Source organism: Balaenoptera ricei, chromosome 2 (genome assembly GCF_028023285.1).
Source record: "Balaenoptera ricei isolate mBalRic1 chromosome 2, mBalRic1.hap2, whole genome shotgun sequence".
NCBI classification, from domain to species: Eukaryota; Metazoa; Chordata; class Mammalia; order Artiodactyla; family Balaenopteridae; genus Balaenoptera; species Balaenoptera ricei.
The window spans coordinates 156,819,769-156,891,857 of record NC_082640.1 but is presented as its reverse complement, the minus strand read 5'-3'; the positions used below and the strand labels follow the sequence as shown (position 1 = coordinate 156,891,857).

The 72,089-nt window shown below is 43.3% G+C and overlaps 1 protein-coding gene across 1 annotated transcript; it reads right to left on the bottom strand.

The window, feature by feature from the left end:
* Window positions 1-15,623: 15,623 nt before the first annotated feature.
* Window positions 15,624-45,465, bottom strand: TTC9 (tetratricopeptide repeat domain 9). The gene is made up of 3 exons (XM_059914529.1): window positions 45,039-45,465; window positions 18,894-19,076; window positions 15,624-16,548 (listed from the first exon to the last, which is right to left on the bottom strand). The coding sequence occupies exons 1-3, from the start codon at window positions 45,442-45,444 to the stop codon at window positions 16,469-16,471; spliced, it is 669 nt and encodes a 222-aa protein (XP_059770512.1). The 5' UTR covers window positions 45,445-45,465; the 3' UTR covers window positions 15,624-16,468.
* Window positions 45,466-72,089: the final 26,624 nt, after the last annotated feature.

Genomic DNA, 72,089 nt, shown 5'->3' with positions numbered 1-72,089 from the left:
CTCAGAATTTTCCGTCTAAATGTCTGTGCTAACACTTTCATCTTGCTCTTTGTTCTTATAAGTAGACCCTTACCAGCCAAGTGTCCCTGGTTCTCAACCCAAGAGACAACGGGGAGATGTTTCAGCAGATGATAAGAAATTGACGGTTTATCTGGACCCTTGTTCCTTGGCCTGTACATATGATCCCAGAGCATCCCCGGGTCCCCATTCCTTACACTTCTATCTTCCATTCTAGTCTAGTCTAATACACTTCTATTCATTGGTACACAGGCATCAACCAATGGTAGAGCCCTCCTGCTGCCTGAAATTTACCCTAAAGCTGTTTCACTGCTGTCTTCTTGCTTGTTGCTCTCTTAGAGGAGTGGTCACAGGTCCCCATAACTCAGACAAGCCAAGGGGTTGGAGAGTGAGGGCCAGAAAAATGAAAGAATGGGTGGAGCTGCCAGATCATGCACTGGGTTGATAGGTAGCCTCCCTGGCAAAGTTCTAGGTTCTGGTTCCTATTCCTGACAAGGCTCCAAAGGTCAGAGGCCAGACTCCTAATGATTATTGTCACTCTTCTAGAAGGAGAAACTGTGTGGAGGCCTGAATAACCAAATGAACTAGTGGGACGGTAAAGGAGGCAATTCCAACCTGTTCCATCATAACAAGTACCTTTGGTTGAATGTCAGAGATTTCCTCTTGTTTAAGGGGTACCTGGTGGAATTATTATTTTTACTTTTAGAATACTAAATTAAAGGAAAAATCAACCTATGTGGCCAAGAGAAGGGGGAAAACACTATCTATTAAGCATATTTTGTCCAACTCTCTTAGAGTTGGATAAAGGCTCAGGAGGGGAGGCCAGATTTTTTTCAGGGAGATCCCTCTCTGGTCCCAGTGGACCTGAACATATCAATTTCCTCTTCAGTGTTTTGTCAACAAACATTTATTGAGTAACTACGATATGCAAGCATAGGTCCTCCTGCCTGGAATGCCCTTTCTTCACCCACTTCCCTTTCCAGCCTGGGCCTAATCAACAGCCTTATATCCTTCTGACCTAAGCGCCCCAGAACTTTTCTCCCTTGATTAAGTGATAAGGCTTAAAATGCAAACTGCCTCAAAAAAACTCATGCATGTGGAGACACTGAGAAATCTTTTCAGATCTTTCTCTAAAAGCCACCTTTGATGTAGAAGGAAAGGAGAGTAGAGAACAAAGGAAGGCAGAGGCTCCTGAAGTGAGAGGGACGAGGGGGCTGAAAGGTGGTCCCATGGAGGCCAGCAGGGAGGGTCAGGAAGAGGAGGCTGGGGGTCTCAGACATCAATCTGGCCAACTTCTCTAGTGTTGAAGAGGCTCAAAGTTTAACCCAGACTTTGATCCTGGACATTCAGGACCTAATGTAATTTTGTTCCAGGCTAAGGAGAGATGAAAGCAGCCAGAGTGGGTTAGGACCAGATACAATTAGGCTGAGAAGAGGCAGTAAGAGTCCTTGACATCCCAGGGAGAATGGATTGCTCACGCTCCCAGGACAACTTCCCACATTACAGTGGCCAAGAATGTGGGCTTTGGAGTCAGATGGTCTGGGATCACATCTCGGTATTTCCACTTATTAATTGCACGACCTTGGGCAGTTTATTTAACCCTTCTGGTTCTCAAGTTTCTTGTCAGTAAAATGGTTGTTCTAATAATAACTCTCTCATAAAATGATGTTTACAAACCTGATAGGACCGTAAAACACAGTTCTGGCACATAGAAGTCAACTGACGTTTCCTATTATAGAAGCAAATTATTTCAGCGGGAGGAAAATAGGGAAATAAAGTAAATTGGGGAGTATGGATTATAGGGTACGGATTAGGGTGACTGTGCAAAGAAGGACTTAGAGGTTAGCAGAAGGGGTTGGAAGTAGAGGTGGCCTGTGGGGTTCAGATCCTGATTCCCAAGAGGTTTGGAGTGCTGGAATACCCAAAAGTCTCAGTGAGACTTAAGCATACAGTAGTTTATTTATAAACAATATGTAGTTAGATAAAGATATGGTCAGAGGAGTATCTGGATGCAGGGTTAGGAAGAGCTGACTCTGCAGGCTGGCTGTCTCTGCTCAGGAGTCGGGCTACTCTCTTCTCTCTCTACTCAGAGCGTGGCCCGTACACCAGCTGCAGAACATCTCCCGGGTCTTGTTAGAAAGGCAGAATCTTGGGCCTCCCTCCAGACTTACTGAATCCTAATCTGCACTTTTTTTTATTGAAGTATAGTTGACTTACCATTTTACATTAATTTCAGCTGTACAGCATAGTGATTCAATATTTTTATAGATAATACTTCATGTAAAGTTATTACAAAATAATGGCTATATTTCCCTGTCCTGTACAGTATATCCTTGTTGCTTATTTATTTTATACATAGCAGTTTGTGTCTCTTAGTCCCATACCCCTCTCTTGCCCCTCCCCTGAACTTCTCCTCACTGGTAATCACTAGTTTGTCTTTTTATATCTGTGAGTCTGTTTCTGTTTTGTTATATACATTCATTTGTTTTATTTTTTAGATTCCACATATAAGTGATAATGTAGAGTATTTGTCTTCGTGTGAATTATTTCACTAAGCATAATACTCTTTAGGCCCATCCATGTCATTGCAAATGGCAGAATTTCATTCTTTTTATGGTAATATTCCATTGTGTATATATACCACATCTTCTTTATCCATTCATCTGTTGATGGACACTTAGGTTACTTCCATATCTTGGCTATTGTAAATAATGCTGCTATGAACATATGCACGTATCTTTTCAAATTAGTGTTTTCGTTTTCTTCGGATGTATACCCAGGAGTAGGATTGCTGGATCATATGGTAGTTCTATTTTTAATTTTTTGAGGAACCTCCATACTGTTTTCCACAGCAGCTGCACCAATTTACAATCCCACCAACAGTGTATTAGAGTTCCCTTTTCTCTGCATCCTCACCAGCATTTTTTATTTGTAGACTTCTTGATAATAGCCATTTTGACAAGTGTGAGTTGATATCTCATTGCGGTTTTGCTTTGCATTTCTCTGATGATTAGCGATGCTGAGCATCTTTTCATAAGCCTGTTGGCTACCTGTATGTCTTCTTTGGAAAAATGTCTATTCAGGTCTTCTGCCCATTTAAAAAATTGTGTTCTTTGTTGTTTATTGTTTTCTTTTTCCAATATTGAGTTGTATGAGCGGTTTATAAATTTTGGATATTAACCCCTTATCAGTCATATCATTTGCAGATATTTTCTCCCATTCAGTAGTTTATCTGCATTTTAACTAGCTCTCCAGGTGATTCTTGGGCTCATCAAAGCTTGAGAAGCACAGCTGTTCACCCATCTAGGTCCCAGGTTCTCCATGGGGGATGTGAGAACTGCTACGGTTTTTAAACTCTAAGCCAGGAAATAATGCCATCAGGTATGCTAAGAACTGGATTACATTTTATATTGAAACTAACTTTATACTTTAGTGAGCTCATCTTTGAATAAAGTCTCTGTATATAGACCAGTAGCAAGAGGGAACCACATCACCAATACGCCTTTGCCATATCAAACACTCTTGGCCTTGGCATATATTCAGAGTTTAACATCAGCAATGTTCAGTATGAGATTTTTTTAAAAAAATCACCAGACATAATTCTTCTATTAGTTGATTCACTAGACATTCCCTAATGCATACCTTCTATTAATAGTCTTATTCAAAATTCCCCTATTGCCACCTGCCAGGGGATGCAGGAAATCAATTTAAGCAACCTCCAGCAGTCCTAAAGAGAGACTTTGAGGTCTCTGTGCAGTGAATCCCAGAAAGACTGAAGACCAGGCTAGCAATGCTCTTGCTGCGCATGAGTGCTCTGCGCCTCAGTCTCTCAACTGCAAAGTGAGCAACATGATTGACAAAGAGAGTTTTAGCTTCTCTCAGCTCCCTTTCCTCTTCTGTTTTACCGTTCCTTTTTCTGGATCTCAGAACACGCTTCAGCTAAGACCTTGGGTTCTTTTAACTAGAAACTGGTGCAAACCTGGGCAGGTGTAAGATTAGACCCAGGCTAGGAAAGTGGGACTTAGTGGCTTAAAAGGTAGCTGTGGTTGCAAGGAGCAGAAAGAGAATGGAGGAAGTGAAAGAATTTAATTCTTCTACAAGTTCAATGACGGCTCTGATGGTACCCAAGAGGCCTAAGTAACCTCATGCTCAAAGGTTTCACAGTTCAGTCCACTGGGGATAAGGTGTCAGTACCTTGCTTATGCTGAATTATGTTCCCCTGACCAGAGACTGAACCTGGCCCACAGCAGTGAAAGCCTGGAATCCTAACCTCTAGGCCAGTAGGGAACTCCCCTGGCATACCTTTTTAATTTCCTCATTTCCTCATCATAGAAGTTTCCATCAAATGTCAGCCTACCATGAACTTATAACCATACCTGATGGTCAGACACTCCATCCCTACTGTCTTTATGTCTATCTCTCCATCTTCTCTAAATCTCTGGAAAAAAAAAAAAGGATTTTCTCAACTTTGACCAATAGGTATATTGATTCATGCAGATAAACAAAATAAATACATGGACCAGAAAGGACCAATTCTGTTTGGTGTCAGCTAGGATCTCCTACCACATATTTATAGACTATTAGAACTGTCAGAGACCTCAGTAGTTCAGTGATTCCCAAATATGACTCTATGAACCACTATCAGAATTTTAGCTTCTAAAAAAATGCAGTTTCCAGGACCCCACATCTGTATTTTCTAAATGCTGGCTGGGTGCTTCTGATACCCAGACAGGATTCTGACTCACCTTCACCCATTTATAGATGAGGATAAGGTCAATGAGGCCTGCCACACGTTCAAGGTGCCAAAGCCAATGATGGCAGATGGAGGTTCAAGTTTCCTTTGTCATAGGCCATGCACTTATCTACATTTCTCAGTTCACATGTGTGTCAAAGAAACAGAAGCCCCTATGATGCTGAATCAAAAGTAATCAAAAAGTAAAAGTTTAAAGAACATCTTGATAAGGTGGGCTTTACTTTACCAGAATTATCCCCTGACTGAAAGATGAAAAGAACCAACAAGTCCCAAACATCCTTTCCCGCAGCTCCACCTTCCAGCCTGCACTCAGCGGGTACCCAAAGCCTCACTGATTTGAAGCTGGGGAGAGACTAAGAGCGCTCCATGGTTTTAACAATTTCAGTAGATTCTAAATCCAGGAAAATAATTTTTCTTATAAGCTGCCAGACTCCATTTGGGACTTATCAATACAAATAAAACCAAACATAAAACCAGACCAAACAATCACCTTAGCTCAGGACTTCCGAGATGATCTTGGCAACTTTCGTGGCCCTCTAACTATGGATGAGTGATGGTTCCTCGGTTCTCCATACCCCCCGCCCCAAGCTCTTTTCCTGCCTCCAGCTCAGCACTCATTTCTATGCATGTGAGTCTCAGCCCTTCTTCTGCAGCCCTGCCCTCTCCCCAGCAGGAAGCCATGTCACCACTGCCCTCTTTCCATGAATCCAGGCAGAACTCAGTCTTCTCCATCAACATGGAGCTTCTCCACATGCCCCCTTTCTGGCAGCACTTCCACAATGCTTCTCATCTCCTAAGCTTTCAAATTAGGGGAGATTTCTAGTCATGTACTGCTGGACACCATCTTTGTTCTTGTTTCCTGTTGGGTGAAGGACAAGAAAGAATTATTATCAAATCTGTAGATGGCACCAAGTTGGAGAAATTAGCAGATATGGGTGACGGGATCAAGATGAAAATGCTCACAACAAGCTGTAAGGGAAGACTGAAATCAATATGATTAAATGTAATAGGAATAAAATTGTGCATTGAGATAAAAATACAATGTGACAATACTGTATTATTCCATTTACATGAACTTTAAAAGCAATTTTTATTTTTGCAAGACCAGTCTATGGGGCTAGAAATGGGAATAGTGGTTACTTCTAGGGTTTCTGGGAGGAGATTAACTGGAAAGGGGCATGAGAGAACTTTCTAGGGTGACAGCAATGTTCTATATTATGATTGTTGTGTTGGTTGCAGGGGAGTATTCATTATTAGGACTTATCAGTTTGCACACTTGGTAAGACTTGAGATCTGTGCATTTTATAAGTTCCAGTCCAATATAAGATGGTGGATTTCAACAAGTAGAACTACCTAAAAATGGAATGGGCTCTATTTGATATGAAACTCCCTGGAAGCATTCACGCAGAGACTAGAGAACCCACTGTTGGGGATGTCTTAAGCTTCCAGGGTGGAGAGCTATGGTTTCCTGAGTATCTATTATATGCCAGGCACTCTGCTAAAACCTAGAGACATTAGGAATGATAATATTCCTCTGCTCGTTCATTGCAACATTATTTACAATAGCCAAGATATGCAAACAACCTAAGTGTCCATCAGTGGATGAACGGATGACAAAGATGCGGATAAGGTTGAATGGATAAGAAATATACTACATTATATTATATATTTATATATAATATGCATATATAATGTATATAATTATATATTATATTCTGTTAAAAAAATATTCCTCTGCTCCTTCTTCTTCCTCCTTCTCATCTTATTACTATTATTATTATTATCATTAAATAATTAGCTAATGCTAAAGAATGCTTACTTTGTACCAGACGCCATCCAAAGCAGTTTACCCCCATTATTGCATTTAATCTTCACAGTAAATCTTTGAGAATGGTACTGTTATTATCCTTAGTTTCAGAAATGAGACACACAACAAATAAGTGTTAAAGTCTGAAGTTGAACTCTGATTGGCTCACATTACAAAAGGTGTGTGAGCCAGAGTGGGGTCAGAGGTAGAGGCCCAGGGAGCAGATGACTGAGCTCTCTTCTCCCCTGCTGCCCTCTCTCCTACAAAGTTGCAATCCTTGCCCCTCTGCCTTGGTTCAGTGGCAGCAGCTATGGAAGGGTCTGGAGTTGGGGGACATGGAAACTCCATGAAGGAGCAAGATTAAAATAACCAGGAAGGCCCCTGGTGACTGTTTAGTACTCATGGGACGGTCCTTGAAGCTCTAGAACTTTGCTGTCCAATACAGTAGCCACTAGCCACGCGTAACTATTGAGCAATTAACACGTGACTAGTTCAAATGGAGATGTGCTGTCAGTGTAAATTACACACTGGATTATGAAAAAAGAATGTAAACACATCATTAATAATTTCTATATTGATTATATGCTGTAATGGTAATATTTTAGATATATTGGGCTAAATATAATACATTATTTTAACAGTTTTATTGGGATAAAATTCACTCATTTAAAATGTACTTGAGGGAATTCCCTGGGGGTCCAGTGGTTCAGACTTGGCGCTTTCACTGCTGAGGGTCCAGGTTGAATCCCAGGTGGGGGAACTAAGATCCCACAAACAGGCAGCGCAGCCAAAAAAAAAATGTACTTGACAATGGCTTTCGGTATATTCACAGAGTTGTGCATCCATCACCATGATCAATCTTAGGACATTTTCATTACATTTCAACAAGAAACCCTGCACCACTTAGGCATCACCCCCCAGTCCTCCCACCACCATGCCCAAATCTCCAGCTCTGGGCAACCACTAATCGACCCTCTGCCTCTAGTATTTGCCTATTCTGGAAATTTCATAAACATTGAATCATATGTATGATGTATTTAGTGACTAGCTGCTTTCACTTAATGTTTTCAAGGTTCACCCATGTTGTATAATGTATCACTACTTAATTTCATTCCATTTTACAGATATGTCACATATTATTTATCCATTCATCAGTTGGTGAGCATCTGGATTTTTCTCACTTTTTAGCTTTTATGAATAATACTGCTACGAATATTAGTGTGCAAGTTTTTGTGTGGACATATGTATCCAGTTCTCTTAGGTATATACCTAGGAGCTGAGTTGCTGGGTTATACAGTAACTTTATGTTTAACCATTTGAGGAACTGCTAAGCTGTTTTCCACAGCAGCTGTACCACATTATATTACTACAAGCAGTGTATAAGGATTCCAATTCTCTGCATCGGGACACTTGTTATCTGTCTTTTGATGATAGTCATCCTACTGGGTATGAAGGGGTGTCTCACTGTACTTTTGATTTGCATTTCTCTAGTAGCTAATGATGTGTTGAGCATTTGTTAACGTGTTTAGTGGCCATTTGTATACCTTCTTTGGAGAAATGTCTATTCAGATGCTTTTGCCCATTGTCTTTTTATTATAGGGTTTAATAGTTCTTTATATATTCTAGCTACAATTATCTTATCAGATACATGATTGCAAAAATTTCTCCCATTCTGTGGATTGTCATTTTGCTTTCCTGATGGTGTCCTCTGAAGCACAGAAGTTTTTAATTTTAATAGATAAAAAGTCCAGTTTATCTATTTTTACTTTTGTTGCTGGTGCTTTTGGTGTCATACCCAGGAAATCATCACCTAATCCAAGATCATAAAGATTTACACCAAAGTTCTTTTCTTAAGAGTTCTATAGTTTTAGTTCTTAGATTTAGATTTTCAATCCATTTTGAGTAAATATTTTGTATATGATGTGAAGTAGCAGTCCAACTTCATTCTTTGGCATATGGTTATCCAGGTGTCCCAGCACTGTTTGTTGAAAAGACTCTTCTTCCCCCATTGAATTGTCTTAGCACCCTTGTCGAACATGAATTTACCACAAGTGAGAGGGTTTATTTCTGGACTATTATTTCTATTCCATTGAGCTATATGCCAGTATCACACTGTCTTAATTACTGTAGCTTTGTAGTAAATTTTGAAATCAAGAAATGTGGGTCATCCAACTTTGCTCTTCCTTTTAAAGATTATTTTGGATATTCTGGGTCTCTTGAATTTCCATATGAAGTCTAGGATCAGTTTGTCAATTTCTGCAAAGAAATCAGTTGGGATATTAATAGAGATTGTGTTGAAGCCATAGATCAACTTGGAAAGTATTACTATCTTCTTTTTTTTTTTTAGCCACTCCACGAGGCATGTATGATTTTCCCCAACCAGTGTTCGAACCCCTGCCCCCTTCAGTAGAAGTGTGGAGTCTTAACCACTGGACCATCAGGTAAGACCCGGAAAGTATTACTGTCTTAACAATCTTAAGACTTTCAATTCATGAATATGGAAAGTCTTTCCATTTATTTAGGTCTTCTTTAATTTTATTCAACAATGTTTTGTAGTCTTCAGAGTATAAGTTTTGCGCTTTTGCTAAATTTATTCCTGATGATTTGATTTTTTGATTGTTTTCTTAATTTTATTTTTGTTTAGAAAATATTACTAAAAGTAATTTTCTCTGTTTATTTTTACTTTTTTAAGGTTGGCTACTAGAAAATTTAAAATTAGACAGGTGGCTCACATTATATTTCTTATGGACAGTGCTGTTCTAGAATAAAGAGGCTGAGATTAGAGGAAAAAAGGAACATAAAACAATGGAACATATCAAAGGTATGCATGCCATGATGGCTCTGGAGCTACATTTGTGAAACCGAGTGTAGAATTTTCACCTATTATGGAAATCACAAGTCTTGAAGAGCTTCTGATTGCACTCAGAGATAACAGGTGTACTTGTCCCTACTCTGCACAGAGGGGATTTAATCAGATAGAGTCTGCAGAGTTTTCTGTGACTTCTCAGCCCTTGGGCCTATAAGGGTAGTAAAGTGACATTGCCATTGCCTGAGCCCAGGCATGAGAAAACAGGGAAAGTGTAAGAAAAGACAGCTCATGCTGACGGCCTCAAACCCTTTCATATGGTATCCAGGAAAGGGAGTAACAGAGCTTTGCCATTGACGCTGGTCTGAAGTTGACCCCTCTCTCACCACTTCTGCTCCTCTAATTGGCACTCCCTCGGGAAAATCTTCCTTGATCCTTCAGGATTGTTATAGATGCCCCTTCTTGGTGTGCCTTGGTGTTTTCCGTAATATTTATTACACAGATTTGAAGTTGCCTGTTTACTTCTCCTTCTTCCCTATAGACTGTGAGTTTCTCAAGCAGAGACAATACCTCGTTAACCACCTACAATGAAGTGATGGGAATGCTAAATATTGAGTGAGGCAATGAGTGCATGAGTATTATGTTCCTTCTTTCTTTAGAAGAGAGTAATGTCGCAGCATTACATTAAAAAAAGAAAGATGCTTTGTAAGTGTATTTTGGTTCAGTGGGTAGAATTTAATTTTGTTGTTAGAAAACTGATGTGAAAACTAATGTGAGTTCTAGCTCTGGCTTTGTTACTTACTAGCTGTGTGACCTTGAAGAAGTCACTTATCTTCTCTGGACTTGATCCCTCATCTGTAAGTTGAGAGGTTGAACTATTGAGCTTTAAGATTCTTTCCAGCCCTAATATTCTGTGAGATGTTGAAGACAGGGCAAATCTGGCTTTCAATTGTTGGCTTACTTCCAGACAGGCAATTCAACAGAACAGCTGAGATTCCCAACATTTTGCAGGGGCCTCTGCCTTCTCCCCCTTCTCCATGTCTTAGCAAATATGAATAGCCAAGGGCCTCACTGAGTGTGGTTTTTTACAGAATCCAATTTCAGTCCATTTAGAGGGGAACTTTTCATGCTGACTTGGTAATTTGAACTCTGTCATGCCTGATGGGCTGAATGCATTTTCCCTGCCTGTGCTACCCGCTCTGGGCTGGCGGGAAGAGAAAGTGCAGGCATTGGGAGTGGGAAGCAAGGACACCTTAATCTAAGCAGCTGCAGATCAGCTATTTTGGCCTTGCAGCCAGTTTTGTCTTTCCTGCTCTGAGGCACGGGATGTGGATACCATGGCGTTGGAAGGAGAGTGGGCGATGGCTATCCTCTTCCCTGACAATTGCCTTCTCCTTGCAGCGCAGAAGCCGCTAGCCTCTGGGAGCAACTGCAGCAAGAAAACTGTGTTGATCTTTGGGTGTGACTAGGAAACACCTGGTTCTGAAAACCATCAGAATTATTCCAACCAATTGCTGTGGAGTCTGATATGCTTGGAGAAGGCATGCGATGGAGTATGGGGCTTCCTCTGCTCCCCTAACCCCCAAGTATCTATACTCGTTCTATTTGATCAGAGAGTAACCCAGGGGCCTGCTGGAAGTTCACTTTCTTCTAGAGTGCAGTGTAGGGAAATACAGAAGATAAACATACGGGTATTAGTAGCCACACTATAAATGAGGAAACTGAGGCTGAGGAGGGTGGGAGGAAGAAATGAATGTTTATTCCATGCTTACTCTGTGCCAAGTACTGAGCTGGGAGACAGGTACTTCTTAATCCTCCCAACAGCCTTTTAAGAAATATGACATTATGCCATGTATAGGTGAGGAAAATGAGGATCAGAAAAGTCAAGCAACTGCCCCAAGGTCACACAGCTAGTAGACGTCAAAGCTGGTATTCAAACAAAGCTCCATCTATCCACGCCGAAAGATCACAGGATTTGAAATAGTGGAGCTGCATGTTCTGATTGTCTGCTGGTCTACCTCAGCAGTGGCTCCTTAACCTGGCTGGTCAGCGGAAACTTTTCAGGACATTAAAAAACTACAGTATCTTAAGCATCATCCCCATGATTCAATGGATCTAAGGCACAGCCTGAGATTATGTATTTTTAAAGAGCTGCTTCAAGTGATTCTGATGTTTTGGAAAGCACAGCACTGGAGCACGTAGCTTCTCTTCTAACCCAAGTCTCCTAGGATTTCTTCAGTCCTCAGAAGCCCAGATCCAGTCCAGCCTTGCACTTAACTTCAAGTAACATTTGCCACCGAATCCATCATTCATTCCAGGTTCAATGCTCAACGTTTATTGGCCACTTAGTATGTGCCAGGCATTGTACTAGGCATTCTAGCTGCAAAGATGAATAAACCACAGTGTCTGCCTTGAGGAACATCCAGATAGTGGGCCAGACAAATAGAAATAGGAAGTTCCGATTCCTATCTGTAGCAAATGCTAGGCAGAGGTAGACTCACGTTGTTTGGAATGCAGACTAAGGGGTCAAGGAAGGCTTTCAAGCAGTGATGACTTGAACAAGTCCTATAGGAGTTACCATGGCAAAGAGTGGATTGGAGGGGTGAAGCATAGCCAACCAGGCAGAGGGAACAGCATGGAAAGGCCCAGAGACCCAAGAACAATGGGTTCGGGGAATCACAAGAAGCTATGCAGCAGTAGAATGTAGGGAACCTTGGGAAGAGGACCAGAAGGTGTCAGTGGGAGAAATCACATGAAAGACCTTGTGTGTTATGCTGAGTTTGGCCTTTATTCTAAAAGTGATGAGGAGCCACTAAAGATTTCTAAGCTGTGGAGTGACATAATCAGATTGTGTTTTAGAAGGGCCACTCTGATAGAAATGAGAGGGTGAACCGTAGGCAGAAGAAGCTGGCAACAGAGGAACAAATTAATTGCAGAATTAAGAATTTATGTATGTCAAAAAGCACCATAAACAAAATTTGAAAGCAAAGCACTTGGAAAGCATATTTGGCAATGTTTCTTGCCAAAAATAATACTCTTAATAAAATTACATATTGATGATAAAGATAAACATACCAATATCAAATAAATAGAAAAATCACAAAGAAGGAGGTACAAATGGTCAATAAGCATATGAAGATGCTATTCACTAATAAAGAATTGTGAGTTCATATAACATTGATATACTATTATTTTCCTATCATATTGGTAAAGATTTGGTAAGTGATAATAGCCACCCGTAGTGAGGGTGCAGGGGACAGGGCACTCTCAAGCCTGCAAATAGAAGAGTGCTTTGGTACAAACTCTCTGGAGGGCAGTTGGTAAAATATATCAAAATTCTTAAAGATAGCCAAACGATATCCTTCTCAGATTTTATCCTAAGGAAATAGTCCTAGATATGTGCAAAATTTAGCTACAAGAATGCCTGTTGCAATATTATTTACAATAAAGATTGGGAACGAATGAGATAATCACTATTGGAAGATTGGTTACCAAATGAGGGTCCAACCACATAATGAGGATGCTGTTGAAACAGTTTGGGAGACGAGCAAAAAATGTTACCTTCGTGATATAGTGGGTGAAGTAGCACAAGGTGCAAAAAGTGTGTCCCATGTGCTACCATTTGTGACAAAATAGATACACACATTTGAAAATGCGTAACTGTCTCTGAAAGGATATACAAGTAGCTGGAGAGAAACTAGAGGCTGGCGGACAGGGCAGGAAAGAGATTTACTTCTGACTCCAGATCTTTTGGTACTTCTTGAATTTTGTACCTGTGTATGCATTACATATTCTACAATACAAATACACATTTTGAAAAGTAAGTTATTAAAGAGTATGTACAGTATGATCCAATCTTTGTTTAAAAAAATGCATGTGCATGTGTACATTTATACCAAAAAAACCAAAAGATACATCCAAAAGGATAACAATATCTGTCTCCGGTAGTAGGATTATGGGGCGGAATTTATCTTTTTTTCCCTAATATTTCTACAATACACATGTGAGGCTTTCATAATAATTACAATAAAAGTATAATTTTTTTTCCCCAAAGAGTCTATCACAAAAGTCCAAGCAGGAGATGGCAAAGCAGGTCAGATCCAGGATGAGCGCTCCAAGTATAGCTCAGCAGTGACATCTGCAAACAAAACGTGTAATTAAATAACAGTCCCTGTTTGGGGGAGGGATGAGGAGAAGGAAGCTGATGGTTTGTTAAGGGGAACAGACCTGATGTTGCCTACCAGCTCTCTGAAGTCTCTGGACAAACGCACAGGAAGTTCAGTCCCACCATCTCAAACAAGTCCCAGGCAGCTTTTTTCTTTGGGATCATTTAACTTTGGGTCACAGTGAATGGAGTTCCCAGCACGTGTACCTACATTACCAGACAAGCAGAAAGCCTGGTCGCTTGTTCTATGAAGTCCCATGAGGTTATCCTCACCTAGTTCTGGTTTTCAACCTTTTTCTTTGGAAGGATGGCAACAATCTTCTCATCCCCATCTGTCCAGCCCTGCCCCAACTCACTTGGTGAGGCAAGACCCCTCTCCTGCTCCACGTTGGGAATAGTTACTCTGAGTCCTTCTTCATGGCACGAAGACCAAAGGAAGACTCTGCCAGTTTGAATTGGCTCTGCACGCCACCTCTGACCTCATCTTCATCCTTCAGATCCTAACAAGCAGTCTGCCAACTCACAGACTTTCTGGGCTGGAGCCTCAGGAAGAGGGGAGTTTTGCATGTTTGCCTGTACTATGTGTGCTGCAGGGTGGTTTTGAGTTGGGGTCATGTGAAACCATTTTGGAGGAAGAGGGCAGAGAGAAGGACATGGTAGGCGTGGGGGAGAATGTGGCAGCAGTAACAGCTTTTTTCCCTTTTTCCCTTCTCCAGAGGGTGAGCTATAGGCAACCAACTGGGGGCCCCTGGATATTTCTAGCACCTTCTTGCAGCCCCCGTTGGAAGCTTTTGAGGAGCTATGTGAACATAACCTGTGCTGCTGGCTTCTGGGCCCCTCAGAAGTGATTGGATCCTGCAGTGTTGGAGCCTCTGATTAAATAAATAACCCAGAATTAACTTTGTGTTTCGTTTCAATCTCTACCTATAATTGTGACTCTTCCCCAAAGCTGGGGATGGGGTGAGGAATGCTAGGTGGATTGTTTGGATACATGCTGGCCCATCAGCAAGGAGAATAAACAATACACAGAAATAACTGCTGCGTCTCAGCTGCCTTTTCCGCCACTAGGGAGTCAAGTGTTTGGGACAATTTTTCACCTTGGGCTAAATACGAAAGGCAGCCCACGTACCATCATTGACGTAGTCAAGGTTTGTCACACATACTGTCCTGCTTTTGAATGGTTGTAACTACCCAATATTATACTTTTTAGGGCAGCAACTAACTACAGAGTAGTTAACAGCTGAAGCTCTGGAGTCAGACAGACTCGGTTCAAATCCCGGCTATGCCACTTACGGCCGTGCAACATTGGGCTAGTTTTCTCTTTTTCAGTTTTCTTATCCATCAAATGGGAATAGTAGGGTAATTGCATGAAAGAAATGAGATTATACATGTAAAGATCTGAGGATAGTGCATTTAATAAATGCTCACTATTAATATTATTGCATCTGTATATATTTTAATTTGTACAATATTGTCTCACGGATCACACAAAAAATACATGAAAGTGCTCTGAAAATTTTAAAGCATCATATAAATTAAAGGTATCATCGGTAATAATCTCCTATGACTATTTTTCAACTCCTCCAACTCCTTGAAGACTGGGACTACATCCTATGTCCCAGGGCAAACTGCACAATGACAGGCAAACAAGAAGCCCTCAGTAAATGTCCCTTATCTGACTGAAGCAACATGGCATAGCAAAAACGGCACAGGTATCAGGAGACTAGGCTGGGATAAAATTAGTTTAAGGCAGGAGAGCCAGTCTGCAGTCATCATTTAGTCATTCAACAAATATTTGTTGAACACATTCTATGTGCTAGATATTGAGTCCAGGTAACTTCATCAAAAAAGAGGCTACAAGTTCCCACATAGCCAAATCCCTGGGCAGTCTCCACAGTCCCAGCCTACTCTAAAAGCACAAAGGCGCAGCCAGCGTTGTACACCACTGAACAAATGGCCCATTGCTTTGGGGGAAGCCCCATCCTACCTGGCTGCAAGCAGCTCTGATTGAGGGTTGCGGGAGGGAGTAAAAGTGAGGGAGTGGGCCTCTTTCAACAGAAATGACAGGAACTGCTGCCTGTTAATTTATTTTTATTTACACTTAATTCGTCCGCAGTTCAGTCTCCCAGTCTATACAATGCTCTTTCCCCTAGATATCATCTCTCCCTCCCCCCATCCCTATGTGGTCAGCCCCTGGCCCACTCTACCCTGCTCTTCTGCTGTCACAGCTGCCTGCTGGCTGGGAGTCTGGGAGAATGGTATGTGTGGTCACCAGAGGGCACGGAGAGTGGGCTTCGATGGCATGTGAATCCTGGCAGAGTCTGAGATCCCCAAGTGGGAGAGGAGAAAGCACAAACCAAGACAACACGTGAGGGAGGGAGGCAGGGCCTGAGGTTCTTGTGGGTGGGGAGCGGGTGTGTGTGCAGAAATCCAGTGTACAGATTCTCAGACTCTGTTGGCTTAACCAACGCTTCTGGTGTCTGTCGCATCCCTGGATTTGTCACAGTTGCCTTGAGATGCTGCAGTCTGTCAGGAAGCTGTGGAGGGGTCCAGCCCGTGGGCTCCGTGCCTGACGCCTTTGGGATGGTGCACCTGCCAGGCTCTGCCTCTGCCAGAAGCACTGGCCCAAGTCAAAGCTGCAATGGCGTTCCCCACCTGTGACAGTCCTCTCCAGCTGTTCCCGCTGAAGTTAGGTCTCTCCCAGCGGCTGCCCTACTGGAAAGAGGATGTCCCTTGTCAGGGCAACCCACCAGATTCCAAATCTGCCCGTCTCCTTCTTTTCACGCTGGGAGTAGACGAAGAGTTGAGGGGCAATAGGAGGAGGAAGCGGGGAGAAAGGAACAGAACCCTGGGAAGGGCTCTCCACCAGCGGGTGCCTGGATGCCGCGGGTCAGGCTCGGCTCTAGAAAGGTGTTCTCGTTACATGGCTTCCTTCTCTCTCTGGGAGCATCGGCTGAGCTTCATCTCCGTCAGCTGGATATATCGAATCACGTTGGTGTCTGTGAGGAGAGAAACACACCTTAGGGAACAGCTGGTGAGGGGAACTCTTGGGTCTACGGAGAATCAGACCAAAGCTGTATCTGCAGACCGTGGACAAGCCAGACTCACTCAGCCAAGGTCCAGCATGGCTGAGCGGGCATGCAGGATGTGGTTCCCCTCCTTCACTGCTCCACGCGGACAGGTCCCTGTGACCCAGAGGACAGACGGCAAGGAGAGGAGAGGCAGGGGACTTTCTCCCCTTATTTCTATGGAGCAGCAAACCCCAGTGGTCCTGAGTCAGCACAGTTAGTTGGAGTTTAACCTCAGGCAACTTAGAAGTTTCTCTGAGCCTCCTGTCTCGTCTTCAAGAAACAACCTCCATTTCTGAGTGCCTACTTTATGCCGTGTTTTTAACCTTCATTGTCTCACTGAACCCTCATTATAATCCTGTAAGGTACGTTTCATCATCCTCACTGTGACCAAAGTTAAAACTGGGCCCCGGAGAGATTAAGTCAGATGCCCAAGGAGACACACATAGTTGCTGCATCTGAATCCAAAGGCTGCCTCTCCTGGGGATCATAATATCTTCCTCATAAAATTGCAGTCAGGACCAAAATAGATATGTCTAAAAGGGCTTAATCCAAATGACCAATAAATATGAGTTGATTGTAATGCTTTTTAGTTGGAGAGTTTACAAGAAATTTGCTTCATTGTCTTATTTTGTTCTTACAAGTAAGGTTAGGCAGCCACTTCACCACAAACTGGGGAATTTCACCCCAGTTCCAGCCCTTAAATTAGTGAGTGCGGAAGGACATAGAACAACTGTTCAGCCCTGCACACACCAAAATATGAATTAGGCTGCCTGAGATGTTTACTTCCAGAAGTAGAAATGAATGCTGTATAATATTCCAAAATGCCTGCCAGAGCATCCAGAACAGTACTGGCATATGGCAGGTACTCAAGAAAATTCTGCTGAATGAGTCCCATTCTTGGTCCTCAAGTGACTTAGAGTAGAGTTGGGGGAACACGATTTATATACAGAAAACAAATCAGCAACACATAAAAATAAAGATATTAGTGTTCTTTAAAAAAATAAAGAAAAGAAGTATATTGGGTATTTGCAAATTCATCCTAACAAAACTCCTTGGAAGGAGAATTGCATTAAAAAAAAAATCAGCCGTATGAACAACCATGGCAACAGCAAGTCAAAGTCATGGTTTAAATGATACCTCCTCAGGGGTTCCCTGGTGGCACAGTGGTTGAGAATCGGCCTGCCAATGCAGGGGATACGGGTTTGATCCCTGGTCCGCAAAGATCTCACATGCCGCGGAGCAACTAAGCCCGCGAGCCACAACTACGGAGCCTGCGAGCGGCAACTACTGAAGCCCATGCGCCTAGAGCCCACGCTCCACAAGAGAAGCCACCTCAATGAGAAGCCCACGCACCTCAGCGAAGAGTAGCTCCCGCTCACCGCAACTAGAGAAAGCCCCCGTGCAGCAACGAAGACCCAACTCAGCCAAAAATAAATAAATAAATAAAATTTAAAAAAAATAAATAAATGATACCTCCTCAGAGAGGGTGTTCCTGACCACCTGGTCTGAAATAGCACCCTCTTTAATCTTGATCCTTTGACTCTGCTTTATTTCCTTCATAGCACTTACTACTACTAAATATTACGTTATCAGTTTGTCTGTCTGTTTACTGTCCATCTTCTTCCATTATAACATAAACTCCTTGAAGGTAGCAACTTTTTTTTGTTCCCTGCTATTTAACCAGCACCTAGAAGAGTTCCTGGCCCATTGTACCTGCTCAATATATATCTGTGGCGTGAATGAATGGCAGGGCTAGTGGATGTGATTTAAGCGAATGGTACAGATAACGCCTGCTCTAAGGACTGGGGTCTGACTGCAGGAGCTGGAGCACGCTTCCTGGAAGATGCTGGGCTTAGCCCCCAGATTATCCATTTGTATTCTGTCTCATCAACCAAAAGGTGAGCTCCTCACAAGTGGGGACCACGTCTTCTTATCTACATCCTTGGCACCCAGCACAAATCTTGGCACATAGTAAGAATGCAATATGTACTCGTTGAATAAGTAAAGAGGGCTGGATTCTGGGTTGGAAAAATGAAGAATTCCATATTCTATTTGAAAAGAAGAGATGCCCAAACTCCCTGGAACCCAGACCCCAGGCAAAGGCATGGACTATGTGTTCTCCTTGTTCCAGGACCTAGCACACACCTGACTCCTCATTTGTCATTTCCCTCCCTGCCTGGCCCTGCCAGCCAGGAAATCTGACCATGGCAATGAGGCGGCCTGGGAGCTGCCCCAGGGGGCTGGTGGTAAGGAAACAGCAATTGCTGCCTTACCTGTTGGCTGTCGGGTCCTTGCTTCTTTCAGGTAGTAGAGTGCTTTGTCATAGTCTCCAAGGTGGTAGAAGGCCACACCGGACCGGTAAAGGGCCTTGAAATTCTCCCCTTCTTTCTTCAGGACTTTGAGGCAGTACTCTTTGACTCGTTCATAGTTCACCAGCTCAGCCTGCAGCAGGCAGGCTACAGAGGAAGGGAGAAAGAAGGGAAAGTGCCATCAACACAGCAGCAGCAGCCTCTGAATGTCTGTCTTTGGTTTTTCCTCTCTGACCAGAGAAGGTTTACGAGTGCTGGGGTTTATGCCATGGAGTTTGTCATCAAATAATCCTGGGTTCTAGGATCCAGTTTCACCTTCAACAAGCTGTGTGACCTTGAGCAAGTTACTTGACCTTGTATTATGGATTGAATTGTGCCCCCCGCCCCCCTCAAAAGATATGTTGGAGTCCTAACCCCCAGTGCTTTACAATGTGACCTTATTTGGAAATAGGGTCTTTACAAAGGTAATCAAGTTAAAAAGAGGTCATTAGAGTGGGTTCTAATCCAATCTTACCAGTGTCCTTATAAAAAGGGTACAATAGACTGAATGTTTGCGTCCCCCCGAACATTCACATGTTGAAAACTAATCCCCAGAGTGATGGTATTTGGAGGTGAGGTCTTTGGGAGGTGACTAGGTGTTGAGGGTGGGGCCCTTATGACTGGGATTAGTGCTCTTATAAAAGAGACCCCAGAGAGCTCCCTCACCCCTTCTGCTATGTGAGGACACAGTGAGACAACAGCCATCTATGAACCAGGAAGCGGGCCCTCACCAGACACTGAATCTGCAGTGTCTTGATCTTGGACTTCCCAGCCCCTAGAACTATGAGAAATAAGTGGTTGTTGTTTGAGCCACCCAGTGTGCAATACTTTTGTTACAGCAGCCCAAAGAGACTAAGACAAATGAGAAGTTTGGACACCAAGACAGACACACAGGAAAAATGATGTGAAGAGACACAGGGAGAAGATGGCCACCTACAAGCCAAGGAATGCCTGGGGCTACCCGAAGCTAGGAGAGAAGCACAGCTCTCAGAAGGAACCAACCCTACCAACACCTTGATCTTGGACTCCTAGCCTCCAGAACCATGAGACAGAACATATCTATTGTTTAAGCCATCAGTTTGTGACACTTTCATTGTGGCTACTGTAGGGACAAGCCACAAGAGGCAATGATAATACTAACCTTGGCCAATATTTGTCAAGTGCTTCCCTTGTGCCAGATGCTTGCTTCATTGCTTTACTTGACTCACCTGATAGAATCTTTGGGATACTATAACAAACGTCCAACTATTATTCCCATTTTACAGATGAGGAAGCTGAGGCCCAGAGAGGTTTAAGTAACTTCCCAAGGACACACAACATGAAAGAGGCAAGGCTGAGATTTAAATCAGAACTGTCCAGCTCCAGAGCCCAAGTTCCCTACTGAGCTGTTGAAGGGATTATATAAAATGACGGCACAGTATTTGACACAGGGCTTGGCACATAGTAAGCACCCACACTGTTACTTCATGTAATTATAATTCTTTGCAGCCCCTGCAATCCTGTGGCGACAACTGCCTCTGACTTTCCTCAAGTTCTCTTCCACACGTTTGTCTCTGCAGTCCCTGGGAGCAGGGGCCTCTGATGGGCTAGTGACCAGCCTTCTACAGAGCACACCTCTGGGCATGAGAGACCTGGGGGTCCCAGGCAAGAGGAAGCTGAGGCTGGCAGGTGCCTATGTGGGGCTCCTTCCTATTCCAGAGTCAGTTATCTCTGAGTACACCATGTCCCCCTTGAAGCTTTCTCTCACCAGCGATCAGTCACAGGGCCAGGGCTAGGGCGAGGGTGAGGAAGTTTGTACCCTTGAGAGTGAGCACCTCCTTACATATTGTGCCCTAGGGGCCTCACTTGCCTCACCCTAATCCCAGCCTTGCTGAGCTACCTCGGTCTCCATTCCATCCCTCAAGCATTCAGTAGGCGTTGACTAAAGGCAAAGAGGGATGTCAAACACACTGGAGGAATTTTTAAAAAGGGGGTGGGGTGGGGTGGGGGAAGGGCACCTGTCTGCTTCTTCAAAGTGAATGAAAACAGACTGAGGAGGTCAAACCGCTGCTTCCTGCCAAGACCTGGCTGGTGGGACGTGGGAGGGTGCTGATGCGCTGCTCCTTTGCACTCAGGTTCCTCCCACATTGGAAGAACCATCCTCGGGATAGAGGCAAGTCACTGATTTTAATCTTCAGGGGTCTAACTTCAGCTGTTTTGATCCCTTAAATAACTTCCCAGGGACGTGAACTGCTGACCAAGAGACCAGATCTTTCATTGGGCATTTTAGACAAAAAAACAAAAAACCCCCAAACAAAAAACATCCTTTTGCAGGCTGAGTTGGAGGTATGACAACCAGGAAGTGGCAGAGAATCAGCCCAGATCTGGAAATTGACCCATCACGTTCCACTCGCTACAGGGCAGGAAACCAAACAAGTCGACAGAAGCAGCAGGCTGCTAACCCCGTGGGCATGGGCGTGGGTGGCTGTGGTCTCTGAGACACGCAGACCTGCTGGCACACTAGGGGTCCACCCTGCCGAGCTGATGCCACCAGCTCCCTGCCCTCTCTTCCCTCAGCTGTGGGGTGGAGGCCCCCCTGCCCCCCTGCTCCACCCCGATGCTGCTGGAGTTTGCCTTGGTGATTTCACAGCTCTGCCGACAGGGAGGGGTTCTGTCATGAGGTTCCTGCCTGGGAATAGGGCCTCTACACCCTGTAACCTGCCAGGCCCCACCTCCCCTGTGGTCTGAACCCTGGTCCACAGCCAGGTCTCACAGTTCACACCAGATCTGCAGGGGAATTCCAGACATTTTCACTGAATGAGTCCTGGAAATCGATTGCTATCCTTCTTTTGCCCAAGGTGGGGGGATGGTGTGTGAGGGGGAGGACTTTCCCATTTCCAGGCCTTTTTGCTTCCCCCGGCCCCAGTTTTAGACATTCAAAAACTGTTTTTTAAAAGAAACAAAGATCCATTTCCTAGACTGCTTAGGTCAGCAAACAGAAGTGTCTGAGGATGGAGGGCTGGACGGGAAGAGGGCTCTCAGCTGAGAACAGAGGACACGAGATGGCGCGTGGAAGCTTGGACAGGAAACCCTTCAGTTCTGGGGGCAGCTGTTGGAGCCAAGTCTCACACAGGTAGCAGCCAGTGAGGTTCCCACTATAAATATTTTAAGCTGGGTAATTTTTTTTAGGGGGGGATGTCCTGTGCATTGTAGGATGTTTAGCAACATCCTTGTGTTCTACCCACTAGATGCCAGTTGTGACAAGCAAAAAAAATGTCTCCAGATATCGCCAAATGTCCCCTGGTGGGGGGCGGGGGGAATCACCCTTGTGTGAGAACAGTTGATGTAGGTGGAAAGGAGAAAAAGCTTTCTATGTGGTGGGGGGGAGGGAGGGAAGGATGGAGGAAGGAAGGAAGAAGGAAAGAAAGAAAGAAAGAGAAAGGAGGAAGGAAGGAAAGAAAGAAAGAGAGAGAAAGAAAGAAAGAAAAAGAAAGAAAGGAAGGAAGGAAGGAAGGAAGGAAGGAAGGAAGAAAGAAAGGAAGAAAGATAGAAAGAAAGAGAGATTATGGCTTATTTGAGGAGGTTTGAGTAGCCAAGCCCAGCTGGAGCAGAGAGACTGAAGGGAAGGGTAAAAGGGAATAAAGCTAGAGAAGCAAGATGAAACCAGGACACACAGACCCTTCTGGTTCATGTTGAGGATCTGGGACTTTATTCTTAGGGCGAGAGTGGATTTGGATGATAAAATGATGGTGACTCGGTTGACTCAGGCTGAGGCAGAAAGGCAGGAGAAAGGGATTCATTCAAACGGCACCCAGGAGTCAGAACTGACTAGCATTAGGGAACCCCTGAAATATGTCCCCTCTGCTGTTACACTCATGTGCTTAGAGCCTGTCATCCCAGGAGATCCTAGATTGCCATTTTGGATTCACTGATGATCCACGAGTTTTCTTCCACATTGTAGCAACCTGGTCTCCATTTGAAATAAGGTTTAAAATACGAGTCTCTGTGCTCTACGATACAGCACAGATCAACATTCTAAAGAGTACTGGGCTGGGAATCAGAAGAGCTGGATCCTCGTCCCCCCTTTGCCACTAGCCAACATTAGGAAAATCACTTTCCCTTTTGGGGCCTCAGTAAAAACGAGGGGCCCACATTTCATTGAGTAATCTCTACCATCCGTTTCCACCTAACAGCCTGTGAATATAAATGTTCGCCACTTAATAGAAGGATGAAATTGTTTCACTGGTTCCTCTTCAAAAGGACTTCTGTTCTATTACTTTTGGTAAGGCATCTTCTGCTGGAGATGACAATCAGAACTGGTGAGGCAGCGATTGAAGGGCTTGTCTAAAACAGTTCTGCTATGTGGAGATTTGTTTTGGCACAGAGACGGGATTATGTTCGGATGTGGTCTTCCCAAGCCAAGGCTCCGGGGCGGGATCTTCCCTGCAGGGCGTAAGCACTGCCACTGTTGGCCAGTCCCAGCTTAGGAGACAGTGGACTTGGGAAGGCAGGCCTCGGGCTGGCTGGAAAGGGAGCTTGTTCTTGTCCATGGCCTCGGCTCTGAGTATATATTTGGCTTCAAAGATGCAGTTATTAAGCGGCAGATGCCCGGTGGGGAGACATGTCCAAAGTGGACATGTGGAGATGGGCCCGGGCTCCCAGACCACCATTTCTAGAAGCTCTTTTCAGAGAAATATTATGAACTTTCTGGTCTCTGGGTCTTCTGACAAGTTTGAATAAATGCTGCATCCTGGAATCAACCAAGCTGTGGAGAATTAGGACAAGCTTCCATTCATACTTGGAAAGGAGTGCTAGAAGGGAAACTGCCTTCCCTGAGCCTAACATGGTGGCAGCAGTAGTGGCCAGTGCAACTTACAAGAGAAAGGTAAATTTGGAGGACAAAATTGGGGTGGTAAATCCTCAATCACTCCTCCCATGTGGTGATTCCTCTTCCATTGCCAACCTTGGGTGGTTAGGGTATGATTTTATGAAAAGAGCTTGGCAGGCTTTCTTAGCTCCGCAGAGGAGTCTGCAGTAGGAGAAAGAGAATCAGCAACTTAAACAGCCCCAAGCACTCACACACAGAGACAGAGGAAATCATAAGTTTGATGTTCCCCAAGGCAACCACACCGAGACCACAGGCTAAAACATGTCAGGCTCTCCTGGCTCTGGCACCTGTTTTGTTTCTGTTTTTCCTGGTGCATGCAGGGCATGGTGACAGCCCGGGCAAAACGCCACTTGTTGGCATGAGATGAAAGGAAACTGGATGGGAGGAGGAAGACCAAGTTCATGTAGCCATTGGTTTTCTTCTGACAGCCGATTCACTACCATTTGCCCTTACCTGCTGGACGGGAGGGAAGCCTGGGCTGGATGGGAGGGAAGGAAAGACCCATCTGGGGCCAGGAGTGAGGAGGGGGAACCCGCTGTTAGGAGTTGAATTGTGTCCTCCCAAAAAGGTATGTTGGAGTCCTAATCCTCAACACCTCAGAATGTGATCCCGTATAGAGAGAGGGCCTTTACAGAGGTGATCAAGTCAAAATGAGGTCAGTAGGATGGACTAGGGTCCATTCAGTACGACTGATGTCCGTATAAAAAGGAGAAATTTGGACACAGAGTCAGACACACAGAAAAGATGATGTGAAGAGACACAGGGAGAAGATGGCCACCTACAAGCCAAGAAATGCCAGAGGCTACCAGAAGCTAGGAGAGAGGCCTGGAACAGATTCTCCCTCACAGCTCTCGGAAGGAACCAACCCTACCAACGCCTTCATCTTGGACTCCTAACCTCCAGAACTGTGAGACAGTGTTTCTCTGTTATTTTAAGCCATGCAGTTTGTGGCGCTTTATGATGGTGGCCTTAGGAAACTAATGACCACCTTGCTGGTCATTTCTTTGGGAAGTGGGCCCAGGAATTGGCTATTATGTTCCTGGGGGAAATTTTCCCAAACCAAATTATTTGATCCATTTTCAAATTGATTTCAAAGGGTGCTGGCATAGTAGTCAAGTGGAAAGAGCTTGGATCAGGATAGAGGTGACATTCAGGATATTTAACAACTGGTATAGGTCCTAAACACACTGAATAGGCACATGGGATTGTGCCAGTTCTGGGCTGTTCTGGCTGCACGTCAGTGCTGGATCTGGAGATACAGTCCTAGGCTGGAATCCAAGCTCTGCCACGCACTAGCCCAGGCCCTTGGGCAGGTTGCTTCATCTCCCTCGGTCTCCTTCTTCTCATGTGTTAAATGAAGATAATAATACCTATTTTGTAGGAACTCTTGTGATGATAAAATGAGGTAATTAATGTTTGTTTTATGCCCCACACAGCGCTGGGCACAAAAACTGATTCTCATAAATGCTAGTTCTTTAGGAAATCACTGGTCAAATGTGGTTTCCCCAGCAACGTGTTATGTTAATCAGAGGAAATTTCCATTTTGAATCCTACACACAGTGCAGGAAACTACAGCTTAATTTAAAGCCAATTTTCAAGAATAGGTCAGATATATTTTGGAGGGTAATTTAGAGGGTCTTTCTTTCTTTCTTTTTTTAGCATCTTGATTCTTTTTTAAAAAATTGAGGTAGGGACTTCCCTAGCGGTCCAGTGGTTAAGAATCTGCACTTCCACTGCAGGGGGTGTGGGTTCAATCCCTGGTGGGGGAACTAAGATCCCGCATGTCACGTGGTGTGGCCAAATAAAATAAAAAATTAAAAATAACAAAAAAAATAAAATTGAAAAAAAGTTTTAAAAATTGAGGTAAAGTTGACATAACATGATGTTTGTTCCGGGTGTACAACATGGTGATTTGATGTTTGTATATATTGCAAAATGATAGAGGGTCTTTCTGTGGCAGAGCAATGGGAATGTAGTGTGTGCAGTGAAATGATGGGTACTTTTACTTATTAAACTTCATATCCAGGACTGTTATGACCCACCCAATTTTACCTTTCCATAAAAGTACTGATTTTCCTCTCTGTGTACACGAATGCTTACACTCAGTGTTCTGAAAACAACTTTCTTCTCTTGATTTCTCTCTTTTTTTTTCTTTCTGGACATTTATGTTGCCTCTACATTTTAGATACTGAAGTAACTTTATGATAAATATACTCATGGAGGTTTTGTTTATGTTAAATATAACCTATAATCCCAGGGTTACAATTACTAGGTCAGGGTGTGTGACCGTCTGCGTGGCCTTTGCCACGTAACACACAGATCTTTCCCCTTGACAGTGGCTGTTTACTTAGAGCCTTGGGCCCTCCCAAACGCCTAGGAATCTTCATTTCAGAAATAATCTATGTTTGGCTTGCTTTTATTTCACTGGGTTGTGGGGAGGGCCAAGAAGACAGCTGGGAGGAGACGGGCAAACCCCAGTTTGCACAAAGAGATGTCTACTTTCTAAGGGAGATGAAGAATTTAGGGGTAAGGCAGACCTGGGTTCTAATCCTGACTACCCCTGGCCAGTTATGCGGCCTTAGAAAGTGACTGGCCCTCTCTAAGACTAGTTTCCTCGCCTCTGAAATAAATACAGCAACTCTATCGAACTCACCGGTCTGTTCTGAGGATGAAGTGAGAAAGTGCACCACAATGCTGGATGCAGCGCTGGGCCCACAGCAAATGCTCCGTGGACATGAGCTGATTCAAAGATCAGCAAAAATGCTCCGCCCCCAAACCTGTGCAGCGAGGGCAGAGCTCATCCCCGATTTCTCATTTTTCCTTTCATTGTCTCGGATGTACATAAACTCACACTTGCCCCAAATGTTTCCCACACCTAGGTTTGATGCTTGGTTTTACTTACCAGTTTTCCTTTCAAAAGTGTGCTCAAAGGTGTGTTTTCCTATTGCGGGTGGGTGGGTATATGCAGAGAACAAGATAAAAGCAGCTTTGCAGCCAGAAAAGGGGGCTTAGGGAAAGAATGGGGTAGGGTTCTGGGACTATTTTCTTTTCATTTATAGATTAGACAGCCTCTGAGTCAACAGTTGGTTGTACCCTCCCCCCACCCGTCTACATCCCTAAACTGCAGACGTGAATGCTGCCTCCTGCCTGCTCTCAGCCCTTTTCTCATCACGAGTGGATGATTGGGTACCACCGCCGATATTTCACTGACAGCTTTATGGATGGGGTGGCAGACAGACCCAAAGTTGCTGGGCTCCTCTGGAGTCCTAATAATTTGGGAAAGCTAGGAGCTCTAAAAGCCAGCTGTGGCAGGAAAATGAATAGGCCTGGTTCCTGACTCTATAGGGCATGAAAGAGCCTTCAAGAGAAGACGGAAATAGTTTTACGGAGAAGTTGCTGGCCAGTTTCAGTGCCTCTGAGTTAGTTGATACAAGACAATGTCCCCAGCACCAGCGTTCACCTGGCATCCTTGGGTTAAAACAGCTCGCCTCTCAGAGGTTCAGTTTTGAAGTGGGTAAAAATGAAGGTAATTATGGCTGCTCCCTACCTTGAAGGCTTGTGAGCAGGATGAGAAAAGCCAGGGTTTCCCAAGGGCCAGACCCTGACATCTGATGAGAACCCCACAGTGTTTCTCATTAAATCATCCATGCTAACTGATCATCATTAGTTAACATGGAGATTCTGGAACCCTGTAATCCACATGTTTTTCTTAAGTCTATTTTTTTTTGGCTGAGCCGCACAGCATGTGGGATCTTAGTTCCCCAACCAGGGATCGAACCTGCGCCCCCTGCGTTGGAAGCGTGGAGTCTCATCTACTGGACCGCCAGGGAAGTCCCTGTAATCCACACTTTTAAAAAGTCCCCAGTGAGCACCTGCAGGTGGGCCGTCTCACCTGAGCTAGTACTTTACATTCTACCATTTTCGATGTATGTTTCTTCAGGAACATCTACTGGTTAAACCATGAGAGCCCAGGATAACCATGGGAGGCCCCAGGATTACCCACAAGGGCAAACAGGTCCCAGAAAGCCATGCCCTAGAGCCGGGAAATCTGCACATGTAGACAAACACTGTTCTCCGACAGTCAACATGTGACATTTTGGGTTCTTTCCTTCTTAGTGATTAGAGATTTCTGACTGGCGAATAGGAGCCCAGGCCAAGGAAATGAAGAAACAGGGAAGAACGCTGAGATGCTTCATGATGAGCTCAGGAGAATCTAGCCTTGCACCATGGGCAGTATTCATCTATCCTCCCAGAAGGGTAGTAAGAGTAAGAGCAGGTAACCTTGATCAAGCATGAATTGGCCAGGGAGTGTTCTAAGCATTAACTCATTTAATCTGGACAACAGCCTATGAGGTAGGTTCTAGTATTTTGCCCATTTTCCAGATGGGGAAACTAAGGCCCAAGGAAGTTCAGTCACTTGCCAAAGGTCACAAAGCTAATATGCATCAGGGCCGGGATTTGATTCTAAGCCATCTGTCACCTGAGACCGCACTCTTCAGCATTACCCACAGTGCTCTCCTAGAATGTTCAACTGCCTATAATGAATTTTAATTCAGTTCCTTCATTAGACAGCTTTGAGGCTTGAGTTCTGCTTCTTGCCAGGTGCAACTGTGGGACCCTGTTGGTACCAAACTGTGCTCATTTTATTTGTATACTTTATCTGTATACATCTCATTTGGAAGCTTCCTATATAACTCTCTGGGACCCTCTACCCCTCTTATGTCTCGGCATTCAAAGACAAAAACAAACAAACAAAACCAAGTGCAGAGTTTCCACCAAGGCTTCTCTTTTTTAAGTCCTAAAACCACCTGCATCTCCAATTCCATTGAGAGTCGGCTGTGATCCTAATAGGGCTGACATGACACATCTCTGGTTTCTTCCTGAAACAACATCCATCTTAGCTGCTGCTGGCCAGACTAACACCAACAGTATTATTTTTTAATTGAAATTTTTATTGAGATAATATTAGATTCACATACAGTTGTAAGAAATAATACAGAGATCCCTTGCACCCTTTATCCAGTTCCCCCAATGATAACATCTTATAAAACTATAGTATAATATATTGACTACCATATTGACACTGATACACTCTGCAGATCTTATTCAGGTTTTCCAGCTTTACTTGTACTCATTTGTGTGTGTGTGTGTTAATTCTATACCATTTATCACATACGTGGTTTCCTCTGTCTACCGCCAAAGTTAAGTTACAGAACAGTTCCATCACAGGAGGGATCCTGTTGCCCTTTTATAACTACATCCATGTCTCTCCTGTATCCCACCTCCTTTTTCACCCTGACGACCACTAATCTGTTCTCCATTACTAAAATTTTGTCGGGACTTCCCCGGTGGCGCAGTGGTTAAGAAGCCGCCTGCCAATGCAGGGGACACGGGTTCGAGCCCTGGTCTGGGAAGATCCCACATGCCGCGGAGCAACTAAGCCCGTGCACCACAACTACTGAGCCTGCGGTCTAGAGCCCGCGAGCCACAGTTACTGAGCCCATGCACCGCAACTACTCAGCCCATGCGCCTAGAGCCTGTGTTCCGCAACAAGAGAAGGCACCACAATAAGAAACCCACGCACCGCAACAAAGAGTAGCCCCCGCTCGCCGCAACTAGAGAAAGCCTGCGCGCAGCAACGAAGACACAATGCAGCCACAAATAAAAATAAATAAAATAAATTAAAAAAAAAAATAAAAATAAAAATAAAATAAAATAAAATTTTGTCATTTCAAAGTGTTACATAAATGGAATCATATAGCATGAAGTTGTTGAGAATTAGCTTTTTTTTCACTTAGCATAATCTTGAGATAATCCCCTTGAGATGCATCCAAGCTGTTACAAGTATCAATAGTTCATTCCTTTTCATTGCTGAGTAGTATTCCATGGTATGGGCATACCAGAGTTTGTTTGACCGTTCATCTGTTGAAGGACATCTAGGCCATTTCCAGTGTTTGGTTATTATGAATGATGCTGCTATGAAGAGTTGTGGACAGCATTCAGTCTCTCACCATTTAGTATGATGTTAGCTTTAGTTTTTTTGGTAGGTGCTCTTTATCAAGATCAGGTAATTTCCCTCTATTTCTAACTTGCTGAGAAGTTACCATCTTTCTAATACCTGTGAATTATAGTACCACCCTCCCTAATGGTAACGCTTTCACAGAACATGTAGGGTGGTCTTTTTCTAATGAGGCCAGATCTACAGGTACAGTCATCAAGTGAGTCCTTTTGTTTTCCAATGACTAAAATAATTTTTCACAGCCACAGACTCAGCTCATGCCCATCATGGCAGCTATTTATGACACATACCTTCTTTGCTTTCCAGACAAGCATCTGTAAACCCTCACACAGCAAAACTACATCATACTGGTTTACACATATTGTATGCTCAGTAAGTAGCAATACCAAATATTTATATAGTGTTTCATGACTCACTTGACCTTGACAGTGACTCTGGGAAAATAGGTCTTATTAGTCCTGCTTCCAAGAGCTGAGGCTTAAAGAAGTTAAGTGATTTGCTAAGGCCATTTGAGTTTTAGGGAAAGAGCCAGGACTGTCTAAGCCCAAGCCCACATTGGTTCCACTCCAGCAGAGTTGGTGGGTAAAGAGACCTGGACTCACTGATCCCTGAAGGTCTTTTCCAAGTCTAAGGCACTGAGAAGCGATGACAACTTCCTGCTGACTCAGGAAGCCAGCACCCTTCAAGTGGCAGTATCTTCATTCACATCATTCCTGCCCTGCCTGGCATCTAGATAGAGTTCCCCCATCACTGCTGATACTGTTCCCATGACCAGGAGTCATCTGGCTTTATCTCATGGGCTAAATCTCCTCTGATTCCATTCACATTAATTTCTGACCTTCTATTTTTCCAATCTAGCACATGCTTACACTGGATTCAAATAAACATTGCCAAGTGTTTCTTTTGTTTTGTTTTGTTTTAGCAACATTATTCTTGGAGGTCTCTTTACACCATTCCCAAGCTGCCCTTTGTTTCCCGCCCTTCGAATTCTTCACATGGATGTCCCCAGCATTCAAGGGCTGCTGCATCCCTCTCACCATCACCACACAATCCTGGGTACAGGCTCTTCGTAAACTTATTCGATGAGGATTCATTCATCACAGCCTGTGCCGGGGCTTTGTAAGGAAATGGAGAGCATTCAAAAGATATTGATATCTTCAGGGAGTTTATATTCTTCTTATTCACCCTCTGTTGGCCACTACTTGGCTGTGAACGTGGCAGTTGAAAGAGCTCAGGTGAAAAACCAGTGTAAAAATCTTATAAGCTAAAGGCTTATGTTGACAGTCCTTTAAGGGATATCGAAATCTGCTCAAGAGAGTTGTAATGCCAAAGCCTGAGGTCAGCTCAGCCTTTTGGTGCCTGTCACATGCTCCTGTTCATGAGGGAAGGAGCAGACTTGGGTGCTACAGCAGCATACTTACAACTTCTCCCATCCACGGCCCCCAACTCTTATCGACTTCCTTGTAGTATATACACAGAGAGAAGTGGAGTAGTAGGAAGAAAGTAGGACAGGATTACTGTTTGTCTTCATTAACACCCTTTCTTGGGTTAGAAGTGGGACTTTGGAAGGGCCAGTTGGGCCATCTGGAATATGACAATGAGTATATACCCAGAAACATTCAGAAGAAACCCATTGCCTGATAGTATCTTTACCTTGTTGGCTCTGGCCAAGGACACATGTCATGCCCATTGGCAGGAATTCTGAGCCAGGATGGGAGAAAATCTCAGAAGCCAAAATGCCATCTTGTTCTCTTTTTAGACTTTAAAAAATACCTCTCCTGTTCTGATCACCTCTCCCTCCATCCTTCTGTGACCCCAGCAACATCTCTCCTGTTCCTATTGCCTCTCCTGCCATCTTTCCATGACACCAGGGCAAATACCACGTAACCAGATACGTTTGGGGATAAGTTAGTTAACAGGCACACGTGTAGCAGAAAGAGCACCTCTGTGGCCTCTCTGTGGCAGCACTGTGTGTATTAGCAAAGTATTGGAAATAACTTAAAGATCCATCAGCAGGAGACTGGTTAAATAAATAACAGGGCATTGGTATAATGGAACATGACACGGACATTAAATCATACTGTAGAAAAATACTTAATGACACTGAAAAATGTTTTTAGTGTAAAATATTGGTGGAAAAAGTTGTGAACGTTTGTGCAGTACAACTTGAATCTTGTGAAAAATAAATGTGTGTGTGTGTGTGTGTGTATCAGGGTGAAGACTGTGTTATAACAGGCATCAGAATTCCTTTTAGGGAAGAAATTATCTTTTTTTAGAATACCCTCATCAGCTGTGATTTTATTAAAAAAAAAAAAATCACTTCTGCCCATTATGTCTTCAAAGAGAGCAGTGGGGGAACCTGGGAGGAGAGATGCAGTAAAGGCTTCTGAAGGGTTTACTGAGCAGAAAGCACTGGCTGTTCACGGAACACCAATCTGGAGAGACCCAGGGTCATGAGAGGACTCTGGGCATTATGGTAGAGGAGTGCCTGTAAGGCGGGATTAAAAGGAGGCTCCAGGGGACATGGCTGCTAGGGCTTTTATTCCCAGGACACCTGATCAAGCCAGGGGCTTTCCTCATCCGACATGAGGAAGGCAGCTCAGTAAACTGGTGCCAGCATAAGACACAAGGGGACAGGCAGAGCAGGCGTGAGGCTGCCAGCTTAGCAGCTTCTCCCTCTTGCAGGGGCCTTGCCTTCCTCCACAGCCTCCTTTCCCCAGCGCACCAGTCAACGCTCTTGCTTGTGAAGATCCCCAGGGAACCCAGCTGATCACAGCACGCATCTTCTCTTCCTGGAACATCCTTGTTCTCTGCTCTCAGACTCTGAACTGGTCTAATTTGTGAGAGAATCTGAAGTTCTTTCCCTACTAGTTCAGTTCAAAGAACGGGTCAGAGAATCCTGGGGCAGAGGATGGAAAGTGGCAGAGAACAAACACCGTCTGAGGCTTATTCGCTTGCACAACCTCAGGCCAGAGACATGTCTGCCTGGAACCCAGCAGTTTCTCATTCATTCATTCATTCATTTATTTATTTATTTATTTATTTATTCTTGGCTGTGTTGGGTCTTTGTTGCTGCACGCGGGCTTTCTCCAGTTGCGGCGAGTGGGGGCTATACTTCATTGTAGTGCGCGGGCTTCTCATGGTGGTGGCTTCTCTTGTTGCGGAGCTCGGGCTCTAGGCGTGTGGGCTTCAGTAGTTGTGGCACGTGGGCTCAGTAGTTGTGGCGCACGGGCTTAGTTGCTCCGCGGCATGTGGGATCTTCCTGGACCAGGGCTCGAACCCGTGTCCCCTACATTGGCAGGTGGTTTCTTAACCACTGCACCACCAGGGAAGTCCCAACCCAGCAGTTTCTAAGTGTTTTCTGGACCGCCTTATATTCTGAGAAGCTGGAAGCAGGCAAGGACCTCAGGGTCCAAAGGCCCTTGGTTCTGCTGGAGCTCAGCTGCCCTTCAGAGGAAGCCTGATGGGTTACTTGTTCACCCAGCCCCGTGGGCCCAGGTAGGAAACATCCATACCAAAGGCTGTTGGTTCACACCCTGCTTGCCTCCCCTGCACTTAAGAGCTGAAACTTGCTCTTAAGTGGCTACAGTGCAGGGGAGGCGAGCGAGGTGTGACCCCTCTTTTGCTCACTTGCTTCCCATAGTCCCCCACAGCCTCCCTTGCTGAGTCCTTTCTCCTCCCCTCTTGCACACTTTCCCGCCATAGTGCCTACCGGAGTAGGAGTTAGATTTACACACAGCCATCATCTATTAAGCATCTGTTACGTGCCAGGCACTGTGCTAGGCATGCGTGCATGTATCCTTTAATTTCAATCACCATCACAATCCTGTTTGGTGCATACTACTACTCCCACGCTATAATGGAAACAGAAGCTTGTCAAGATTAGGACCATCCCAAGGTTAACGGAGGAGTCGATGGGAAGTCAGGAGTCAAACCCAGATCCTCTTACGCTAAGTAAAGATCTTTTCCATCAGGCCACCTTGCCCTACAGGTTTTCTGTTCCTCTGTGCTCCCTTTCTTCCCTCCCATCTTCACTGGCACACACAGGAACGCAGCCCTTCTCTCTCTCTCTAGGTATCAGAGAAAATTCCACACAAGTTCCAATGACCCAGTGGCACCTACAGCCTGAGGTTCGGGTCCATTCAGGAAAGGAGCTCAGTTCTGACTCAGCAAGAGCAGTAGGCCCAGAATCACATCCCTCAAATGCTCAGATCTGGCCCGGACTCCTCAGGGCTCTCCAGTCTTGAGTCAATGGTGGCAACCCTCTGAGATGCTATAGCTTAGCCAGCAACTGTTCCCTGAAACTCTTGGCCCTGCCACTGGCAGTCCATTTCTTAAAAGCTTTTTTTTTTCCCCTCCATCAGAACTTCCTGGCCTAATACAGCCAGTCTTGCCAGATTTCTTATGGTGAATGACTGCCTGAAAGTCTGAATTTTGGAATAATCTGAGAAGGTCTAGCAGCAGTAGGTAATCTCTGGTGCCATCAATTTAGATTCCAGGGCCCAGGCAATATCTTATAGAGGCTTCCAACCCCTACTCTGGTTTCTCTCTGAGACCCTCTGTCTGACTCTATCGTCCTGGGAGACTGCCGTTTACTTTGGTTTACCCTCAAATTTGCAAGGTTACCTTGGAAATCTTAGTTGAGATCTTTATGCTTATTTGTCAGCACATATCAGTAAACTGGAACAAAAGGGAGCTTGTTTCCTGTTTCCTTCCTAAATCTGGTTGCTTCCAGAGGAGAGAGGCTAGAGGGGGGAGAGGGGAGCTAGAGGGTCTTCAAAATCCTAGACGGTTCAACACTTCTGAAAGGGGGACTTGGAGGGCATCTGACCCAACACCAATTGTTTACATATGAGGAAACTGAGGCTTAGAGCAATGTGACTTTTCCAAAGTCATGGAGCAAGTTAGCAGCAGGGTCTAGATTAGAACCCTGTTCCCACAACCACATGCCATGTTTTGAGGAGAACACAGTGGCTTTGAGATTTGGGCTGTGAACAGCCATGGCAAGTATCCAATAAAGATCTGATGAGTGAGTGAGTTTCCTTCTGGGTGCTGTGTCTGAGCTACTGATGGGCAGGATTTCCTAGACTCAGGGGCCAACGAGAATCTTGGACATGGACCACCCATACGGTCCCTTCCTCCACACCAGCGGCACATCACTAATGCTCAGGACCAGTTTGTGTCACAAGCTCTGACCCAACTTTCTTCCCTGCCTCACCAGCAGATTCAAACCGTCACTCACGTGCTACTGAGTCCAAAGGGGTGTCCCCCTACTGTGGGGTACCATGCTGCCAGGATCCAGCCCTATGTGTGCATTGGGGTGGAGGGCAGTGCAGAAAGGATAAGTCATATTATGGGATACTAAGAGAAAGTTTGGGGCTTGGGATAAGTTTGCTTGACATCTTTGGTGTCACAGTCTGACAGGATTAGACAAGGCACAGATAATATCCAGAACGGCATTAAAAATTATGTGTATAAGGTAGGTTTTCTTCGGGAATATAAAAGAAGAAAGCAAAACTACCCATAATCTTTCTACACAGATAATCCTGTCATCGTTTTTCTTAAAAAATAAAAGTAATAATGCATATACTTAGAAAAGTCATGCGCTATAGAAAGATTTAGAATAAAAAGTTAAAAAAGGACATGGAGGAACCTTAAATGCATATGACTAAGTGAAAGAAGCCAGTCTGAAAAAGGCTACACACTGTATAATTCCAACTATAGGACATTCTGGAAAAGGCAAACTATGGAGACAGTAAAAAGATCAGTGGTTGCCAAGGGTGGGGTGTAAGAGATAAAGAGGCAGAGCACAGAGGATTTTTAGGGCAGTGAAAGCACTCGGTATGGTACCACAGTGATAGGTACGTGTCATTATACATTTGTCTAAACCCATAGAACGTACAACACAAGAGTGAACCCCGAAGTAAACCATGGACTTTTGGTGATCGTGACGTGTCAGTGTAGATTCACCAACTGTAACAAATGTACCACTCTGGTGGGGAGTGCTGATAACGGGGGAGGCTAGGCATGCATGGGTGCAGGGAGTATATGAGAAATCTCTGTCCCTTGCCCTCAATTTTGCTGTAAACCTTAAACTGCTCTAAAAACAATGAAGTCTTAATCTTTAAAAAAAAAAAAAAAAAGTGAAAGTCTCTCCCCAATTTCTCTGCCCAGTCCCTATTCAAGTGAAGTGAACAGCTTCACTTGCATGGTATCAGATAATCTTCTTGAAAGCAAGTACTGTACTAGAGTATATGTTGATGCTAGTTTATATCTTTTTTCTTTTTTTAAACACAAAGCAAATAAACACTGTTTTGCATTCTGCCTTTTCACGTAATAACAGATTTTGGAGACGGATCTCTATCAGTCCACACGGAACTCTCCCATTCTGGGTAATGGCCACCCAGTTCAGAAAGAATGGAGAATTATTCTTTCCAGAGCTGGAAAGGACCTTGGAGATCCTGGACTCCAACCCTCGGTTTTTAGACATCAGAAAACTACGGCCCAAGAGGTAAAATTCCTTGACCCAAGGCAGCTGGTGAGTTAGAGACGGAACTTGCTGCCCACGTCACTCTTTACCGAGTCGCGCTTCCGCTGTGTCCTTGCTGGGGACGTCTGAACACATTCAAAGAACATCCCTTGCATTCTGCTCAACAGAAACACTTTTGTTTTACTGTATTAGCAAGTGCTTTTTTTGGTGGAGTACGTGCATTTGGGGAGCAGTTTTTTTGTGTGTGTTTGAAACAAAATGGGAGAGTCAGCCTCAATAGATATTTAATTCAGAAACCACGCATCAAGAGGGTTTTCCTGGTAGGTACTACTCAAGTATCCCTTTTGTCTTAAAACTGTTAGAACTAAAGGTGGAAATTTCCTTCATTGGGCAGTTCCCACTTTTTTAAAAAAAAATTATTTATTTTTGGCTGCGTTGGGTCTTTGTTGCTGTGAGCGGGCTTTCTCTAGTTGCAGCGAGCGGGGGCTACTCTTCGTTGCGGTGCGCGGGCTTCTCATTGCGGTGGCTTCTCTTGTTGCGGAGCACGGGCTCTAGGCGCGCGGGCTCAGTCGTTGTGGCTCGCGGGCTCTAGAGCACAGGCTCAGTAGTTGTGGTACACGGGCTTAGTTGCTCCGTCGCATGTGGGATCTTCCCGGACCAGGGCTCGAACCCGTGTCCCCTGCACTGGCAGGCAGATTCTTAACCACTGCACCACCAGGGAAGCCCCAGTTCCCACTTCTTATTTCTATTCTTTTTTTTGTTCTCCTAAATATCCCTGCCCACTTAAAAGGATAATTTACAGTTCGAATACTTTGTAGTTTATAAAGTACATTCATACGTTATCTTCTTGCTTCTCACCCTTATCTTGGGAGTCAGGCAGGCATGATTATACCCATTTAATATGTGAGGAAACTCAAGACCAGATTAAGTTCACATATGTAGCAAATGTGCCACCAGCTGTCACACGAGTCTCCCTCAGTTCCCCTCCCACTAGACACAGGGCCAACTGGTCTATTTACTGCTGGGTTTGGGGGAGGGGTTGTTTTTGTTTCTTGGGAGATAAGGTTTTGGCTCACAAAGTTAGAACTTATCAGCCAGTCATAAAAACACAAACTAAAAAATAAATACGACTTTACAGGATGTTAGGAGAGAAAATGTTCCATGCCACACAGAATAATACTGTGTCCAATCTCGTTTAGCACTTAAACCAGAACATATTTTTAAATGATGGTATCATCACTCTCATGACATTAAAACTGACCAGGTCTGGAGTAATGCATCTGGACAAGTCCAGATGTTATTCTTCTAATGGGTCATTTCCCGTCATTGTATCCACAAACTGGTTACTGAAAAGTAATGGCTGAAATGAATTCCTACTCTTAGCACATCCACTTAAATTTCTCAAGACCTCTTAACTGGAATTCACACATTCTGGAGCAAAGGGGATAAAAACTAGGGGGAGGTATGGGTGGGGCTTCTGTAAGCCTCTAGGCTCATTAGAAATTATGACTCATCAGATTCTCATTCCTCTCAGGTCACCTTCCTAGTGACATAGAACCTGGTTACAGAGAGCAGGACAGTTTTTCCATGACCCAGGATGGTCATGGAATGGGAATCCTAATCACACAAGGCACAATCACGGTAAAAGGAATAACTTACAGAAGACAAGACTGGAGGATGGGCAAGCGAGTTGCCCTAAAAATGTCAAGGCTTTTCCTTGTTACAGTGATGAGATGTATTTTTTGTTGCTTCAAAAGATAGATAGAATATGGCTGGATCGACAGAAATTTCGAGGAGGAAAATTTTAGTACCTAAGGAAGAAACTTCTAAAGATGGAGGTTGTGGGGTGAATGGTTAGGACTATAGTCTTTGGAATTACATACCTGGCAGATGAGAAATCCCAGATTGCCACATACTACTGCGTGACCATGGGCAAGGGACTTAACTGTTCCAGCTTGAGTTTTCTTTCTCACAAAATTATACAGGTATATATGTAAGTTCATGAAAGGCAGTGACCTTGTTCTTTATGTTTACTCCTGTGTTCCCAGCCCTCAAGTCCGAGCGTCTAGCACCTATTAGTTGCTCAATGAATATTAATGAAATGATTGAATTTCTTGGATCCTTAATATGAGACAAATGCTGGAATAAGTATTTTCATTCCTTTCAAACACATTTATGGAACATCTACTGGGGGCCAGAAGCTGGGCTTATCATGGTAGTCTTTACTACCATTATTGTTACTGCTATTATTATTATAGTTGTTGTTTTGTGGTGGTGGTTATTAAATAAGTCACTATAGGTAGTGGTGACTATCCCTATTTTTGGAAGTGCCTAAGCTCATGCTGATAACAAGGTGGTAATGTTGACAAGGAAATTCACACACCTCTGTAAGGTATGGAGTCATAACCAAATCTGAAATCGTAATTCTGGTTTTCCATAACTCTCGAGCTAGCTAGTTAGCACTTCCTTAGCACTTTTGTTCTTTTCACACAGACACACTGTGGAAGGGAAACCTTTGCTCCACAAGCTTCCTCTCTGTAAACCTTGTCTGTAATTTCAGTGCTGTTTTAAACTCCTTTTGGCCGAAAGAGAAGAGAAGGCCCACTTGGATATATTTCAACCCAGGATTCTTCTAGTTCAAGTCAGCTCTCCTTGGCACTACATATTCCGCTTCCTTTTTTTTCTTTTTCTTTAATTGAAGTATAGTTGATTTACAAATGTTGTGTTAGTTTCAGGTGTACAACAAAGTGATTCAGTTTTATATATATATTATATATATATATCTCATACTTTTTCAGATTCCTTTCCCTTATAGGTTATTACAAAATATTGAGTATAGCTCCTACATCCTGCTTCTTTTTAAAAAATATTTGGGAACTGTTGGTTTTGAGTCCTACCAGACATGGCATCATTTCATTGCTGATATGAAAATGTGTATGTATATTTAAAAGGAAGATAATGAGCTTTACACTGCTTATGATCATTTCAAGGCCATATGAACACCATGAGGAAGACTAAACTCTTTTAATCTTCTGTAGTATTATCTTTGGCTTTTTAAAAAAGTTTGTTTGTTTTTGCTGCACCACGTGGCTTGTGGAATCTTAGTCCCCCAACCAGGGATCGAACCCAGGGCCCCGGCAGTGACAGCAACGAGTCCAGTCTTAACCACTGGACTGCCAGGGAATTCCCCTATCTTTGACTTTTTAAATGTCTGGTACCACTGTCCATGCTGGAGCTGTGCTTGCTGCTATGTAATTAGGAATGGACCACACTAATCGCGTTGGTGATAATGGGAAACTCTGGTCCCAGCATGGACATCTGATTTCCCAAAGCCAAGTATCTGGGAATTAGGAAATTGCTGGTTGGCTTGTTGGTTGAAACATTTGATTTTCATCCTAGCTCTCCGGAGGAGGCACAATCTGGTGACGAAAGCAAAGAGCTGGCAGGAGAGAATGTCCCATCTGAAGGTCACTCCCAACCTGTGACGCTCTGTGAAGCTTTTGGCTGCTGCATACCTTGGCTTTCCTGTCCATCCTGCAGCCAAGTCCCCTTGCCTTGGATGGGGCACTCCCATGCCTTTTGGCTGTAGGGACTCTTACTTCAAGATATCTTAGAGAGTTTCTGGCTACGAGCCACCCAACTCACTACTTTTGCAGGTAAACTAAGGAACTTCAGAATCCACTTTAGAAACTCAGCCCAAAGTCTACATTCAGAATATTCTCTCCTTGAAAGCATTCTACAAGTTTCAATTCTCACATCCTTTCTTGGAAGATGATCTTTGAAGCCACATTTACAAGCTTAAGATTTATCGGCCAAGGGGCTGCCTGAGGAACAGCCTCAGGTTAACAATGGCTTGGCCAGTCAAACTCTCCCATCCAGATGGCAGTACCTTGGCTGAGCATCTTAGCATGAAGCCCCTCTTCTTTCCCCTCCTTTGCCAGTTCTTATCCCAACAATTCATCTTCTGGCTACCAGGTTACTGCTTGTCTCTAGCTCTTGGCCTCTTTTTTTTTTTCCCACTGAGTTCTTGCATTTGTAATTTATCCATCTTCCTGCTTGTTTCTTTGGTTCCCACACCAATTTCTGTGGGGTACCTTTTGTCTTAGAATCTGCCTCAGGGTCTATATCTAATTCTGTCCACCTTAGGTGTATACGCTCAGTCATCTTCTGGTGTCCCATTGCAGGGGCGGCTTTAAGGGTGCAGTCACATAAGACCCATGCTCAGAAGGGCCCTGTATTTGGTTTAATGCTCTGCTGTTGACTTCTTGAAATTCTTAATTATTTTATCTTTGAAACTGTGTTTTGTAAGTGAAGCCCGACTGGATAATGGAGCATGAAGTTGAGCAGAAGACAGAGGTACAACTATTCTTTGCAGGCCCATGTAGTATATAGCATTCACGATGCCCCATGAGCACAGAATTCCAGTGGATCCACAATGCAGGGGAGTTCAACAAGCATAAGTAAGAGGGTCAGGTCAATAACTAAGCAAGCACACACATTGACAGCCCAAAGAGGCCAGGCTTTCCATTCAACCCAGAAATTGCTTCAAATGCAGAAAGAGAGCAATAGTGTTCTAAGAAACAAAAATAACCTAAAACCCCATCACATCCTTTCTTGCTTAAGTGCCCTGTACTAGCCAACCACTTATGCTGAAAATGATGACAGAGGAGGAAAGACTAGGGTAGGAGTATGCAATAGCTCCTTTTCCTTTCCTTACTCATCAGAAAGCCAAGACTGGTAGAAAGTGCACCTATAAAGTATGCATATAAAAAGTGAAATAAAAGCAGTTGAGTTTGTTTTGTCAGCATTTCCATGGTTCCAGTAAGAATAAACTACATATGCATGTACAAGCTACGAAACGTGAATTGTATAACTTACATGATTCATATACCAGTTAAGTGTTCTTATATTTCCACTTAAAACTGGCATTGCACACTATAAAGATGAATAGTAAATTCATGCCAATAATTTAAAATTGTAATTTTCTTGAAATGACATTAAATAGCAGATAAAAACACCATTTCCAGTCGAGAGAGAAACCATGAAAGAAAGGGAAAAAACTTTATCTTTTAGAACTTTTAATGACAACTTTCTCCTGCTTTTTTGAACAAGGAGCCCCACATTTTCATTTTGCCCTGGGCCTCACAAATTATGTAGCTGGCCCCAGTCCCATGGCTTCAAGACACGTCCACAAGCACTGATAAAGCTGGCTCCCATCCAGGCCTTTTTCTTGCGTGACTTCTTTAGGCCTTGTCACTCCCCTGTCCTGGGACTTTCAGTTGGCATCAATGGATATTATCTGCCCCTTTGGTAAAAAACAAAACAAAACAAAAAAAACCCTGCCCAAACATAGCTCTAAATGGATGGGAAAATGGAGGTAAAATGATGTGGTAGGGACTTATACAAAGTCACAGGGTATGCCAGGAATAGGGACATAAGCTGACTCTTGTCTAGCCTTCAGATCCAATGCCATGGCCTGTCAGCACCCATCTCCACTGTGGGCATTTGAGTCCTGAACATCATTTGAAAATACCAACAGAGTCATGCATTGCAACCTTTTGATCAAACCCAGCTGGGGCCACTACCGCCCCACAGGAACAGCTGTAAAGCAAAAGGTTCTGTCCTTCAAGAGGTTTTGCACAGAACATTCCAAGGCCCCAGGGGAGTCCTGTGTCTTGTTCAAGGTCAGTGGGAGTTGATCGACAGGCCAGTACATGCTTCTTTTGCAGCCTTGGTAAGAATCACATGCCTACATCTGCCCAGGCAGGATATCTTTTCTAATCATTGTATCAAAGTCATTAGAAATTCTGAAGGAAGAAGATGCTTCTCATTTCCTTCCTTGAATTTCTTAGAGAATAAGACATGCAAAATCAAATCTGGGGGTCTTGCACCCCTGGCCAGATCCCTACTAATCAGAAGGAACTCCAAGCCAGAACAGACCACAGCCACAGGCACTTTGCACATTGCCTGCACACCCTTCAAGTGGTCACCTCAAGTCATCCAAATGGATTTTTAGGTTAACATCTCTTAGCAGATTCTAACTGCCCCCTTGCTGTTCTCTTGGAGCCTTCCATGCAGAGTGCAAGGGTCCACTGAACCTAGGTTTCCTCCCGAAGCCTCATAATAGTCTTTTGTTTGGTGCTGAGATGCCCTTAGCAACACAGCCTAATCCCCCAGGTGTTTCTGGGCTAGTTCATGTTGCTTCTAAACCCCAAACCTCTCCCTCTATGCACAGCTGTGTGGAAGGACAGATCCTTGAGAGAACCAACATCTTCAGACTGCTCTCTCCTGAAGCCCACTGGGTTGCTCAGCCCCACACTGCAGCCCCAGTGGAAGGGCCAGTTGTCTTTTTGCTGGAACAAACTTGCAGTTGCTGTCTCCTCCCTTTAATCAGGCACAGAGGGTGGGGAGGGAAGATTATCTCATGGGCCACGCTGCACTGTTCTGGTTCTAACAGCAATAACAGTGATCATCTTTCTTTCTCTTTCCATCAAATGCTCATTGTAAACATACATTTAAAAATTTTAGGTTGCCATTTAAAATAATCTTCACAAAAATATTTTAGTGAAATGTAAAAATGCTCTGACACAATGGCAAGTGGGAATAAAAACAGGATACAGGAGGTCCTTAGCTTTGTAAATAGTTTATGTTTAGCTATAGAAAAAAATACAGGAAGGAAATATATCACAATGGATTTCTTTAGGTTGGTGGGATTAAAGGTAATTTTGTATTTTCTAAAAGAAAACACATTTTATAGGTAAGCATTACTTTTATAATCCATAAATTATTAATATTCATAAGTGGTAAGCACCCGAGAAGGCAGCAGAGGGGGAAATCTGCCATTGCTACTTTCCATTCTCTCACCACCAAAGTTTTCCAAAGTGTGTGGAGGGGTGGGTATGGAAGTGGAGGAACCATCCAGATCTTAGCCCTGCCCTGAGCGGGCTGGCCTGACCAAGGACACAGCTTTGGTTTCACCTTGGAAATGTAACCACTTCTGGGGTAGAAAGTAGGCGGTGCTAGCCATCGGCTGGCAGCCAAAAGCATGGGGTGAGGGGCAACCCTAGAATGCCCATGGAAAACGCTAAATATAAGACTCTATTACCACTCTGAAATCACTGCATTAGTGACCCAGAGAGCCCCCTCCTCCACCCATGGCCACTCTGCCCTTTATATTCATCAGGCAGTAATGAATATGCCAGAGACTTACGGGAAATAAAGGGAATCATGGTGTACCTTGTGATGGCTTGAAATAGTCCATCTATGCTGTATTCCTACTACTTTATCTGCTGCCGTTATTACTAGTACTGCTATCAGCACCACCATTTCCACAATTGCTACTACTACTATTATCATTAATCCTTTAAGTTTGTAAACTACTTAACAATCTACAAAGTGCCTGGGCTTTGCCTGATTAAAGATGACACTGGACATGCCGTTATGGGAAGGCAGAGGTAGGCTGGCACTAGAGATCTCAAAGGGCACAGAGCTGACTGGCACTTAGGAACAGAGCAGAATTATTCATACATTTTTTTTCATCCCCCAACTGTCTGGGCCCCAGACAAATCCACCGTCCCCAACCACACCCATTCTCACAACTTGACTCTGCTACAACTGTCCAGAGCTAGTTTAGGCAACTTCAAGGGTTAAGGATTAGGAGTGATGGCCCTTATCTGGTCAGAGGAACTGGATCATGCCCAGATCCCACCAAGTGGGGTGGGAGAAGAGGAGAGAGAGTGTTTTTCAAATATAAGGCCATTGCCTCTGCCAACATCTTCCACTTTCTCACATGAAAGCCCTGGAGTGACCCAGACTCCTCCGGTTTTAGAGACTTTAAAATTTTCTTTGCCAAAGTTAATTTTTAAAATGCCCGACTTTGACCTTAATCCCCAAAGTGTGCTCGCGAATGTATACCTCACCTTCTCATCCCAATAAAAGGGCTCCGTTTTCCTCAAGCCTAGCAGCTAGCTGGTGTGAGAACCAGTGCTACACGGAGCGAGGCAGGGAGGAGAGTGAGAATGCAGCACAGCTCAAGCCCAACCTTGGACTAGCTTTCCTTTGAGATCGCTCTCTTCACCTGGCAACGGCGGCCCCAGCAGAGCTCAGAGAGAAGAAAGTGCATTTTGGAATCCATTTTGCTTGAGATGCTGAAGGCATCGTAGCAAACTGCCCTTTGCTACTGGGGCCAAAGGAACTTAGGGAAGGACTTGACTCAGAGGGATGCGGTCAGCTGCGGGGAAGGCGAGGGCGAGTTCTGGTGTCAACGACCCCTGAGGCAAGCGGCCACTGGGCATGCGGTGGGTGCGGGTGGCCCACCCTGGCTGCTGCCTCCTGCATTTGGACCCAGGGCCACTGGTGAACAGTAGTAGGAGTAGCAGTTGTCGCCAGGCCGGCTGGGTCCCCATCTCTCTGTCCAGTTATTTATAGGCGAGATTTACGAGGATGCGGGGGAGGAATGCGAGATGACAACGAGTTTCGGAAGGTATAATCCTGAAAGTCACACTTTTCCCAAAGCGCCCCCCTCCCAGGTTCTCCTTCCCAGAGCGGCACGGTCCCAGCGGGGGCGTGTGCGTCGCGGCGCGCCGCGGCGGTCGGCTGCGACCCGGAGGCCCGGGGCTGGGGAATGGGGACCGGCGCCCGGCGGGAGATCGGGAGGGCAGGGGGAGGAGGGGCCGGGGGCGCGGCGCGGCTCACCTGCCAGGCTGTTGTAGCAGTCGATCTCGATGGCTTCCACCGTCTTGCTCTGCTCCTCCGAGAGGCTCCCGGGGTTGGGGGCCCCGGCCTGGGAGGCCGCGCGCGAGTCCCGCTCCCGTTCCCCGGAGGCCGGCAGCAGCCCCTTCAGCTCCAGCAACGCCCTGTGGTATTTGCCGATGGCTTCGCGGAATTTCTTATCCTTGTAGCACTGCGCCCCTTGGCTCTTGAACTCTTGCGCTCGCCGGATGAACTCGGCTGGCTCCGCAGCCGCGCCACCCTGGCCCCGCGCCGGGGTCCCTCCGCCGCCGCCCGGGACGCACAGCGGCGGCTGCGGCCGTTGAGCCTCGCCGGCTGCCGGCGGGCTCGGGTTCCCCTTGGCCCCGGCCGCCGAACCCTTCCTCTCCATTCGGTCGCCACCCGGCGCCCAGCGCGCGCCGCGATCCGCCCGCCGCCGCCGCCGCCGCCGCCGCCGCGCCCTCCCGGGTTTAAAAGCGGCGGGCGCCGGCCCCACGCCTGGCAAGCTTGGCCGCGGCCGTGACACCCCGCGGCGGTCTGTCGTCCCGCACTCCCATTCTCCTCGCCAGCTGCGGGAGGCTGCTCTCTCCTCCTCCTCCTCGGATTGCCTTCCCCTCCTTCCCTCCTCCCTCCCTCCCTCCCCCACTCCCGCGCCGCCCGCCCTCCTCCTCGCCCTCCTCCCCTCCCTCAACCTGCGGGCGGTGGCGACCTGGCCCTCGCGCGCTCCGGGGCTAGCGGTGTGGGGGACCGAGGGCCTGCTGGGGTTGGCGGTGATTGTCGCTGACCCGGAAGAAGCTTGGCTCGCCTGAAAGAGGGGAGGATTAATGACAAAGACGGGCCCGTTCTTTCCCATTCAATCCAGCCCTCGGAGACGCGCCTAGTCTGAAAGAGACACACGGGGGAGGGGGTCTGTGTGTGTGTGTGTGTGTGCGCGCGCGCGCGTGTGAGTGTTCTTTGCAGTGAGGCGTTAATATTTTTAAGGTGGCAGGGCCTCTTTTTTTGTGGATGCAGGTTGTCGCTGAGGTGCGTCTCCGTGTGTGGCTGCCCAGGCGCCCAGAACACAGTGGGCACTTCAGCGTGTAGGGCGCTGTATTCCAGGAGCCGCCGTGTGCTGACGCCTGGGTGTGCAGGCAGTTGTGCAGAATGAATCACAGACATCAGAGATGGAAAACACCTGTTACTGTTGGTCATCAAGGCTGGGCGTGCGTTCGAATTTCCATTTACAGGACAGTTCTGCCCTGCTTCGGGAGGTTCCATCCCTTGGTTCATTCATTCTTTCAGTCTGCCCTGAGTGGCGGCTGTCTACTGGGGATTTGCTGAGGTCAGGGGGCAGACAAAGATAGTCAAGGAAGGGACTGCCCTGCTCACCATTAACTAACTCCCAGTCTACTGGCGGAGATACACCACCCACCGGCAGAGTCACTCTGCCAGGCAGAGATTGGTAAGTGTCATCAGGGAGGAACAGAAAGTCCTGTGGAGCCCCAAGGAAGGGAAACTTTGTGCCGGAAATGGCCTTTGAAGGCCTTGACGGACGGGTAAGATCTGGGCACGAGGAGGTAGAAGGAAATGACATCTCAACCAGAGTGAGGAAACAGCAGAGGGCATGAAGTTCAGAATCTTGGCTGTGTTTAGGGCATTAGTGGTTTGATTTTTATGGCCTAAACAAAAGTAACTGGAAATGATGGGGTTAGATTATGGAGGCATTTGGATGAAGGGTTTGCATTTGATTTTGTAAACAGTGGAGAAGGCTGGCCTGTGTTTTACTGCTCCCCCCTCCTTTATGATGCTGAGAAAAAAAGTATATGTATATATATTCTACAGCAGTGGTTTTTGAAGCATGGTTTCCAGACCTGCAGCATCAGGATCACCTGCAAAACAGAAATGCAGTCTCTAGTGTCCCAGTCCAGACCTACTAAAATCAGAAACTCTAGGCATGGGATCCACCCCCCAACCCTTGGTTCAGATGCACACTCACGTTTGAGGACCCCTGCTCCAAAACCTTGCTACTCAAAGCGGAGACCTTGGGCCAGTAGCACCAGCATCACCCAGGAGCCTGTTAAAGATGGAGAATCTGCAAAATCCCAGACCTACTGACCCAGAATCTGCATTTTAACAAGATTACCAGGTGATTCTTATGCCTGTGAAGAGTGTGAAAAGCACTGTTCTGGAGGATTTGCAAAGTACAGAAACGTATAAAGAAACCCCCAACCCTACACCGTCACCCAGATATATTCTTTGTTAATATTTTGATGTAATTCCTACTGGTTGTTTTCTATACATCTGTATCTGTACAAAGTGCTCTTTTAATGAACATGAGTGGTATGGGACGATATATACAGTTTCCTGCTCTTTTTACTTTACATTATATGTGATTAAATAGTCTTTTAAAGCCTTATTTTTAATGACTTCATAATATTCCTTTTGTGTCTATAGCATAGCGTACTTAATCATTTTTCTGTGGTCAGATAGATTGATTCCAATTGTTTGCTATTATAAAAAACACTGAGATAATACAAATAATAGGTACCACTTATATCATAACAATCCAGTGAAATAGGTGCTATTATTATCCCTATTTTGGACACCAGGTCACAGAGACTTGCCCAAGGTCACGCTGCTAATAAGAAGTAGAGCTGAGATTTAAATCCAGGCAATCTGGTCTTAGTATCTATGCTCTTAACTAACTATATTTATACTTAAATTTTTGTCCTAATTTGTTTTTCCTTGCAAGAAATTATGCTAATGTCTAAAAATGTCTTGGAACATACTTTCAATCTGCTTTTTAGAAAGGTTCTATTAACTTGACCTCCCACCAGCAACGTACTAGTTTGCCAACATCCTTGCCACCATGGAGGATTAAATTTTTAAAAATATTTTCTAATTTGATAAATAAGAACTGTGTATCGAACAAACTGGGATATCTCTAATTTCAAGGGTGAACATTTTTCACACGTGTACTTGCCATTTGTATGGTACTGAGGGTTTTTATTTGGACACAGCCTTAATGTACTAAATTATACCTTATATGTTACAGCACCTTACTTTTCTAAGTGCTTGAACGTCTTTAATCTCATCTAATCCTCCGCATAGCCCCAGAGAAAGAAAATGGGTTTTTTTTAACATCTTTATTGGAGTATAATTGCTTTACAATGGTGTGTTAGTTTCTGCTTTATAACAGAGTGAATCAGCTATACATATACATATATCCCCATATCTCCTCCCTCTTGCGTCTCCCTCCCACCCTCCCTATCCCACCCCTCTAGGTGGTCACAAAGCACCGAGCTGATCTTCCTGTGCCATGCGGCTGCTTCCCACTAGCTATCTCTTCTACATTTGGTAGTGTATATATGTCAGTGCCACTCTCTCACTTCATCCCAGCTTACCCTTCCCCCTCCCCACGTCCTCAAGTCCATTCTCTATGTCTGCATCTTTATTCCTGTCCTGCCCCTAGGTTCTTCAGAACCGGAAAATGATTTTCTACTCACGCAGTGAGTTTATAGTAGTTTCTGATCAGTGAGAGATCATACTAGTTCAGTGGTTAAGAGGCTTTGGACTTAGACAGGTGTGGGTTGGAATTCTAACTTTGCTGCTTCCTGGGCAAGTTATTCAACTTCTGACAACTTCAAATTTCCTCACTCATTAAATGGGGTTACTACTTACTTCATAGAGTTGTTGTGAAGTGCATTGTAAGTGCTCAACACATTATGACTTTAATTATGACTCATTAAATCTCATTATTGGATTACATAATAATGTTACAGCAGACTCAGTCCATATTTGCCAACCCCTGGCCCTTTTCACTTTAAGGTATTTTGTCAGGTAGAGCAAAGAGAAGAAACTGGGAGTTGGGTGCTCTGAATTTTTATTGTTACCTTCCTACTTAGGTAGGAAGAGCCACTGAAAGCAAATATTAGATGAAGATCCAGGCCTGGGATTTGGCTACTGTCAGAAATAAGATGTGAATTGGGTCGTGATGGTCACAGTATTTAAATGTGAGAAGTATTGATGTGCCCAATTGCTTTTTGTTTTCCTGCTGTGTCCTGGCTTAACGGTACAGTGTCTCATTCTTCAATGTTGGGTTTGAGGACAGAGCTGCAAGAGGCATGTAACGCACGTGGTACTATCCTGTGTAGGAAACAGAGCTCAGCATAAGAGCTTCAGACTAGCTTGGATGAAGGAGAGCATGAGTGAGGAAGGGAGGGAATGTTATGGGTGGGGGGATGGTGTGAGAGGAAACTGACTATGCCCATCTGTCCCACTCTGCAGAGCCGTGTGTGTATGTCTAGAACAGTTTTGTTTGCTTGCTTTCAGTATGCTTCTGTCTCTGTCTAAGCCACTCATTGGTAAGTGTGTGCTGGTTTCTCAGAAATGGCCTCCTCCCTTCAAATGGAATTAAATAGGTGCCAAAGAGAATTTCTCAAACATCTTTTCATTAACTGTTGACTATATGCAGAGCACTATTTTAGCAAGTGAGAGAAGATCCAAATGACAGGCAATTTGGGCATGGATTTAGGATTCACAAACTCAGTGCTTCTCAAACTTTAACATGCATGTGACTCCACAGGAGATCTTATTAAAAAGCAATTCCCTGATTCTACTAATTTAGGGTGGGGCCCAAGAATGTGCATTTAAAAAAAATACTTATTTTATTTAATTAATTAATTTATTTATGGCTGTGTTGGGTCTTCGTCCTCTCTAGTTGCGGCAAGCGGGGACCACTCTTCATCGCGGTGCGCGGGCCTCTCACTATCGCGGCCTCTCTTGTTGCGGAGCACAGGCTCCAGACGCGCAGGCTCAGTAATTGTGGCTCACGGGCCTAGTTTCTCCGTGGCATGTGGGATCTTCCCAGACCGGGGCTCGAACCCGTGTTCCCTGCATTGGCAGGCGGATCCTCAACCACTGCGCCACCAGGGAAGCCCAAGAATGTGTACTTTTAACAAACTACCAAGAGATGATGATACTGCTGGTCCATGGCCCACATTTTGGGGAGAAAGTATTTAAAGGAAAGGGACATTCCATCTCTCCCCTTCTCTCCTGGTCTTTGCTTTCTCCCAGAGAAGACTTGTTCATTAGATTGGGCAGATTCCAGGAAATTAATTGGTCCACATTTCACAAGGGCAGGGTTCTGAACCTCCATGCAGTTTCCTCTTCTATTTCGTGCAGCAGGAATAGGTAACCTGAGCTAGAGCCTCCCCTTGGGATCTCGCCATCTTGTTTTCTCTTCCTCAAATGCATAGCCAACCATACTTTTTATTGCTTCTATTTCTGGCCCAGTATGGCAGGACAGAGGGTGAGATTTTGGTGTGTAATGGGGAGGGAAGCATTCGTGTAGGCCTTTACTATTGGCCTTTACGTTTCTCCAATCTTGTTTTTACAGAACTCTGCACTAAGAAATTGGGCACCTATTCAGGTGAAAATAAAGTAATATTTTGACTTCTCATCTATAGATGCTTCTTGAATGTATTGCTTGCTCATGAACCTCACAGGGGAGAGCGATGATTGAGCCATAGTAGGTTTCTACTACATGGTTGGTTTCATTGATTCTTTGGCCCCATGTCATCAAAACCTCTTCCTTCAGTCCTAACAGGCAAGCACTGGGCATAGGCCAATGAGTCCTATGGATGATCATACCACTAATGGTAATAGCTCATTGCCGCTGAGACGTGTTGCAGGATTTCTTAGAGACGTATGTGGATTATTTTGATGGGAAGAATTTGGTGTGGTACACAACAGAAGGCACAGTGCTCCTGCTGGCTTTATGGGCCTCAGGCTCTGTATCTGCCCTTGGTCCTGACCTTGTTTCTGTTTCTTTGCGTCTCTGCCTTTCTCACTGCCTACTGGTGTTAGAAGACTGAAGCCTCCCTTTCTTTCCAAACTCTCTCTGGAGCTTTCTTACCTCCTAAACAGATGGCATGTGCTGCTTTTTTCTCTTCCTTCAGCTCAGTTTTTTAAGCATATGTGAAAGACATATATTTGAATATCTTTTATACTAATCTAAGCTGTTCAAGGTTTGGTCACGTGCCAACAAAACCAATGCTATTTTGGGGATGTTTTTCTAATTGCAGTAAACTTCACAATTTACCTGAGAAAATTACAACATTTCCATCACCAGTTTTTAATCCATATTCAACCTTCAAAAATCCCTCTATGGACAAGTGGGAGATTTTTAACTATCTCATGCCCAGATGTAACATTAACCATATGAAGCTAATGTGAGTTTCATATTTTCATCCCCCCACCCCCACCCCAACAAGAAATTTCTCTATAATTCCAGAGCCTGGTTCAGTCTGGTCTTATTTAGAAAAATAAGCCCTCTCTATCTATACTTACACTCTCCTGCTACTCAGTCCATTCTGCACCCCCCAGTCTTCCCATCTCCAATATCAATTGTAGCCCTCCATGGGGGCTATGATGTCAGTTATTTGGATCTGCTACCCTGTCTTCCTTAAGGGATTCTTCCTTCCCCTATTCCATGTGGTCCTGGTAGAGCTGTCAATCATGGTGTCTATATTATGATTCATTTTTTATTGTTTTATTTTTTATTATTTTTGGTTGCATTGGGTCTTCATTGCTGTGCACGGGCTTTCTCTAGGTGCGGTGAGCTGGGGCTACTTTTCATTGTGGTGCGCAGGCTTCTCATTGCAGTGGCTTCTCTTGTTGCAGAGCATGGGCTCTAGGTGCTTTGGCTTCAGTAGTTGCAGCACACAGGCTCAGTAGTTGTGGCATGCGGGCCCTAGAGCGTGCAACCTTCAGTAGTTGCAGCGCGTGGGCTCAGTAATTGCAGCGGACGGGCTCTAGGGTGTGGGCTTCAGTAGTGTGGCACACAGGCTCAGTAGTTGTGGCTCATGGGCTTAGTTGCTCCACAGCATGTGGGATCTTCCCAGACCAGAGTTGGAACCTGTGTCACCTGCATTGGCAAGCAGATTCTCAACCACTGCACCACCAGGGAAGTCTAGATATTATGATTTATAATAAGAAATATATAATTGATCTTTATCTCTGTTTCTGGCACAGAGCTTCTAAAACCCTTGGAATTTCCTGAATAATGAAAGCAACGAAGGTGTCTTTTCTTTATATTGATGAGATGACTTTTGGAACTCACCTAAGGCTGGAGGCTGGTTGCTAGTGGAGTCAACCATGTGATTAGAGGACTGGAATTTTCAGTCCTTGGACATCCAACCTCTGGGGAAGTGGGGAGGAGTTGCAGCTGGAGTCCAATCACCAATGATCAGTTATTTAATCAATCATGCCTATGTAATGAGACCTCCATAAGAAAACCAAAAGGACACGGTTCAGAGAGCTTCTGGGTTGCTGAACACACGGAGATTTGGGGAGAATGGGATGCCTGGAGAGAGCATGGAAGCTCCGTGCCACTTCCCACATATCCTGCCCTATGCATCTCTACTATTTGGCTGTCCCTGAGTTGTATCCTTTTATACTAAATCGGGAATATAGTGAGTAAATGGATTTCCTGAGCTCTGTGAGCCTTTCTAGCAAATTTATCAAACATGAGGGGCGGGGTGGGGGGGATCATGGAAACCTCTGATTTATAGCTGGTTGGTCAGAAGTACAGGTAACAACCTGGACTTGTGACTGGCATCTGAAGTAGGAGGGGGGTGGCAGTCTTGTAGGACCTGTGGAGTCTGATGCTATCTTTGGGTAGACAGCGTCAGAATTGAGGCTAATTGTAGGACACCCAGCTGGTGTCTGAAGTATTGCTTGTTGGTGTCGGGTGGAACTCCCCCTCCCCTACACTGGAATTGGGTGCTCAGAACACCAGAAAGAGTGTCTGAGCCGCCACCTTCTCCTGCTAGTGCCTATTCTAGGCTTGGCCAATCATATCATACCATCTCTCTACCCTGTAGTGTTTGGTCAGGGAGGAGCACATGACCCAAGTAGAGAATCAGAATTTTCCCTGAGAGGTACATACAGACATTGGGAGAGAGTGGTTTTTTAAGTTGGGAGGATTTGAGGTGGGGGCTATCGATGGCCATCTTGCTTACCACCTAGGGAAGGCCTATCTGAAAACCGAAGTTGAACAGAGATAAAAAGGATATGAGGGAGAGACAAAGTTCTAGTGGTATCCATTAAGTTCTTAGATCCTGCAGTTTTTAACGCCCAGATACTTCCTTGGACTTCCTAGCATGTGAACCAATGGTGATTCCCCTTTACACTTGAGCTTGTTTGAGTTGTCATTTACAACTGAAAAACTATGGACTTATATGTTCCTTCTCTGGTATTTACCCTTTTCACCTACTACCTACTACCACCCTAGTTTGGCTGCTGTTACTTGTGGCTGGTAACCACAGCCATGTTCCCCTGCCTAGAAAACATTTTTTAGAGTTCTTTTACACTCTTCAAAAGTGGTTTACTTATTCATTTTTTTTTTTTTAACAAAGGTTTTTTTTTTTAAACTTTATTTATTTATTTATTTATTTCAGCTGCAACCTGCGGCATGTGGGATCTTTGAGGGATCTTAGTTCCCCGACCAGGGATTCAACCCGTTCCCCCTCCAGTGGGAGAGTGGAGTCTTTACCACTGGACCACCAGGGAAGCCCCTTATTCATTTATTCTTAACTTTGTGTTATGGAAAAAATTTGAACATACATAGAAGAAATAGCAAAGTAACAAATCTTCAAGAACCCATCATCCCACCATCATAAACAATTAACAGCAACCCATACTTGTTGCCATATGTTCAGTTTTTCATACATGTCATTCTCTCATATCTTTATACCTTTGGACTTCCAGTTCCCTGTGTGTTTCATCTTTCTGTATTTCTCATTTACTTGCTCTTAGAGCATTAGGCCTTTCAGGCAAAGTCACTCAGATTTGCTTCAAGACAGCACAAATGTCACCTCTACTGTGAAGCCTTACTGACCTCCATGTACATATTTTGTGTTCCTTCTGCTGTGTTCTGATAGCTCCTTTTTCATACTTTCATATTACATAACATTTATTCATTCAACATTAGTTCAACAAACACCCATTGAAAAAATTTACCATTTCAGGCATTGGAGATCTATCAATGAACAAGACAGGCAAAATTTTTCACATTCATAGAATGGAGGGAGACTGACAATAAATATCATAAATAAATAAATTATATAAGATGTTAGAATGTGATGAGTGCAATGAAAAAAAAGGGAGTTTAAGGGGCAATTGGTGTGTGTGCGTGTGTGTGTCTTCAAGTTTTAAATAAGGAAAATCAGATAGGCCACACTTATTACACTGCATAATGGTTATCTACTTGCTTTTTTGTCAACTAGACTAGAGCTACTTGAAAGTAGGAATTGTGTCTTATTTTTTTTTGTAGTTTTGTAATGGTTGTGGAAAAAATGGAATAAACAGAAGAATATAACTCAAAAGACTTTTGGTATCAAGATTATATAATAAAAATTAAAATTTCCTTCTACCGCTGGACTCAGTCTTCCCAAATCCTTCCTAATGGCATCCACTGTTCCCTGTTTCTTGTGAATCGCTCCAGAGGTTACCTATCTATCTATCTACCTACTGATCTATCTATCTCCATATCTATCTTAAATTATAAGTATTATCTTGAAAATCATTGTATTTCAGTATATATAGAACTACCACATTGTAAAATATACCTATACAGTATTTGTTTATATGGATGTATCAGAATGTTTTTTACCAGGCATCAGTTGATGGGTGTTTAAGTAGAAACGAAGATGGTTTGATGAACCACTCAACTAGTTTGGAAGTCAGGTAGCACTGTGAATCTGGTAATCAAATTTTTCATGCTTAACTAGGTCAACAGCTCCCTGTCAGGGAAGAGCCCAGTCTCCTCACCTCTGTGTTTATTATTTAATTTCACCGCAACCCAGTGAGGTTGTTATTATGATGCTTGCATTACAAAGAGGAAACCTGAGTTTTCAGAGGTTAGGTAATTTGCCCAAGGTTACACAACTTGGCAGTGCGGAGCAGGCCTGCCTGACTCCAGAGGCCATGCTTTTTGCTACCATTGGAGGTTTTGGTACATCTGCTGGAGGTGAAGTAAAGAGGATTTACACAGACTGCCTGGTGGACTGTCTTAGATGACCTTAAAGATTCTTTAAGAATCTAGAAATTCTCTAATACTGTGCCATGCCTCACCATCCATTCTCTGTCTTTTTCTGTCTGGTTTTGCCCTGGGAGACTGACCCCTGCACCAGCTGGGCTCCTTTGCCCTCTTGCTGCTGGTCAGCTTTGCCCAAAGGAAAGCCCCAACATGAGACTGGAGGATGGGGGAAGAGAGAGATGAATAAATTTCTTTCCCACTTTCTCTCTCCCTGGGGAACCATGGTTTTGGGGGTGGCCGTGTCCTGACATTATGGTAGTTATGATGGAGTGCCCCCGTCTCCTTGGGTCCACCTGTCAGTGGACTCTGATAACACAATTTCTGCCTTTTGCCCAAATATCTTCCCTCTCCTGATGGTCTCTGGATGCTTCAACATTCTTTCTTGGTTCCAATAACCGTGCCCATACTTTTGTAAGTAGTCTCAGTATTAAAAGTCTTCTCAGATGAACCATTAGAGTTAGATTTTGTTTTTTGCCATGACCCTATTATAAATATTGTTTTAAGATGTTATGCCTTTCAGGAGACCCTTAAAGACCTGATGCAGTCTTTAAGGGTCTCAGACTTGTAGTCCTGATACTATAAGACCCAACGAGGGCTTCCCTGGTGGCACAGCGGTTAAGAATCCGCATGCAGCAATGAAGACCCAACACAGCCAAAATAAATAAATAAATAAAATAAAGAAGGAAATAGAAAAAAGTTTTTAAAAAAAGACCCAACGAAATTTGTCTTTACTGGTAAAATTTCACATTAATAGGGCAAGCTATTTGGAGCTAATCACAACCTTTTTACTCTCAAATTCTATCTGCTTGGCAGCAGCCTATGCAGCCAAATGCTGAGACCTGCCTTGTTGTTGGTATGTGAAGTTGTGCGTATGTGGATTTTTTCTCTTTGTTCTGTGCCTCATAATTTTATGTGTGCATTGGGAGTCATTTAACATTTTAACAGCCTCTTCTGAAACACAACACCCATAACTTTTTTCCCTTACAGAATTGCTGGAGAGATGTATTAGTTACCCAAAACTGAGTAACAAATTATCTCAAAATTTAGCAGCTTAAAATATAATTTACTGTTCTTAAACAGTCCCACAATATCTGTGGGAGCATCTTAGTTAGGTGATTCTGGCTCAAGGTCTTTCAGAAAGTTCCAGTCAAGCTGATGGCCAGCACTGAAGTTATCTGAAGGCTCTACTGGAGGAGATTCCAGTCCCAAACTCACTCACATCATTGTTGGGAGGTCCACGTCCATTGCTGCCTTTTGGTTGGACATCTTAGTTCTTCTCTAGGTAGGTCTCTTCATAGGCTTCTTGAATGTCCTCATGACGTGCTACCTGGCTTCTGCCTAGGTGAGAGTTGTAAGAGATCCATAGTCTTTTAAAACCTAATCTCAGAAGTGACTTATCATAATTTCTGCCATATTCTATTGGTCACACAGACTAATCCGGGTACAAAGTGGTAGGGGACTACACAGGTTGTAAATACTAGGGGGTAGGGAATATTGGGAGAACATTTTTGGAGGCTGGCTACTTCAAGAGAGAAATAGGTATTTGTTTTTTTATTGTACTTATCTATTTGCTAGAGCTAAAGGGGGCATTTGTGTACTATCAAAAGAAAAATAAAATGAGATAAGCTGACCATTGCTCATAATATATATAAAAGCATGCATTGTTTTTCCATGTCAGCACCATTATGTTTATTTATTTATTTATTTATTATACAGCAGGTTCTTATTAGTTATCCATTTTATACATATTACTGTGTATATATCAATCCCAATCTCCCAGTTCATCACAAAACTACCGCCCCCTCCCCCCTGGCCACTTTCTCCCCCTTGGTGTCCATATGTTTGTTCTCTACATTTGTGTCTCAATTTCTGCCCTGCAAACCAGTTCATCTGTACCATTTTTCTAGGTTCCACATATATGCGTTAACATACAATATTTGCTTTTCTCTTTCTGACTTACTTCACTCTGTATGACAGTCTCTAGATTCATCCATGGCTCTACAAATGACCCAATTTCGTTCCTTTTTTATGGCTGAGTAATATTCCATTGTATATATGTACTACATTTTCTTTATCCATTCGTCTGTCAGTGGGCATTTACGTTGCTTCCATGACCTGGCTATTGTAAATAGTGCTGCAAAGAACACTGGGGTGCATGTGTCTTTTTGAATTATGGTTTTCTCTGGGTATATGCCCAGTAGTGGGATTGCTGGGTCATATGGTAATTCTATTTTCAGATTTTTAAGGAACTTCCATACTGTTCTCCATAGTGGCTGTATCAATTTACATTCCCACCAACAGTGCAAGAGGGTTCCCTTTTCTCCACACCCTCTCCAGCATTTGTTGTTTGTAGATTTTCTGATGATGCCCATTCTAACTGGTGTGAGGTGACACCTCATTAGAGTTTTGATTTACATTTCTCTAATAATTAGTGATGTTGAGCAGCTTTCCATGTCCTCCTTGGCCATCTGTATGTCTTCTGGGGAGAAATGTCTATTTAGGTCTTCTGCCCATTTTTGGATTGGGTTGTTTGTTTTTTTAATATTGAGCTGCATGAGCTGATTTTATATTTTGGAGATTAATCCTTTGTCCGTTGATTGGTTTGCAAATATTTTCTCCCATTCTGAGGGTTGTCTTTTTGTCTTGTTTATGGTTTCCTTTGCTGTGCAAAAGCTTTTAAGTTTCATTAGGTCCCATTTGTTTATTTTTGTTTTTATTTCCATTACTCTAGAAGGTGGATCAAAAAAGACCTTGCTGTGATTTATGTCAAAGAGTGTTCTTTCTATGTTTTCCTCTAAGAGTTTTATAGTGTCCAGTCTTACATTTAGGTCTTTAATCCATTTTGAGTTTATTTTTGTGTATGGTGTTAGGGAGTGTTCTAATTTAATTCTTTTACATGTAGCTGTCCAGTTTTCCCAGCACCACTTATTGAAGAGACTGTCGTTTCTCCATTGTATATCCTTGCCTCCTTTGTCATAGATTAGTTGACCATAGGTGTGTGGGTTTATCACTGGGCTTTCTATCCTGTTCCACTGATCTATATTTCTGATTTTGTGCCAGTACCATATTGTCTTGATTACTATAGCTTTGTAGTATAGTCTGAAGTCAGGGAGTCAGATTCCTCCAGCTCCGTTTTTTTCCCTCAAGACTGCTTTGGCTATTCGGGGTCTTTTGTGTCTCCATACACATTTTAAGATGATTTGTTCTAGTTCCGTAAAAAATGCCATTGGTAATTTGATAGGGATTGCATTGAATCTGTAGATTGCTTTGGGTAGTATAGTCATTTTCACAATATTGATTCTTCCAATCCAAGAACATGGTATACCTCTCCATCTGTTGGTATTATCTTTAATTTCTTTCATCAGTGTCTTATAGTTTTCTGCATACAGATCTTTTGTCTCCCTAGGTAGGTTTATTCCTAGGTATTTTATTCTTTTTGTTGCAATGGTAAATGGGAATGTTTCCTTAATTGCTCTTTCAGATTTTTGATCATTAGTGTATAGGAATGCAAGAGATTTCTGTGCATTAATTTTGTATCTTGCAACTTTACCAAATTCATTAATTAGCTCTAGTAGTTTTCTGGTGGCATCTTTAGGATTTATGTATAGTATCATGTCATCTGCAAACAGTGACAGTTTTACTTCTTCTTTTCCAAATTGTATTCCTTTTATTTCTTTTTCTTCTCTGATTGCCATGGCTAGGACTTCCAAAACTATGTTGAATAATAGTGGTGGGACTGGACATCCTTGTCTTGTTCCTGATCTTAGAAGAAATGCTTTCAGTTTTTCACCACTGGGAATGATGTTTGCTGTGGGTTTGTTGTATATGGCCTTTATTATGTTGAGGTAGGTTCCCTCTATGCCCACTTTCTAGAGAGTTTTTATCATAAATCGGTGTCGAATTTTGTCAAATCTTTTTCTGCATCTATTGAGATGATCAGATGGTTTTTCTTCTTCAATTTGATAATATGGTGTATCACATTGATTGATTTGCATATATTGAAGAATGCTTGCATCCCTGGGATAAATCCCACTTGATCATGGTGTACGATCCTTTTAATGTGTTGTTGGATTCTGATTGCTAGTAGTTTGTTGAGGATTTTTGCGTCTCTATTCATCAGTGATATTGGTCTGTAATTTTCTTTTTTTGTAGTATCATTGTCTGGTTTTGGTATCAGGGTGATGGTGGCCTCATAGAATGAGTTTGGGAGTGTTCCTTCCTCTGCAATTTTGGGAAGAGTTTGAGAAGGATGGGTGTTAGCTGTTCTCTAAATGTTTAATAGAATTCACCTGTGAAGCCATCTGGTCCTGGACTTTTGTTTGTTGGAAGAATTTTAATCACAGTTTCAATATTATTACTTGTGACTGGTCTGTTCATATTTTCTATTTCTTCCTGGTTCAGTCTTGGAAGGTTATACCTTTCTAAGAATTTGTCCATTTCTTCCAGGTTGTCCATTTTATTGGCATAGAGTTGCTTGTAGTAGTCTCTTAGGATGCTTTGTATTTCTGTGGTGTCTGTTGTAACTTCTCCTTTTTCATTTCTAATTTTATTGATTTGAGTCCTCTCCCTCTTTTTCTTGATGGGTCTGGCTAATGGTTTATCAATTTTGTTTATCTTCTCAAAGAACCAGCTTTTAGTTTTATTGATCTTTGCTATTGTTTTCTTTGTTTCTGCTCTGATCTTTATGATTTCTTTCCTTCTGCTAACTGTGGGTTTTGTTTGTTCTTCTTTCTCTAGTTCCTTTAAGTGTAAGGTTAGATTGTTTATTTGAATTTTTTCTTGTTTCTTGAGGTAGGCTTGTATTGCTATAAACTTCCCCTTAGAACTGCTTTTGCTGCCTCCCATAGGTTTTGGGTCGTCGTGTTTTCGTTGTCATTTGTCTCTAGGTATTTTTTGATTTCCTCTTTGATTTCTTCCATGATCTCTTGGTTATTTGTAACATATTGTTTAAACTCCATGTGTTTGTGTTTTTTATGTTTTTTTCCGTGTAATTCATTTCTAATCTCATAGCGTTGTGGTCAGAAAACATGCTTGATATAATTTCAGTTTTCTTAAATTTACTGAGGCTTGATTTGTGACCCAAGATGTGATCTATCTTGGAGAAAGTTCTGTGCACACTTGAGAAGAAAGTGTAATCTGCTGTTTTTAGATGGAATGTCCTATAAATATCAATGAAATCTATCTGGTCTATTGTGTCATTTAAAGCTTGTGTTTCCTTATTAATTGTCTGTTTGGATGATCTGTCCATTGGTGTAAATGATGTGTTAAAGTCCCCCACTATTATTGTGTTCCTGTCGATTTCCTCTTTTATAGCTGTTAGCAGTTGCCTTATATATTTAGGTGCTTCTATGTTGGGTGCATATATATTTATTTTTGTTACATCTTCTTCTTGGATTGATCCCTTGATCATTATGTAGTGTCCTTCCTTGTGTCTTGTAACATTCTTTATTTTAAAGTCAATTTTATCTTATATGAGTATTGCTACTCCAGCTTTCTTTTGATTTCCATTTGCATGGAATATCTTTTTCCATCCTCTCACTTTCACCCTATTTGTGTCCCTAAGGCTGAAGTGGGTCTCTTGTAGACAGCATATATATGGGTCTTGTTTTTGTATCCATTCAGCGAGCCTGTGTCTTTTGGTTGGAGCATTTAATCCATTCACGTTTAAGTAATTATCGATATGTATGTTCCTATGACCATTTTCTTAATTCTTTTGGGTTTGTTTTTGTAGGTCCTTTTCTTGTCTTGTGTTTCCCACTTAGAGAAGTTCCTTTAACATTTGTTGTAGAGATGGTTTGGTGGTGCTGAATTCTCATAGCTTTTGCTTGTCTGTAAAGCTTTTGATTTCTCCTTCGAATCTGAATGAGATCCTTGCCGGGTAGAGTAATCTTGGTTGTATGTTCTTCCCTTTCATCACTTTAAATATGTCATGCCGCTCCCTTCTGGCTTGTAGAGTTTCTGCTGAGAAAACAGCTGTTAACCTTATGGGCGTTCCCTTGGATGTTACTTGTCAATTTTCCCTTGCTGCTTTCAATAATTTTTCTTTGTCTTTAATTTTTTCCAATTTGATTACTATGTGTCTCAGCATGTTTCTCCTTGGGTTTATCCTTTATGGGACTCTCTGCGCTTCCTGGACTTGGGTGACTATTTCCATTCCCATGTTAGGGAAATTTTCCACTATAATGTCTTCAAATATTTTCTCTTGTCCTTTCTCTCTGTCTTCTCCTTCTGGGACCCCTATAATGCGAATGCTGTTGTGATTAATGTTGTCCCAGAGGTCTTTTAGCCTCTCTTCATTTCTTTTCATTCTTTTTTCTTTTTTAAATTTATTTATTTATTTATTTATTTATTTATTTATTTATTTATGGCTATGTTGGGTCTTCATTTCTGTGCGAGGGCTTTCTCTAGTTGTGGCAAGTGGGGGCCACTCTTCATCGCAGTGCGCGGGCCTCTCACTATCGTGGCCTCTCGTTGTGGAGCACAGGCTCCAGACGTGCAGGCTCAGTAATTGTGGCTCATGGGCTTTGTTGCTCCGTGGCGTGTGGGATCTTCCCCGACCAGGGCTCGAACCCATGTCCCCTGCATTAGCAGGCAGATTCTCAACCACTGCACCACCAGGGAAGCCCTCTTTTTTCTTTATTCTGTTCCGCAGCAGTGAATTCCACCATTCTGTCTTCCACGTCACTTTTCCGTTCTTCTGCCTCAGTTATTCTGCTATTGATTCCTTTTAGTATATTTTTCATTTCAGTTATTGTATTGTTCATCTCTGTTTGTTTGTTCTTTAATTCTTCTAGGTCTTTGTTAAACATTTCTTGCATCTTCTCAGTCTTTGCTTCCGTTCTTTTTCTGAGGTCCTGGATCATCTTCACTATCATTATTCTGAATTCTTTCTCTGGAAGTTTGCCTATCTCCACTTCATTTAGTTGTTTTTCTGGGGTTTTTTCTTGTTCTTCAACTGGTACATAGCCCTCTGCCTTTTCATCTTATTTATCTTTCTGTGAATGTGGTTTTTGTTCCACAGGCTGCAGGATTGTAGTTCTTCTTGCTTCTGCTGTCTGCCCTCTGGTGGATGAGGCTCTCTAAGAGGCTTGTGCAAGTTTCCTGATGGGAGGGACTGGTGGTGGGCACAGCTGGCTGTTGCTCTGGTGGGCAGAGCTCAGTAAAACTTTAATCTGCTTGTCTGCTGATGGGTGGGGCTGGGTTCCCTCCCTGTTGGTTGTTTGGCCTGAGACGACCCAACACTGAAGCCTACCTGGGCCCTTTGGTGGGGCTAATGGCAGACTCTGGGAGGGCTCACGCCAAGTACTTCCCAGAAATTCTGCTGCCAGTGTCCTTGTCCTCATGGTGAGACACAGCCATCCCCCACCCCCGCAGGAGACCCTCCAACACTAGCAGGTAGGTCTGGTTCAGTCTCCTATGAGGTCACTGCTCCTTCCCCTGGGTCCCGATGCACACACTACTTTGTGTGTGCACTCCAAGAGTGGAGTCTCTGTTTCCCCAAGTCCTGTCGAAGTCCTGCAATCAAATCCCGCTAGCCTTCAAAGTCTGATTCTCTCGGAATTCCTCCTCCCGTTGCTGGACCCCCAGGTTGGGAAGCCTGACGTGGGGCTCAGAACCTTCACTCCAGTGGGTGGACTTCTGTTGAATAAGTGTTCTCCAGTTTGTGAGTCACCCACCCAGCAGTTATGGGATTTGATTTTATTGTGATTGTGCCCCTCCTACCATCTCATTGTGGCTTCTCCTTTGTCTTTAGATGTGGGGTATCTTTTTTGGTGAGTTCCAGTGTCTTCCTGTCGATGATTGTTCAGCAGTTAGTTGTGATTCTGGTGTTCTTGCAAGAAGGAGTGAGCACGTCCTTCTACTCCACCATCTTGATCCAATCTCTAAAAGCATGCATTTTTATTACAAAGGCCAGATGAAATTCAGGATGTTGAAAGGAATTTAGAACTCAAAGCTCTTTCGGTTTTTTGTTTTCCTGTAAATTTAACTTCCTAATTTTAAAACTGGAAAGTATTATCAATGCACTTTTCAGATGTTAAAATATTATTGGTTCCTGGAACATTGCTTTGAAGCTACTCTGCTGATAGGAGGTTGTTTTCCATAAGACTATTCTGTCAATAGTTACCGTATGGTCCATTGGTTCTTAATCTTCTGCGTGGAGGAGTCATGGATTGCTTTGAGAAGTGTTGCCAGTGACAGAATCTGGTGATGGTGGTGCAGGCTACAGCATCCAGCACCTGGTGCTGGTAGCATGCTGCACACACTGCAGATTTATTTAGTGGCATGATTTAGAGACACTGTTCTTACCTACACAGCCCTGAGTCTTGCCCTGGTAATTCTGTGAGCTACCTCATAGCTTTTTTTTTTTTTTTTTTTTTTTTTTTTTGCAGTATTTTGCTTGTTTCTATTGGCAAATTTTGGGGAATATTTATGTAATGGATGTGAAGGCGCTATGCCAGAGAGAATAAAACACAATTTAGAAAGAAGTGATTTCATTGATTTGGTCATTTACTGGTTATTTTGGGTTCAGTGCTTTTTAAAAAAAAACTGGAGTAGAATACATATAACATAATGGCATTAGGTACATGCATATTTTTATGCAACCACCACTGCCATCCATCTCCCAAATTGTTTTCATCTTGCAAAACTGAAACTCTATACCCATTAAACATGAACTTTCCCTTCACCCTCATAATCTTTTTTCTCTTGTGGTAAAAAGCATAAAATTTACCATCTTAATCATTCTTTAAGTGTATTGTTCAGATGCGTTAAGTATATTCACATGGTTCTGAAACAGATCTCCAGAACTTGTTCATCTTGTAAATCTGAAACTCTATACTCATTAAACAATTCACCTCCCCCTTCTCCCAGCCCCTGGTAACCACCATTCCATTTTTGGTTTTTATGAATTTGACTAGGTACCTCATGTAATATTTTCCTGTGGTTACCATTGCAATTACGTAAAACATCTTAGAGTGATAGCATTCTATTTTAAACTGATAATGACAGTTTTCAGTTTAAATAACTGAAGGACTCTTTAATAATTCTTGTAGAGCAGGTCTAGTGGTTAAACTTCCTCAGCTTTGGTTTATCTGGGAACGTCTTAATTTCTCCTTAATTTTTGAGGGGCAGTTTTAGTGAGTATGATATTCTTGGTTGCCAGATTTTTTTTTCTTTCAGCACTTTGAGTATATGATGCCACTCTGTTCTGGCCTGCAAAGTGTCTGCTGTGAAATCCGCTAGTAATCTTAAGAAAGCGCTCTTGTATGTTATAAATCATCTTCTGTTGCTGCTTTCAAGATACTCTCTTTATCTTTGACTTCAGTTTGCTTGTAATGTATCTCAGTGTGGTTTTTTTTTTTGGATCTATCCTAGCTGAATTCTTTCAGCTTCTTGAATCTGTATGCCCATTTATTTCCTCAGATTTGGGAAGTTTTGCCATTATTTCTTCAAGTAAGATTTCAGCCCATTTCTCTCTCTTATTCTGTGAATCCCTAATATGTATATTAGTCCTCTAGATAGTGTCCAATAAGTACCTTATGTTCTCTTTGCTTTTCTTCATTCTTTTTTTTTCTTTCTGTGCCTCTGACTCAGTGATTTCAAATGACTTATCTTCAAGCTCACTGATTCTTTCTTTTGCCTTATCAAGTCTAATGTTGAACTCCTCTGATGAATTTTTCCATACTTTTGTATTTTTGAGCTCCAGAATTTCTGTTTGATTCTTTTTCATAGTTTCTATCTCTTTGTTGACATTCTCATATTGTTTATGCATCATTTTCCTGATTTCATTTAGTTTTCTATTTGTGTTCTCTTTTATCTCATTGAGCATCTTTATGACAGTTAAATTCCTTGCCAGACAGCTCATAGTTCTGTGTTTCTTTAGAGTCAGTTTCTGGAGTTTTATTTTGGTCCCTTAATTGGCCCATGTTTCCAATGTTCTTTGTGTGCCTTATAATATTTAGCTAGGATTTGGGATTGGAAAAAAATAACCACCTCTCCCAGTCTTTGTGGATTCACCAATCAGCTCAACTGCAAGTTCTAGGACATCTCAAACTTTTTCTGATCCATTGCTCCCCCTGGTGTCTACCTGTGGTCTGCAGCTCTAACATGCTGCTTGCGTCCGTTTTCAGAGATTCCAAACTCTGGTACAAGTCGGGCAAGATAGAAATCGGTCCCTCAGGCAAACCCCCAGACAAGGTAGAATGCTGGACACATGGTCCACTCTTTTGTTTCCATATTAAGAGGGAGCTCTGGTCTGAGAGGTTTCCTCCCAGTTGCTCAGCACTATGCTGCACAGAGGAAGGGCAGGCATGGGTTTGCCAAATGCAGCAAATTTACCTACCCCTGTTGTTGGAAGCTCTTCTTGGTTTTACAGTGACCTGGCTGCTGTGGCTTCTTGACTGGTCTCTAAAGTTCTCACAGAGGTAGTCTAGTCCATGTATTGTTAACTTGGTGTCTCTGTGGGGAAGGAGGGCCTGAAGCTTCTTAGTCCACCATCATGCTGACATCACGCTCTCCCCCCATAGCCTTTTAATCTATCTTTTTTCTACTCAAATCACTCAAATTTGAGTACCTGACTGGTACAATATTGTTGCCCTGGTATTGTGATGTTGGAACTGGGAAACCATCAAGGTTTGATGAATGAATGGAACATTTCAAGCCAAGGAAGAGAGCTTTTCCTGAGCAGGTGACTGTTCTTATGCAACTCAAATCACACTATTGACCATCACAAATGTTTGGATTTTATGGGACTGTCTGTTGCCTTGTGACCACCACATGTGAAGTGTGGGCTTGTAAGGAGCTGCTGAAGATGACCAAATTTTCTTTCCCTTCTCTTGTACTCAAGATCTCTTCAGATCTGCAGAATTGCATCTAAACTCCTGCAGATTCTGCTGCTGTGGCAACAATCTGTCACCAGCCAAGCTTATCATCCATTATTTATTTCCTTTCCTTACACTGTGCCTCAGCCCTCCCACTCACAGACTGCAAAGGCTTTGTCAGTAAATTCAGAGCTGAGGTGTAGGCCTGGGAGGGAGGTATTTGGATATAAAGGTTGGTAAGGCAGAGAAAAAGAATTAGGATGAACATGAAGCTTCATTTATACTTCTGTTTCTTATGTGTACCAGGTAATCTTATACTGGGGTTGTAAAATATCTGACCTATTAAGACCAGAAATCCAGGGCTCTCTGAACTTTCTTGATAAATCAAAGTTCAGGCTCACTGGTGGGATTTAAGGAGGCTGCTTATGGCTAATATTAAGAGAGAAACATGTGAAAGCATATATTATACCACATAGAGAAAGTTTATTAACAATTTCCCTTTTTTCTTTACCTCTTTCCTTTTTCTCTCTTTCCAGTTTTTCTTTACTTCTGTTTTCCAGCAACCAAGTTGTACTGTAGCTGATAGATTTATTCTATATTCACCAAGTACTTTTTGTGCTGACAAGGTAAGGTACTATATTATTTTGAGTTGGCTACGTGGGAGAAGAGGAGAGGTCTAGTGAAGAATTCAGAATCAGAATGGATAGACCCGAATGCGGGGCTGGAAGAGCAGTACAAAGGTATTATGAGGGCTATCATGATATGAGTTGAGGACTATCAGACGGCTAGGGGGCAAGTTCAAAATAGCGAGCCAAGGGTTCATTTCCAAGTCTTGCACATTAGCTTGAAGACTTTGGGTAGCACAATGCTCCGGATTTTTTGGAAAAAAGTCTTTAAAAAAGTATAGTTGCCTATTGTACCAATCCTCTTTCAGTTAAAAGAAAAAGCCAGAGAAAGATGAAGCATTGTTTTATTTTGTTGCCTTGGTAAATCTGGGCTCTGGAGTTCCTCCTGAGCCCTGAGAAGGTAATCCAGCCAGCCTCGTGTTTCTGGAGCCAAAAGAAGAGCCAAGTAGAATATTTGCTTTGTGAAGCAGAGACTCCTGCTGGCAAAGGTGACTTCTGCTGCCTGGGGAGGCACTAGGCTCTCCCAAGCTGTGGAGTGGGAAGCCAAGACTCAGCCCTTTCCCTGTACCTTCAGGACTGAAAATTAAACCTCTTGGCCTCAATTTGGTCTTGGGCCAACCTGTGACAGGCTCTACCTGCTTCTTCTTCCTTAGCTACTTCTAGTGTTTAAGCTAGACAAAAACTTGTTAAACAAGATAAACTCAACACTACCATTCAAAACCCATAATTTTAATGATGTAACTTATGTGACATAAAATGTGATAAGGCTCCATGGTGCAGGAACAAATCACTGAATCACTGAATAGGTGGCAGCAGGGGTTAGGTAGTGGCAGAGGGACCTCAGAGGCTACCCTGACCAAAGTGTAGTGATTACAGTGAGGACTCTGAAGCCAGCTTTTGTGTTCAAATCCTGGCTTTGTCATTTATCACCTGTGTGCATTCAGCAAGTGACAACTTCTCTAGGCTTCAGAGTCCCCATCTTAAGATTGGAGACAATAGTACTTCATAAAACTGCTGAGAGGATTAAATGCCAAAATTCATGTCAAGTGTTTCATTGAGTTTCTAGGGCATAATAAATGCTTGATACATGTTAGTTATTTTTGTGGTAGTTATTGTCACCATCAAGACTAAGATAATAGATAGAAAATGGGAGCCAGCATAGCTAAAGAATGTGGGCTCCATGACCTTGGGAAAGCTATTTAACCTCTCTAAACCCCAGTATTTTCTCTATGATCATTGTGGGGTTTACATGAAAAAAAATGTTGTCTGTAATTAGCTCAATATCTGAGCAACTGAGATATGAACTGAAATATAGAGAAGTTTGGTGCCAAACTAGAAAATCATCTCAGTGCTTTCTAAAAATGGGGGGATGGAGAGGAGTTTGGAGTTGAAAGAAGCTCACTAAAGTTTGAATTCAAAGGTCTACTATGTTTTTTAAACAATAGAGGCCAACCTAACTTACATTCAGGCAAGGGATATCATCATTCTAGTTTAGGCTGGGCTCTTCCCTAGGAGAACACCTAAGTTTTTGCAATGACGAATTTGGATTAGAAGAGGGAGTTATGAGACTGGCAGCTATAAAGGGTGTTTAGGCATTACCCTGTTCCAAACACTTAAAAAATTAGATGTTGTTTGTGTTGTTTCTAGAAAACAATGTGACTTCATTACCACCCTCTTTGAGTCACCTCTCTCAAATGTAGCCCAGGTAACTGCCTGGAATGAAAATGATCTAGAATAGTTTAACAGATAGGATCTGCTTCATAACAAATACCAGGGTTTTTTTGTTTTTTGTTTTTCATGCTGGATCTTAGTTCCCTGACCAGGGATCAGACCTGTGCCCCCTGCAGTAGAAACACAGAGTCTTAACAACTGGACCACCAAGGAAGTCCCAAACACCAGGTTTTGAGAGGTCTTTATTCAACAAGTAAGGGCAGGAAGCCAGAATAGAATATTAAATCAACTCATGCTCATGATGGGACAATAAAAGTATCCATCATGGGCTTCCCTGGTGGCGCAGTGGTTGAGAATCTGCCTGCTAATGCAGGGGACACGGGTTCGAGCCCTGGTCTGGGAAGATCCCACATGCCACGGAGCAGCTGGACCCGTGAGCCACAACTACTGAGCCTGCGCGTCTGGAGCCTGTGCCCCGCAACGGGAGGGGCCGCGATAGTGAAAAGGCCCGCGCACCGCAATGAAGAGCGGTCCCCACACCGCGATGAAGAGTGGCCCCCGCTTGCCGCAACTAGAGAAAGCCCTCGCACGAACCGAAGACCCAAACACAAACAAAAATAAATAAATAAATAATAAAGTAGCTATTAAAAAAAAAAAATCATCCCCTCGAAAAATAGTCTTTAAAAAAAAAAAAAAAAAAAGTATCCATCATACCTGTTTCCTTTAATATTTTTGACACAGCCCCAGCATTCCAATATATACTCAATGGCTGCCAGAGCTCCTACGTTTACATATGGGATTTATGGATTTTACTTGGTTTTATCTGCCCAGTAGACATATTCACTTGGATAATTTAGTGGCACCTGAAATACAACTAAAACAAAACCCACCTATTCTACTCCTTTCTCCAAACTGCTCTTCCCTCTGTTTCCTATTTCAGTAAATCATTCACCCACCTGCCAAGCTAGCTATCTTGAATTTTCCCTCGGCTCACCCTGGGTTCTTCATCAATTCCTATCAATTCCACCTCTTAAACGTCTATCATTTTAGTTCATTTCTTACTGTTACTTCTTTAGTGGAGGTCATCTTCTTTTCAGGCTTAGATTATAGCAACAAATTTCTAAATTCAAGTCTGACCTTGTCACTCGCCTCCTTAAAATCTTTCTTTAGTATCCTACTGCTCTCAATTCCTCGATGTAGTTTACAATGATCTTGCCCCTGAGTTCTGCTCTAGGTTTGTCTCTCCCAATCTTCATATATTCTATGCTCCAGTCATTCTGAACATTCACTTTCTTGTTCTCTCTTGCCTCTCGGCTTTGCTTCATGCTCTTCTTTCTGCTTTGTAATTTTTCTTTCTTTCTTTCTTTTTCTTTTTCTGGCCGCACCGCGTGGCTTGTGGGATCTTAGTTCCCTGACCAGGGATTGATCCCCAGGCCCTCGGCAGTGAAAGCGCAGAGTCCTAACCACTGGACTGCCAGGGAATTCCCTGCCTTGCATTTTCTTACCTCTCCTGTTCAGTTGGTAAACTCCTATTCTTCTTTCATGTGTCTGCTTAGACATGCCTTCTTCCAGGAAGTCTTCCCTATCTCCCTCCTGTGTTTTGTATCCTCTCTTTATGCTCTCAGACTGCTCTGCTTCCTCAATCATAGCTCCAATTATAATGTAGTTTAATTCTCAGATTTTTTTGTCCATATCTCTCACTACACTGAAATATTGAGACCATGTCTATCTTATTCACTGTTATTTCTCTGTCATCTAGCACAGTGGTTGGCACAGGAGTTTACATTCTAACTATTTTTTGAATGAATTTTGAATAATTACACAAAAATATTCTTTTTTTTTTTTTAATATTGCAGCTCTCCTAAGGTAAAATCAGTCATACTTAGAGATATCAACATGTAACCAGAAATTGAAAGATCCTGAAGTTCTCTCTTGATCTGCATCTCCTACAAGTCCATCACTGGGACTTGCCATCCCATCACATGCTCAGTCCAGTGCAGGTAGCCTGTAGAAAGAAAGAGTGAGCCAATTGCTTGATGCGGGAGTGCTGAAATGCTGACTATGGTAATAGCTTGAGATGTCAAAAGTTTCCATCCCTTACAGATTCAAGAACCTATAAACTCATTGGCTTCTTATTGAAATATTTAGAAATGACATGTGACACATTATGTTTGCATTGAATAACCAACAAATATTCATTGAGCATCTACTATGTGCTGGATCCTATTCTAAACATCAGACAAAAATCCTTTGAGAAGCTTTCATTCTTGTGGCTTACTTAATCCTCTGACAAACCAAACCTACTAAACCCCTCATTACTAATCATAATGTAACATCTGTGGGAAAGACTTTGTTAGACTTGTATGTGTGTGTGTGTGTGTGTGTGTGTGTGTGTGTATATATATAAATTTTTTTTTTTTTTTTTTTGGCTGTGTTGGGTCTTCGTTGCTGCATGCGGGCTTTCTCCAGTTGTGGCGAGTGGGGGCTACTCTTTGCTGCGGTGCACCAGCTTCTCATTGTGGTGGTTTCTCTTGTTGCAGAGCACGGGATCTAGGCACGTGGGCTTCAGTAGTTGCAGCACGTGGGCTTAATAGTTGTGGCTTGCGGGCTCTAGAGCGCAGGCTTAGTAGTTAGTTGCATGGGCTTAGTTGCTCCGTGGCATGTGGGATCTTCCTGGACCAGGGCATGAACCTGTGTCCCCTGCATTGGCAGGTGGATTCTTAACCACTGTGCCACCATGGAAGTCCCCATTCTTTTTCTTTTTAGCTGAAGTATAGTTGCTGTACAATATTATATGTTACAGGTATATGATATAGTGATTCACAATTTTTAAAGGCTATACTCCATTTATAGTTATTATAAAATATTGTCTATATTCCCCATGTTGTACAATATATCCTTGTATCTTATTTTATACCTAATAATTTGTACCTCTTACTTTCCTACCCTTATATTGCCCCTTCCCCCTTCCCTCTCCCCACTGGTAACCACTAGTTTGTTCTCTATATCTGTGAGTCTGCTACTTTTTTGTTAGATTCACTAGTTGGTTGTATTTTTGGGATTCCACATGTAAGTGATGTCATACAGTATTTGTCTTTCTCTGTCTGGCTTATTTCACTTAGCATAATGCCCTCCAAGTCCATCCATGTTGCTGCAACATTCTTAAATATATATGAAAAAACTGAACATATTTGTACAGTTTTTTATATTACCATGTGGCAATATGTCTTAAAGAAATAGCATATCATACCTGATACATTGCATGCCAGATAACACAAAACATAGATGCATGGTATTAAAATGTACATTATTGGCAACATTTACTAAATATTCTTATGTTGATGGATATGGCTTCTTTGATAATGGCTGGTTCATCTATTTTGTTGTAATATCCATATACATTTGTGATATTAGCTAATGTTAGCTGAATATTCATTACGACACTATACAAATTCATCCCCTATGGTTCTGTCACTGAAAGGATGAATTCATCTGGGAGGTCACTTTCTGCAGTCAACTTTAGTTACAGCAACCAAGAAATCTCAGTGAGCTTCTGTTGGTGCTGTTTAATACACCAAGTCTGACCCTTGCGAAATGCTGAGTGGGATGAATGCTATGATGCACCACCCAGACACCCCTTCAGGAGTGAAGAGCTTATGCTCAGCTGTTGGGACAACTCTGAAGTGCTATCCCACTGCTAGAGCTTCTCTTTTTTTATTATTTTTTTAATTTTATTTATTTATTTTTGGCTGTGTTGGGTCTTCGTTTCTGTGCGAGGGCTTTCTCTAGTTGTGGCAAGCAGGGGCCACTCTTCATCGCGGTGTGTGGGCCTCTCACT

Excerpts from the sequence above, each read along its gene's own strand:
- TTC9 (XM_059914529.1), bottom strand. The coding sequence starts at position 45,444 with ATGGAGAGGAAGGGTTCGGCGGCCGGGGCCAAGGGGAACCCGAGCCCG. Across the intron at positions 19,077-45,038 it reads CTGCTACAACAGCCTGGCAG|CCTGCCTGCTGCAGGCTGAG; the intron begins GTGAGCCGCGCC and ends CTTCCTCTGTAG. Across the intron at positions 16,549-18,893 it reads AAGGACCCGACAGCCAACAG|ACACCAACGTGATTCGATAT; the intron begins GTAAGGCAGCAA and ends CTCTCCTCACAG.